Source organism: Leiobunum rupestre, chromosome 7 (assembly GCF_980474605.1).
Source record: "Leiobunum rupestre chromosome 7, qqLeiRupe1.1.hap1, whole genome shotgun sequence".
Classification (NCBI taxonomy): Eukaryota; Metazoa; Arthropoda; class Arachnida; order Opiliones; family Sclerosomatidae; genus Leiobunum; species Leiobunum rupestre.
In genome coordinates this window covers 24,798,640-24,852,572 of record NC_143390.1, presented here as the reverse complement: position 1 = coordinate 24,852,572, position 53,933 = coordinate 24,798,640, and the positions used below count along the sequence as shown (strand labels likewise).

Below are 53,933 nucleotides of genomic sequence, written 5' to 3'. Positions count from 1 at the left end.
GACACAATCGCATACCGAGGGCGTATAATCGATTAAGCACCTAGCATCTACTACGTCAGTACTTTGATGTCCACGAACCTATAACTCTACAGTGTGATTCTGGTGAAGTTGGACTTGGTGCGACATTACTCCAAAACGGTCAACCTGTTGAGTTCGCCTCAAGATCTTTGACCCCTACGGAACGCAAATCGAGAAAGAATGTCTCTCGATTGTATTTGCTTGCCAAAGATTTTACCAATATCTATGTGGCCAAGATAGCATTAAGGTTGAAACTGACCATAAACCTTTAGAGAGTATTTGGAAAAAGCCTCTTCTATCTGCGCCGAAGCGTTTGCAATACATGGTCTTGAAGTTACAAAATTACAAGCTCAACGTGACCTATAAGAAACGATCTGAGATGTTTATCGCTGATTATCTATCTCGCGTTTCCCTACCAGTAACGAACAGTACCTCCACTGAGAAGGAATACTTTGTATTTCAGTTTGAACATGAACGTACAAACTTCGAAAAAATTCAGCACTCAGACTATCTAAGAGTCTCAAGCAACAAACTTTATGAAATTAGAGTTAAAACAGAGCAAGACAAACAGCTACAACTTCTACAGCGAATTATCCGTGCGGGTTGGCCTGAATCGAAAGTGCAAGTTCCAACAGCAGTTCGAGAATACTGGAAGTCTGGAACTACAGAGAAGAACTAACGGTAGACGATGGTATCGTTTACAAAGGCCAAAGAGCTGTTATACCCACACAGATGCGGCCAAAAGTACTCAAACTACTGCATTCGAGTCATACTGGCATTCGCACAGCACGTGAAGTGGTCTACTGGCCTAATATAAATGCGCACATCAAAGACGCCATTAGTCAGTGCACCATCTGTAACGAATTTCGTATTTCACAACCTAAAGAACCGCTTATGTCGGTTCCACTAGCCGTGGCAGAAAATCGCTATGGACCTATTTACCATAAGAAATATCGCGTTATGGTAGATATTTATTCGGACTTCTGGGAAGTCGACCCGCTTACTACAACTACTGGCGAAGCGGTAGTCGAATGTTGTAAACGTCATTTTAGTCGATATGGGATACCCGAAACGGTCATCACCGATAATGGTCCGCCGTTTAACGGTCGTGCTTTCCAAGAATTCGCTGACCTTTGGGGTTTTAAACATGAGACGTCATCTCCTTTTCATCCGCAAGGAAATGGCAAAGCCAAATCAGCGGTGAAAATTGCGAAGACTCTTCTTCAAAAACTGGAAAGATGTAAAGAAGACATTCACATGGCTTTATTAGGTTTACGCAATACGCCCACTGAAGGCCTAAATGCTAGCCCTGCACAACGACTTATGTCCCGACGATTACGATCAAGGCTTCCCTACACTGACAATCACCTACAACTAGAAGTTCCTCAAGACGTCGTGAAGAAACAAACCGCGAAACGTCAAGCTAGTAAAAAATACTTTGACAAAAACACCAAACCACTCAGTGAACTTTCAAGCAGTCAAGCTGTTTGGGTTAAGCCAAACCCTGATCGCTCATATATGGTGAACGTAGATGGAACAAACTATCGAAGAAATCGCGTTGTGCTACGTCCTAGAAGCATAGACGATAAAGAACCTCCTCCCATACCGTTCGAACAATTTAATGTGACCCCTCCGCGACCGTTACTACTACCTCAACGAGAGCTATTGGTTCCATTAGCCAATAGTCTACCTACATCTCCAGTGCCTAACCACGACAAATCACCATCTACCACTCCTTCCAATAGACTACCTTAATCTCCAGCTCTGACTCCTGCAAAACTACATGTGCAACACCAGTGACAAGTCAGTCGCCAGAGCACACCACTGTCTCTGTCCCGACTGAAGCTCGCCGAACAAGACGTGGACGTCCTCTAAGACCACCCTCAAAATTTAAAGACTATTTACAGTGATATTTTGGATAAGTAAAATTTCTTTTATTTGTATAGGGGATGTTTTGTATGTATATAATATAGGTGGCAGCACCTCCCCGATAAACATTATTTTACCTGTACTTGTAAAACTGCCCCGTCTGGAAGACGTGAGTGAACAACCAGACAATAAAGTTATGTCCTTTGTTTACCCAAAGTATCTCATAATTATTAAAATAAGCATAATGAAACATTTGTAACCATCTAAAGAAAATTTAACCATGCTCTATTCCCTTTAAGGGTAAATTTGAAAGTAGGCCACATTCGGAGAAATAGAGCTAAAAGAATGTTGCGGGAGGGAAATTCCGTCCCATCCTTTTGTAAAACGGTCTTCTTCGAGAGAGGTGGATATCGTACCGGGGTAACCGGGCACATATTGTTCCAAACGTATTAAGGCCGAACTCTGACCTTCAAGGTCGGAGCTTCGTGACTATTCCAAGAAATCTCCATCGCTTCCCCCTCTCTTGAAGCAGGGCGTAGGGACGTTCTAGAAGTTGGAGGGGGCAAAGAGGAACGGAAACGGGTCTGCAGAATGGTTTTTAATTTTTAATGGAGTGTAGCTTCTCCGAATGCATGTGTACTTTTTACCACTATGTAAATTGGCGGGAAAAGACTGAAATTTAAACACAGTTGAGGTTCTATAAGCTTTATATGCTTTTAAAATGAGAATTTGAGCCTTTTGAAGATTTCAACTGACCAAAACGTTGGAGGGGGCAATAACATTAGTTGCCCCTCCCAGCAAAATTCTAGGGAGGGGCATTGCCCCCCCCCCCCCTGCCCCTCCCGGTTCCTACGCCCTTGTCTTGAAGGGAACCGTGGGAAATCTTTGTCAATTAAGATAGACGAAATTTAGAAACCTCGGAAGGAGGATGGAAATTGTTACTCCAAAATGGAGAAATTAATAGAGTAAAATTAAATAAAGTTCGCAAACAAGTAGTTTTATTTCAAAATTCACACGACAATATCTGAAGTCTTAAAGGTAATAGGTTTTTCAGTCGGCCAGTTACCTAAATTTAGCTCTCCCAGTTATCGCCAGTTACGAATTAACAGGATCAAAGCCGTCAAAAGGTTCTTGGGCATTGAAAGAGAAAACGAGATTCCAGTTCTGCGCATTGACAACGCCGGAGCTATCAAATTGATCCGGATTCCTGAATTTCATCGTCGGACAAAGCACAACAATTACGTACGTCAATTCTACGTGAGAGAACTTGTGCTTAACGGTCAGATTGATGTCACTTACGTTATTTTACGTACCAATTGAAGAGCAGTTGGCAGATATTTTCACGAAGCCATTATGTGCCGAGATATTCACGCGCCTTGGCCAAAGCCTGAATCTCCCCGCATTTAACCATATCTTCGTCGAGGGAGAGTGTTGGAGGTAACCGACGAAGATTGTTCAAACTCAACGACACAGCGGGAAAAGGGAAAAAAACCCCCACTGAGAGGTGTTTTTTATCATGTAACTTATTCTTATTATATAAATTAATTAAACCAGTTTATCGTTTACCCGAGTTCTTGTTCATCACTGCGAAGCGCTGCTGCTATAAAACTTCAACTACTTGGACACCCGACATCCGCGTACTTATTTCTGTAACGTATAATCATACCCCTAAACATTCTTAAAACTTCAACTACTTGGACACCGGACATCCACGTACTTATTTCTGTAACGTATAATCATACCCCTAAACATTCTTAAAACCTGGAATCCTTCTTGCCGTTGCTGACGCTACGGAAACCCTAGAGCCGAAAATAATGAACCAATAATTAAAATACACTTTTAGTAGTGTTGGTTAAAATTAGCCTCGCAAAGCACGTGATTTTAATTTAGTATCTCTAATTTTTTACTAATGAAATTAACGTTCACAGGAAAATATAATATCTGGGAAGTTGAAAGAGAAATTGTCCGAAATGTTTCTTACTTTCTATAAAAGCGCATTCCTTATTTTGATTTTCACTAGAGCCCTCTTCCAATTTCCTAATCGTCCAAAAACTTCGAATGAAAATGTTTTTTGTTGATCTTACTGGAAAAATGTTTAGAGGCTACTATGAGGCGGCAAACCGGGATAAACTAAATATAATCAATATCATAGAATAGAAAGCACTTTTTACAGAATAAAAAAGAAACCTTTATAGAATAGGAAAAAAAGAACGAAAATGTTTGAACTTCATCTTTCTCTCACACACTCACTCGCACTCGCACTCTGTTACTATTATACGAAAGTTTTCATATTATTCAAAGCGACATAAGAACTAAAAGTGTGTCAGTACGGTATAATGTTTAATGAGAGCTTGTTAAAAATACGTCATCAAAATTAGAAATTTTCTCCACTTCAACGCCGCCGAGTGAGGCGTTTTAGAACGTATGTCTACGGGCGAGAAAATAGGGCTGGGCGAATAGAGCATTTTGGATATTTGTCCAATATCAAATACTTCGGATTTTGAAAACCAACCGCGAACTTTTAAAATTTGAACTAAATAGAAATTTCTATAAAACTATTCTACCAAATATAAAATTTTTATGTGATGGAGATTCTATCAACTAAGAAAACGTGTGAAAATCATATATTAGATAATCGAAAAACTTTACTTTTTCACCAGGGCTCACCACGATTTTTTGGCTAAACGTTCTTGCCTCACCAACCATATATCAGCCACAAATCATTGGTCCTTGTGGCTTGTTCAGGGCCTTAGCGTTGATGTCATTTTCCTTGACTTTGCTAAGGCCTTTGATTCGCTTCTACACACTGTCCTTCTCTCAGTCCTTCGTGGTGTAGGCGTTTCTGGTAACGCGCTATAGCGTCGTTGACTAACTATCTCTCTGACCGCCAACAAAAGGGTGGTAGTGCATGGGGAGACATCTAATTGGTCCAATGCGCATTGCGGTGTACCTCAGGGTTGGGTCTTTGGCCCGTTAATGTTTAATGTCATTATGATTTTGTACGTGAATGCTTTGAAATGGTCCAGCGGAAGGCTGTTCGTTTCGCCACTTCTATCGGCTACTCGTGGGAGGTCAGCATTACTAGGGTTCTCCAGAATGTACACTGGCCCTCTCTCACGGCGCGGCGGCGTGTCAAGCGCCTTGTGACCATCAACGCTATTGTGCATAAAACCCACGGCGCATTGTTCCCCCTCTCTCGCTCCATTTCGGGATGGGCGCGGTCCCCCCGTGGCGATCGGCGCGGACCTAATTTCGTCCTCCCCTTCATGAGGATTTCGACCCGCCGCCATTCTTTCGTTCCCTCGTCGCTTAGGGAGTGGAATACACTTCCGGATTTTCTGAAGTCCATCGCAGACCGTTCTAAATTCACCCGCGAACTAAACGTTTTTCTAAACTGATCCCTTTGTTGTGTGAATATCTCTTTGATCCTATACTGTACAGCCCTCTGGCGTGATGGGCACCGCCTTTAGAACTTTAGCCCTATTTGCTGATGATACCAAAATGTATCGATCTATACTTTCAGTACTTGACTGTCAAAAGTTACAGTCTTAACTCAATGCTGTTCAAAGGGTCTCACTTTCAATGCTGACTAATTTTCGGTTTTACATTTAGGCAAAAATAAACCAAACTTTGATTATACTCTATCTGAGCGGGATGGTCGTGGTTGGTCCGGGGTTAAAGTTTTCCAGGTATTTTCATAAAGTCTCTAAGAAAATTCGCTCCACCACTGGTATCCGTCGTAATCTCCTCTTTCGTTCTCCTAAATTAATTCAAACCCTAGATAATTTCCTTCTTCTCTCGCATAGATTTCTGTTCTCCGGTTTGGAAACCTCATTTTCAGGCTGATATTCTAACCCTTCAGAAGGCTCAAAATTCCTTTCCCAAACTTCCATTTAAACTATCAAAACTCCCAGCCCCTAGTCGTCAGCAAAAGCTTCATACCGACGCGGTTCACATTCGTCATCGCCTTAATAACCTTTTTCTACTTCATGATTGTTTCTACAATAATTTACCTTTCAATTTTGCTGTATTTTTTTCTGTTAACTCTTCCCAAACTTGTGACCATTCCTTTAAATTTAAGAAACTACGTGTACTCACCTCCCACCGTCTCCACTATTTTTTCTATGACGTTATCACTGACTGGAATTCATTACCACCGGATCTAAACAGTGTCTTAATAGAAATTCCTTTCGCAACCCTCTAATCTCTAATTTCAATTCCGTTTTAATTTTAATTTAATATTTAAACTTTTTGTTCTAGTTTTTAAATATTCAAATGTAATTACTGCCATTGGTTTTATTTTAATTTAAATTTAGTACCTGTTTATACCATTCTGTACCGATGCTCAAACATAAGCCGTATGAGCAACTCTCTTACAATTTAAAAAATATTTGAACACTTTAGTTCAACTATTAATAAGAGTTATTCATTGTGCACTTTTTAACTATATATCACAAATTAATTTCTATGACCTATGAATAGTTTTTAGATATATAAAAAACTAACTAATTATTAAACTGGTCTTGTATAAAATGTTCTAATGTCGTTTATAAGCCTAAAAAAGCATATACTACATGTTTAGAAGTTATATTATGTTGGTAACATTAACTTAACACGTATTCAAAATAGTTAACTTCATTTTACGAGTACCACAAGAATAGTACAATATAGTACTATCTCACCTAAGACTACTACCATAGCCTAGACATGGACTAATTAATTAGTCCATGGCCTAGAAGACCCTCGTAATTTACCGTATTATCTCTCTTTCTCTAGGCCTCGTAACTCCAGAGTCCCCGGTCCGTTACCGCGTAGCCTACCGTACTTGGGGAAAGCGAGACTAGAGGATTGAGGGTTTGAGGCCAGAGGGGGGTTAGACAGTTCGACTCTACATAAAACATCGACGTGCGGCCGCGGCGGTAGTAAGCGGAGTCGCTGTACATAGAAATCCAGTGAATAGGGAAATCAAATTTGATATAAACCTTGAAATAATAGGTCAACTCCTATTATTTGGAATTATTAAACTTGTCACCTTCTGTTTTTTTGTTATTATTTCGAATTAATAAACTGGACACGGTGACCAGTGACCCCCCCCCAAATTTTGAATAAATAAACTGGTCTGAGCAATTAATTAATTGGTCTTTGACCACCTGACCACCGTTATTTCCAAGGCTGATTCTGGGCCCTGTAATATACCATACTGGTATATTAACTTCTAATAGCAGAGGTTTTAGTGGTCGTCGCCCTTTTTGTTGCTCCATCATTGCTTGCTGGCGTCTTTTTAAAGAATTAATTATTGCTGTCGTTGGATATCTTGGTTTCAAAGCTGTTGTCGTTGTTGTTAAGGGTGTACGAATAGGTCGTCCCATCAGCATTTCTGCGGGTGATGGTAACTCCCCTATCGGTGTCGCCCTGTACTCCATAAGTACATATTGCAAATCTTTTCCATCTTGTTTAGATTTCTTTGCCAGATTCTTTATGGTCTGAATTGTTCGCTCAGTAAATCCATTGGTTTTAGGATGATAAGGACTTGCTGTCACATGGTTGACACCCCATTGACGCAGAAATTGCTTAAAAACGTATGAATTGTAGGGTGGGCCATTATCTGATATTAAGGTTTGCGGGGCACCGTAGCGCGCAAAATGTTGATTTAAAAACTTTGTCATTGCTGCTGCGTTTGTTGATGAAAGTTCCATTGCCTCCACAAATTTGGAGAAATAGTCCACCAATATTACTACATTCATATTTTCGAGATGAAAAAGATCAGAACCGACTGTTTCCCATGGGCGTGATGGAACTGGAAATGGAATGATGGGTGGCTCATTGTTGGCTCTATCCCTTGCTCTACACGTTGTACACTGTCGTATGAAATCTGTAATTTCTTGAGCCATTCCAGGCCAATAAACTTGCTGTTTTGCTTTAGCAATACACGCAACTATCCCTTGGTGTGCTGCATGAATTTGATTAAGTGCCTGGTGTCGCAAATTAGAGGGGACGAATAAACGTTCGCCTCTATAAATCAGCCCATCCTCCACATAGAATTCTTCTTGAATTGGCCATAAAACTTTGACCTCTGAGTGACATTTCTCACTAGATTTGGGCCAGCCTTTTTGAATGTATTGTATCAAAACTTGACTTGGGTGGTCATTAGCCAAAGCATTTTCCATTTCTTTGATTTTGTGCTCCGGTAACACGGACAGCGAATGTATAACCACATGAGGGCCTTCTAATTCAGGTGTTTGAATATCCCTGCTTTTACATGGTGCTCTTGATAGTGTATCAGCCACGTACATCTTGGACCCTGGAACGTATACCACGTTCATTCGGTATCGTAACAATCATAATAGCAATCTTTGAAGACGAGGTGACAAAAGGGGCATTGGTTTCTGCACAATTGAGACTAATGGACGATGGTCTGTCTCTACGGTGAATATCGTGCCGGTGACGTAGTAATGGAAACGCTCGCACGCATAGACTATTCCAAGTAGTTCCCTTTCAATAGGGGCATACTTCTGTTGAGTCTCTGTAAAAGAGGTTGATGCATATTCCACAGGGCGCTGTTCTTGTAAAAGCACAGCCCCCACTCCCAACTGGCTACTATCCACCGAAATTGTGCAAGGTAGTTGTGGGCTGTATAGCGCCAGTACTGGAGAATGCGTTATGAGGTCCTTTAATCTCAGAAAAATGTGCTCATGGTTGGAATCCCACAGGAACACATTCTCTTTCTTCAGCAGAGCTCGCAATGGGACAGATAAGGTCGAAAATTGTGGTAAAAACTTGGCTACAAAATTCGTCATGCCCAAAAACCGTTGCAACGTTGCCTTGTCTGTAGGTGAAGGCATTTCTGTGATAGATTTCACCTTATCGGGATCTATCTCTAGTGCTTGTGAGCTAATAATGTGTCCCAAGTATTTAATCTTTGGTTGAGCTAATTTCATTTTCTTCGTACTGAAAGTCAAACCATGTCGTTCAGCTTTTTGCAGAATCGTTACCAAAAGGCGCTTATGCTCACTCATGCCTTTACTCCCAATTAAAAAATCGTCTGTTGAGATGAATGTGGTCGGAAATTGAGTCGGAGGAAATATTGAGTGCATAATGCGCTGGAATATTGAAGAAGAAACGCAGACTCCTAATGCTAATCGTAAAAATCGAAATCGTCCCTATGGGGTGGTAAATGTGCAAAGTCGGGAGCTGTTATCATCCAATTCTACTTGCCAAAAGGCACTTTGGGCGTCTAGGACGGTGAATACATCAAGGTCACCCAGACTTGCAAAAATATCTTGGGCTGTGGGAGACGGGTGTGGATCCATTCGAATAACTTTATTTAGCTTCCGAGGGTCCAATACCACTCGTAGGGAACCGTCGGGTTTTGTCACAAGTAACATTAGATGTACCCAATCTGTGGGCTCTGTAACTGGCACGATGATGCCTTGTTGTTGTAGGCGAGTTAATTCTTGCAAGACTTTACTTTGAAGAGATTTTGGAACAGTACGTGCAGAGCTGATAGATGGAGTTGCGTTCGGCTTCAGCTTGATAGTATGTTTCCCTGGTCATTTCCCAATCCTATCAAATTGGTCTTGGAATTGCGCAATGATTTCTTGGAACGACATGTCCTCATAGTTTGCTTCCGCTCGGCTTGATCTCACCATAGATGTCGGTGGGTCTGGTACTATTGTGTCAATCTGTTTTTGTGCTTATGCCGAGTAATCAACTTTAAATCCACGGACGCTTTAGCGCTCAATATGGGGACGGTCTTACCAGGCGTAATATAAAATAACTGCCTTGACTTTGCTGCTACCGAAGCGCACGATAAATCCACCACTCCAACAATATCAATACCATGACCTGAGTATGCCCGTACCAAATATGGAGCTTTACGAATGGGTGGTTGCACCGTTAGTTTGTCATATATGCCGAGGTTAATTATGTTAACTTGTGAACCCGTATCAATTTTCATTCGTATCGGAAAATTGTCAAAATATATTGTATCGAACCATTGGTCTTGGTCATCCTCCACTGGTTGACTGGTAGCATTGCAAAAAAGGGTAAGTTCAAATAAGGTCCAATCAGGTTGCTCATCCTGCTGCATTTGCTGAGCCAGGTGTGTTGAGGTGGTTAAGGAATCAGTCATTTGAGGCATGAAATATTGTTGTGCGTGAGAATGATCCGCAACATCAAGAAGGTGAACTGGTTGAGATCGTGCGGTTGAACGGCAAAGGGCAGCAAAGTGACCCACTCTCGAGCAGTTAAAACATTGTTCATTGCGGGCTGGGCAGTTTTGTCGTGGGTGTTGTGGTCCTCCACAGTTCCCGCATAAATTGTCAACGGATCCAGCTGATCCTAAGTTTTGCATTGAATACTGAGGCCTCCGTTGCTCATTCTGCTGTGTTTGAGGAGAGTGAGAGTAGAGTTGCTGCAATGAGCGAGATCGTACAGCTGATCGTGGATGTTGGTTTATTATAAGGTCTAAAATGCATTCTACCTCTACGATTTCCCCTTTGTCTGGATACAAAATCAACGGAACGGGAGGAAACAGCCTCTGAGCGATCTTGTGTAAGAATAGCAGCATGGGTACGGGACGCTTCTTTTGCCTGGGCTTGTCGTACCGCTTGTTCTAAAGTGAGGTCGTTTTGAGCCAAAAATTTCTGTCTAAGTTCATCGTCTGAAATTCCACTAACTATCTGCAAACAGATCATAGATGAGGCAAGCTCTCCCCACTCACAATTTTTTGCTTGTGTTTTTAATTCTGTTAGATAATCATCAAAAGGCTGGTGTGAACGTTGGTTAGTGTGTAGAAATTGATAGCGGCATGCAATTAGATTCCTATGCGGAGCATAATAGGTATCAAACTCACTATAGATGCGATCCAAAGTTATAGCTGTTCCTCTGCACCCAGGGGAATAGTGAAGTTGTCGTAAATACGTCGTCCAACGTCGCCAATGGTATGTAAAAATAAGGCAATTTGGCGTGGCTGTGGTTCAGTCGTCAAGTTAGATGCTGTGGCATAAATTTTATAAGCTGCTTTATATTGGGCCCAAGAAACGGCAGGGTTATCCTTTCCTGGTTCAAATTGGTCGGGGCCTTTGATAGCAATCGACGTCGCCATATTGCCGAGGCCTAAGAAAATCGGATAGTACTGAAGTTGAAAACTATAGCGAAAAACTCACGATACGCAGAAAAGCGAAGGCGATAGGATCGTGACTTCTGACACCATGTCGTGTATGTTGTAATGAATAAATACACATTGGTTAAAGTGATCATTAACAAGTTTATTACTATCACATGGCGGTCTCCGGGAGCGACTGAGCCGCTGAGCTACCTGTGAGGTCGGGGATCAAGGAGGCTCAGTGGCGCCACCTGCCCAAGATACCGTGAGATACAAATAGGGAACCATTAATCTAAACATACAATACCAATACCAATATACAATATATACAACACCAATCAGAGCTCAAAGAATGGTTCTGCCAAGAATTTAATGTCACCAGAGAGAATGACGAGACCTAGCTCCCGCGATAGTAGCGGAACCCAGGTGGATTATTATCCTCCTTGGCGGAACCACTCTACGGCGTCTCATTGGCTGAAGGTTCAAAACGAACTGGCGACTAGCTCGGCCGTAGGCGGCAGCATTCTAGTTACCTATGAGATTTCTATGTACTAGCCATTTTAATCTATCGGGGAAGTAACAAAAATTGCGAAATGTTTAATTAATTCCGGTTTAAAGTAATCAATTATTCGGGTATTTAGTCATTAACTTTATAAAAACTGGACTTATATTGATAGTCCAATTTCTCAATTTAAATTCCATGGTACATCACATTTCTACCGCCAAGTTTAACAGAAGCTAGTCGGTTGATTGGCGCTAGTTACGTAGCTCATGGTAGCGGATGATTTTTTATTTCGTTTCTTATCCTTTTAGCAGTAACTAACCGAGAAGCCCACCTTACAGGCAGGCCCTCAGCTAGTTGTGTGTTTCGAGGCACTCTACCCCAGTAAGCCCCCCCCCCCAACCCCTTTTTCCCATGGGATAATTTCCGTGGCACCCTTTACTCCATAGTCGAGCCACCGCAGTAAGGCCCCCCACCCTTTTTTCCCATGCGATAATTTCCGTGGTACACTTTACCCCATAGCCGAGCCACCGCAGTAAGGCCCTTCCTCCCTATTTTCCCCATGTGATAATTACCGTGGTACCCCTCCCCCTTCTTAACATGTGATAATTACCGTGGTAGGTAATGAGGCTGTTGAGGCTACGTGATTTTTTATCGTTTGATATATAAATTTCCATCCTAAGTTAAAAAGTGCATGCCGCCCACCATCGGAGGACCGGGTGGGCAAACTAATATAAAAGCTGTTGAGCCCATGGTATTTCCTATTGTTTGATATATAATTTACCATCCTATGTTAAAGAGTGGCCACCACCCACCCTCAGGATACGCGGGTGGGCAAACCAATACAAAACCTGTTGAGGCCATGTGATTTCCTATCGTTTGATATATAATTTACCATCCTATGTTAAAGAGTGGCCACCGCCCACCCTCAGGATACGCGGGTGGGCAAACCAATACAAAACCTGTTGAGGCCATGTGATTTCCTATCGTTTGATATATAATTTACCATCCTATGTTAAAGAGTGGCCACCGCGCACCCTCAGGATACGCGGGTGGGCAAACCAATACAAAAGCTGCTGAAACCATGTGATTTCCTATCGTTTGATATATAATTTACAATCCTATGTTAAAGAGTGGCCACCGCCCACCCTCAGGAAACCCGGGTGGGCAAACCAATACAAAAGCTGTTGAGGCCATGTGATTTACTATCGTTTGATATATAATTTACCATCCTATGTTAAAGAGTGGCCACCACCCACCCTCAGGATACGCGGGTGGGCAAACCAATACAAAACCTGTTGAGGCCATGTGATTTCCTATCGTTTGATATATAATTTACCATCCTATGTTAAAGAGTGGCCACCGCCCACCCTCAGGATACGCGGGTGGGCAAACCAATACAAAACCTGTTGAGGCCATGTGATTTCCTATCGTTTGATATATAATTTACCATCCTATGTTAAAGAGTGGCCACCGCGCACCCTCAGGATACGCGGGTGGGCAAACCAATACAAAAGCTGCTGAAACCATGTGATTTCCTATCGTTTGATATATAATTTACAATCCTATGTTAAAGAGTGGCCACCGCCCACCCTCAGGAAACCCGGGTGGGCAAACCAATACAAAAGCTGTTGAGGCCATGTGATTTACTATCGTTTGATATATAATTTACCATCCTATGTTAAAGAGTGGCCACCACCCACCCTCAGGATACGCGGGTGGGCAAACCAATACAAAAGCTGCTGAGACCATGTGATTTCCTATCGTTTGATATATAATTTACAATTCTATGTTAAAGAGTGGTCAGCGCCCACCCTCAGGAAACCCGGGTGGGCAAACCTATACAAAAGCTGTTCAGGCTATGTGATATTATATTATCTCGGTGATTAAATTGGTATTTTCTTAAATTGGATTATTAACAACTGCATAAAACATATTATTGCAAGAATGTATTTATGTACTAGGAATATGGCAAGACGGAGATTCTGTCCCAATGGTCGCATACTTTTCAGCTTAAGCGCCTGTGGCCAAAGCCCTAGCCAAAGTGCTAGCCCATTGAATTTTACATGTGTGATTCTAGCAAAGCAGACTTTTGCAACACGCCCTAAGTTCGACTGCTTTGGAATTTTTTGGTCTCACTCTTTCAAGTAGACGCGAGCGTAGACGATTCCAATCTTTTACTTTTATTGTACTATCGAATGAGACCAACTTTTTTTCCCGGTCACTCTCCCTTTAAGGGGGTTGGTCGGAGTGGGCGGAAATTAACGGCAAATCTGCGTGCGCGTCAAAGAGTTCTATCGAATGAGACCAACTTGTTTTTTTCGGTCACTCTCCCTTTAAGGGGGTTGGTCGTAGGGGGCGGAAATTAACGGCACTGCGCGTTCTATCGTTTGATATAAAAAGTACCATCCTAAGTTAAAGAGTGCGTATTGGTTTTAAAGGGGGGGGGGGTCGAAATTGTACCCCCTGTTTACCTGACACACCTGAAACTGGCCATCGGTAAAAGTTGTGTAGCCCCACACTGTAATTCAAACTTCCTGCCACGCCCGTGTCACCCTTCGTGAAAATCCACTGGGTTGGGGGAGAGGGAGGCGAAGTTTGAGGTTCACTTGACCTAAAACGCCGTAAATATACGTAAAATAACGCGGAAAAAGGAACAATTGCGACAACTTAACTAGCCAAATCCCCCACCGTCGCTAAAAACGACTAGAAGTTCCAAGTATATACAATCCAAGTTTACCGTAACCCTCAGCCAGTAGCCCCGCCAGGATTTTTTCGCGAGTAGGCACTGCGTGATTAAGAGGCCCCCATAAAAAACTCCTTTGTAATTTTTGTTGTTCTTTAACTAGCCAAATTGTATATAATTATTTAAAAATTTTATCATTATTAAATTAATAAAAATGTTATTATTATTAAATTAATAAAAATGTTATTATTATTAAATTAATAAAAATGTTATCATTAAATTAATAAAAATGTTATTATTATTAAATTAATAAATTTTTTATTATTAAGTATATTATTTACAAATAAATATTACCAACTTTACTTTTAATCGAAGAATTCCACCCTACGATTACCTCTTTACCCAAATTCATCAACTACTTATTTAGGCTTGTCTCCCCCATTGTTAAGGGGGAAGACTACAGTGGCCATTGTCTAGTTTCGCGCTATTTCAAGCTGAACTGTTTTATTGTTGTGTTTTAACTTATTAAATTAATATTGTTGTGTAAAACAGCCTCTTGTTTAGTGCTTAAAATAATTTTGTCAATTTTAAATTTCAAAGTAATCTAATTATTACGTTTTAATTCGGACCCCCGGAGCTAAACACGTTGGGCAAGCGCCCAAACTACCCTATAGTAGTTGACCTCTTGAACAATAATTTTTCTCACTAAACTTGCTTTTAAATCATGACATTTTTTTAAAATATCTAATATTGCAATAAAGTTTCCCCTATTCCCAATATTGTCGGCGGATGTGTAAGTGTTCCCCTGAAGTGCTAAATCTTGTTGGGCACATAAAATAATCACTTCCACGTGTGTAGATAGGACCTCTCTGTTTCTAATAACGTCTAGTCTATGGTGGTAATTAACCTGGCAAACTATTGATCCACGGGATTTGGATTCCATGTAGTCTAAGTACATTTTGTAGGCTAGTTGGTGAGAAGATTTGTTGGAAGTGAAGTGTTCTTAGAATTGTGTCCCCATGTTTTTCCAATCCGAAAATCCCTTTAGAAATGCAGTGTTTCTACTGCCTAAAAAATGACGGCAACAAAAACAATACACTGCATCCTTTGCAACTGAATATTCAATCATTTGATATTTGTCATACCAAGAAGAATTGAAACCTCGATTTTTACCGCCAATTAATCTTTTAGGAAAAGGATTTAGTTTAGGCTGAACTGGAAGGCAATCTTTATCTAGACTAATATCCAAGTTATTCAACACGTGTAAGCCCATTTATTTTGAATTGGACACGTTGTTTGATGTATTTTGTGCATGGTTAGAGTTGGGGTTTGCAATTACTTCTGCAATTTCTCCTTCATGAGTCAGTTCCATTTCCATATCAGTACTGACGTTTGGAAGAACTTCAGCAGTATTACTAAAACAGTGACTGTTATCAGTCTCCAAGGATTCTAAACCCTTTCCCAATTCTTTGACTAGGTTTTTCTCAGAACTATAGTTATGGCTTTGCGCCGACGATTTCAAAAAACGTGCCATTGCACCTTTCTGATTACTAACGAAACTATCTTCCCTTTTCCATTTTTCTCATTTTTGGGACCCAGATAAAATTTTTCTGGTACTCATATTTGAAAATGCTACTATTATATACTAATATCGAAATAACCTTAAAAATGTTTAAGAAAATAAAGCTTAGTTAAAGCTATGTAGTCTTCAAACAGACTTTTTAATAATACCAGCTATATCAAAGCCCTGAAAAAAGCGGTTTGAATATTTTTTCTAGAATAGCTAATTAGCCTTGAAAAAGGCTTTTTGAATAATTTAGCTAGAATAGCTAATTAGCCTTGAAAAAGGTTTTTTGAATAATTTAGCTAGAATAGCTAATTATCCTTGAAAAGGGCTTTTTGAATAATTTAGCTAGAATAGCTAATTAGCCTTGAAAAAGGCTGTTTAAAAATTAGCTTAAAACAGCTAAATAGCCTTTAAAAAGGCTGTATTGGCAAAATTAGTCTCGGAAAAATTTGACTGGGAGAGAATCGAAATTGAGAACTACCTGTTTGTTCAGGAGCAGAAAACGAAATGAAGAAACGCGCGTTATCTGGGACAAGTCCGACCACCGAAGGTCTAGGTCCTTTCTCTACGATCAGTGGTCACTGATATCACGTGATTTCGCAAAAGGGACAAGGAGTAAAAAGAAAAAACCCTAATCCCCAGGACGCTCTCTATTCAAAGTAGTGACTGGTACGATGCTTTACGCTTCGACTTCAGCTCCGCTGGGATTTCCCTTCGTTTAAGCGTTGCAACGGCTTAAGTCGTATTAAAGAAATCCAGTTTCTCACTTTATGCCCCCTTTTGTAGAATTCCTAGAAACTAAGCTTATGTTTATTGTGTTGGTTGGAGCTAAGTTATCACTGAGGCGAACAGGTGGTTTTTTTTGCTGCTTTCCTTGCACGAGGGACTTCCCCGTCCCGGGCCAGTCTTTTGTCATATAGTCTATATCAATGTTAACAGAGTACACTACCAAAAGCAGAAACCACAGAGTTCGCTGCCTTTGTTTGTGTACTCAAGTAATATTGATTTCGAGTATAGGTGGTTCAAAAGGGAACGTTTTGTTAGGGCCATTTAGGACTCTTGGAAATTGGAATTGAATGGGAGTTCTTTTTTTAGGGGGCTAGATGAGCAATTTTTAAAAATAAATAAAATTTAAAAATCACATTTGGAGGCCCCAGAGGCAATTTTTTTAAACTTTTAGAGGCCCCTAAAATAGGCCTAAAATTTTTGAACATAGGCACGTGCCTACTTGTGCCTACTGCTGGCTGGGGCACTGCCCTCAGCACTCGGTCCGTCCCAAATGTCAATAAGAAGAAGTTGGAGATAAAAGACCCATACATACAAAACACAACATTAACTAACGTCACAACACAAAACTTAAAGAAAGCACACAAACATCGCATCGCAAACTCAAAATTCAAACACTCGGGGCTCAAGGACGAGCGTCTTTTTTATTTGTTCGTCATGAGAGTAAATCAGCCATTGGATACAGGGGGTTTAAAGGGGTACAGGGGGGCTTGGGACGACTGCAAGTTTTTGAGTTATTTTTGCGGGGAAAAGGGTACCACGGAAATTCTCGCGTGGGAAAGGGGGAGGGGAGTACCACGGAAATGGTCGCATGGAGAAAAGGGGGAGAGGGTACAGTAGCGTCGCCATGATTTTTACCCAAGTAGGCACCGATGAATTTAGAGGCCCCCTCTACGCAATAATTTCAATCGATAATTTAACGTTTTTTTTCTTTTAACTAAACTCTCCGTTTTGAAAGAGTTCACCGTGTTTCTTATTGCAAAATTATGTGAAGCTAAAATTAAGTTAATTTTTCACTTGTCCCCCAGTTTAACAAACATTTAGATATCCAATATCCCCAATTCCAATAATCCCTTATTTTAAATATTAAAGTCGTTTTACTCAATGACTAACATCGGATGTTCTTTTAAATGATTCGATAAATCTCGATTCATGGAGAATGTGGCCAGATTGTAAAGTCTATCCTCTCGCATTGTTGTCCGTAGACGCGTTTCAATTCTATTCAAGGAACTGAAACTCCTTTCAGAAATAGTATTGGCCACGGGAATACACAGAACAACTTTATAGTACTTAAAGGGGCTCCAAAGTTCGGTGGCAAAAATAAGAAAATTGAGCATGCTTTTCATTCCCCCCAACCCCTCACTCGGCCTTGGCAGAGGCGGGCAGAGTCAACCGGAAATATCGCACTTTACTTTAACTAACAAGGAGACGACCCGAGGTGTAACACACCGATTTTGTTCAAACTCGGGGGTTTGGTAGACCTACATGTAACTTGAAACACCCTAAAGGGAAATGTCTCCATAAGCAACCGTTTTGCCATGGCAACCAAAAATGTTTTTGACAACACAAAATGGAAATTTTCCCATAGAAAATAACATGGGAATCTGACCAATATTAAGGGTACCCCCTGTAAAGATTTTAATCAACTTCGAACTTTTTCATTATTTTCTTATTTATATTTTCTATTTTTAGAATTTTCAAAAATTAAAATTTTGCCTATGGAGACATTTCCGTTTAGAGTGTTTCAATTTACATGAAGGTCTACCAAACCCCCGAGTTTGAACCAAATCGGTGCGTTACACCTCGGGTCATCACCTTGTTAGTCGGGAAAGCCACCTTCCATCGTCATTAGATAGTGATAACAGTCTGTTACGCTTTTCAAATTTTTCGATTTTATTAAATTTCTGGCTATTTTAATTTGACCTTTCAATGAATCTAGATCGAAATTAAAGCGAGTGTATATTTGGCAGTGGGCTAGGACGTCATTTTCTACGAGAAAGTTTTCCGAGTCGGGGTCAGACGCAGTTATTCCTGTAATTAGGCTATTATTTTCTAAAAATCGGTTTTTCATTTCTGATATAAATTTATCGATTATTTGGTAGTAATTTGATCTCAACTGTTAATTTAAGGTCTTTGCTTCAGTGACTCGGTTTCCTGCATGTTGTACACGTTACCACACTATGCTTTAGTCTTTGATTAAGGATCATTGTTCGTGTTCTTAAAGCTAAAGGTGTAGTGTTGCGATCGGGAACCGTGATAAAAACGGATTCTGCTAACTTAGAAGCTTCGTCCCAAATTAAGTCGAAGAACTATTTCGTAGTCCAGCTCTTTTTGAGAATTATCAAAACATTAACTCCTAATAACTGAATTGCTTTGGAAATTCTAGATCGCTTGAACTAGTCCGAGTAATTCCCTAACCGCGACTATATTGGAGCAGCATTCAACCAAAACTAAATTTAAACGATGGGCATAACAATGGACGTACGGACAATTTCCACCTACTGCCTTCTCTATTTGAACCCTCACCCCTTTTACGTGCCCACTCATTACACTGGCCCCATCATAAGTCTGAGCAACGCCATTTTCAATTTTCAGTCCATTCTCCGTCAAAAGGGTAATTATATCCAAGCTCATGCTTTCAGAGTCGAACTTATGCAAATCTGTGTATGCTAAAAATCGCTCTACTACGCCAATTTCCTTTCTAGTATGCCTAATGCAAATACTCAGCTGTTCTACTCCCGCATTATCTCTAGTCTCATCGGCAATTACGGAAAAAAAAACACCTGATTCATTATAACCTCCTTTACCATCATTCGCCTAACAAAATTTCCACTAAGGTTAATCAGCTCATTTTGGACAGTGCTATGTATGTATTTAGCATTATTTGGCATACTTTCGCACTTTGCTTTTAAGTCGGGACAATTTCTCTTTAATAAATCTAAAATTTCGACGAAATTTCCCCTGTTCACATTTTCATCGACAGACCGCCTATGCCCCCGAAGAGCGAGATCTTGTTGGGCGCACAGTACTATTATCTGCACGTGAGCAGCTAAGACATCTCAGCAACGTCTGTTTTATGATGCTGATCAACCTATTGAGCCTCGAGATTTCGATTCCAAATAGTCTGAATATTTTTTATAAGACTGTTGGTGTAAGGATTTAGTCGAAGTAAAGTGTTCTTCGAACTTTTTGGCCATATTTTTCCAGTCCGAAAACCCCTCAATAAATCCCGTATTTCTGCCACCTAAAAAATGCCGACAACAAAAACAATAAACTTTATCGTTTGCTACAGAATATTCGAGCATTTGGTATTTGGTGTACCAAGAAGAATTGAAGCCTCGGTTTTTAGTTTCACATCGAATATATATTCGAAGTGACACTATTGCTATGGACGGAATGTCGTTAAGTGTTTGTTTGTTTGTTTGGCGTGGAAAAGCGGCGACACGGTAGATGGAGCTGCGAAAAATAATTTATATAAATTATATTGTTGGCGACACCGGGATTCAAACGCAGATAGCTGCTGGCCGCGCAATCTCCAAAACCGACTCCTTTACCAAGTGATCCACAGCGTTACCTTTGAAATATATTCGGAAGTTCTAGTCGTTTTTAGCGACGCGGGGGGATTTGGCTTGTTAAGTTGTCGCAATTGTCGTTCCTTTTTAGTTCCACATCGATATATATATATCGAAGTGGGACTATTGCTATAGACGGAATGTCGTTAAGTGTTGTTGAAGTTTGTTTGTTGTGGAAAGCGACTACACGGTAGATGGGGCTGCGAAAAGTAAATTATGTAAATTATATTATTGGTGACGCCGGGATTCGAATCCCAATAGCTGCTGGCCGCGACTTTTTTCGTCTTAGTATCAAATTGCGATTGCATCTAGCGGGATTCGAACCAGAGTCCTCCTGTATGACAAACAGGCAGACGTTCTACCACAGAACCACCGATACACGTTACGCTTCATTCAAAATTATAAACTCAGCTTAGCGGAAGAGTATATTAATACTTTTTAAAGTCTAAATTTGTTTACGTATGAAATTTTAAAGGTCAAATATTGTTTTAGCGCAGTCAGCAGAGATAATATAGTTAAAGGGTCCACTTAGTTAGTTTTTTGGAATTTATTTACGGGTTTTCTTATCGACTTAGATATAGTTGTATTAATGTGGTGGCGTTGGTTTAACGTTTATTGATATACGAGCTGTCGTTTAGTCAAGTGGCTTTCTGTGCTTTGTTAATGGTAAGGATTTCGCTTCTTGTTTGGTTTTGCTTACTTTACTCGTAACCTTTTAATTTATTTTACGTGTTTTCTTATCGGCTTTAAATGTGTGATATATTTTCATTAATGTGGTTACGTTGGTTTAATATTTTGAGATATGCGCTGTTGTTTAGAATTCACTTTTCAGTTAAGGTTTTTTTGGGTGCGTTATAAGCCGGGAGTTGTTAACGGTAAGGTGGTTTTGGTTTTTTCTATTACAATTTTCATAACCGTGGGTATATGGATTGACATTTTCTGGATTTCTAAGAATTTGAATTACCTTGTTGTTTGATTGGGTTATTATTATAATTTTTATTGCATATTTCTGTTAATACAATGTTTATTACTGTGGTTTATTTAGATTGACTTTTCCTTGATTCCTAAGTATTCTATTGGTTATTTTTCTTGTTTGTTGATAATGTGGGGGATAATTCATGTCTACGATTTTTTATTTACATTGATTTTTATCGGCTTCGTTGGGTTGTCGTCATGAGCCCACGCAGTTTTTATTAGTGCTTTCACTTCTAGTTTTGGTTTTAACTTTGGTTTTTCCATATAAATTTGTTTGTTTAAGACCTATAATACCATGGGCTGGTTTTTCTCTGTTAAATAATTTCTTGCACGTATATTTCACGTTTCGTGAGCGTTCTAATAATTTTAAATTTGTATTTTCTATTTCTCATTTTGTTGCTTTGGTAATTTAATAACGTTTTGGGTCGAAAGTTGGTTTTTTGTTCTGTTGATATAGGAAATTTGTTTAATACAATAATATTTGTAATATTAATAATTAAAATAAAAAATAATTTGCTGGTTGGGATAGCACCGGGATAATTTTTTGGGGGCCGCATTTGATGGCGGAATATCATTGAGTACCGTGTTCAGTAGTAAATACACCCTAGACAAATTCTTCCGAGGAGAGGTACATTTTGGCAAGCTTGCCAACTTGTTATAAACCGCGTAGGGAGAGATTAACCTTTTAACACAAAAGTGCGAAATCCGATCCGAAACTCCAAAAACATACATACTCAACGACCTAGTATTAAGGCGAAGCGCTAGGTATACCTTCGTTGTACCTTCGGCGATGCCACGTTAGAGTCGCGAATGAAAGTCAGAAAAAAAGGCGACGAAGGGTCTTAAAGTTTTATTATGTAGACTAGCTGAAGGCCCCCCCTACGGACGGCAAATACAATGTTTCCGAACCCCCCAGTAAGCCCCCCCCCTCCTTTTTCCCATGTGATAATTACCGTACTGGTGGCGTGGTAGCCTTTTCCCCTCAAAAATTACTCAAAAACTCGCCTTTATCTCTCTTCCAAACCCCCCTGTAAGCCACCCCTCCCCCTTTTCCCCATGCCATAATTACCGGGGTACCCTTTTTCCCTCGCAAAAATAACTTCACAAGTCAGCCGTAATATTAGTTCCACATCGGCGTATTCGGGTGGCCAAACCCATACACCATTAGTAGACACAGGTGTGTCAGAATTTATAGCCCGGTGTACCTAGTAATAGAGACCATACCACCGGAGGCCTATCATCATAGTACCCTACGCTAGCGTCCAACTAGCCCGGACAGGTGACAAATCCAGCATGGGTAGTAGTACCCTACTAATGATGGTCACACCTTTGACGCAAGCCACTCAACCCAGCAGCAATGGGTGGACCAATCCCCTCTTCGCACACAGCAGTGGGATTAAGAGTGGATGCTATAGCAACTCCAGCCGACAGCCTACCTACGTAGGTAAAGAGTCAAACCCTTTGGAGAGAGCTCCTAAAGGGGAACGACGAGCACACAGCAGCCCAAGTACCCCGGCACAGCTGGCACCGGAGATCCCGGTGGGAGTCCAAAAGGTCGGGAAACAGGGACCGCCGTCCCCTCATACGGAGGCCCACCGCCCCACAGCAGGCTACCCAATCCGCCGAGGTGGTCAGTTTGCACGGACCCTCTTCGTTAGCCTGAGCCGAAGCTCAGTATCCAGCCCAAACCTGACCGAAGTCTTAGGTGGAGATAGGACCATTTGATCAGAGCTAACATCTCCCAGTACGCCACCGCCCTTATGGGTTACAAGAGCCGGACCCCGACTCCCCGGTAAAGCCACCAGTTATTGCACACTCTAACCTATTTAGGGCCAGTAGACACAGGTAGGCAAACTAATACAAAAGCTGTTGAGGCCATGTGATTTCCTATCGTTAGATAGACGGAAAGTACACTGTTAAAAATAAAGGTCTTATTTTAGACCTCTAAAGTGCTTAAAACATTTTCCAATATTTAAGACCATTCAGGGTTTTATCATAGAACATATTTAAACCTTCTGCTCCCCAAATTCAGTCCTTTTGTGGAGTGTTTAAGTACTTATTTTACTCTTTTATCCATTTTACTTCATAAACCGTAAGAAGTTAATCCTTTTTAACTTCATTTTCAGTCCTTTATAGGCCCTTATTTAATACTTTTTTTATTATTATTCAATACGACTCAATAGATTAACCATTAACATGGCCAGATTAAGCTGGTTTTCGCTAGGGGGAAATAGTCGTTGAACGAAGGGAGTTGATCACGTAAAGTATCATTTAATACTTTCAGTTTTTGATATACACGTAGCAAGAATTCTGTGGTGCCGATATTTGGGTTATAATAGTTTGACGCCATAATCAATATCCCCTATATTTAAATTTGTTATAAAAATTTTAAAGACTTAACCTTAGTTAAATATTCCTGGTGATTGGAATTTCTTCGCATTGTTACTTTAAAGAAAATATTAAAAAAGAAATAACGTAGTATTCAGATACTAGTCTCGAAATTGGTCCATATCATTTTTTTCTTCGTTTAAGGGAATTCAATGGGTATTCAAAAGGACTAAATGTTAGAACATAACTTTTTTATACCTTTATCACCAGGACTGGAAAAGGTTTATTCTTTGGGCTCGTTCCCTTTCGATACCCCGAAAGGTATTATGTTAAACATGAAAGAGTAAAATGGGTCGAAAATAATTGATTAGACCGTTTTCAGTAACCAAATGGTTTGAAATAAATTAAAAGTCCAATTTTGGTCGTTTTATAAACCTTTATAAGCAAAACACGACGAACATAATTCTTTTAAATTATTGGAATTAGTGGAAATATGATATAAAGAAATTCTTAAACTGGTATTCAAATGTGTTTATTTTAGAAAATTTATATCAAACATTTGGGTAGTTTAGGCACCAAAAGTCATGTAAATTCGCAAATTCATAAACAAAATACCCCATGAATTTATTTTGTGGAAAATAGGAAATCAGTTGAAGACGCGTCAGTGCGATGATTTCATCGCAATTTTTAGGGCGTATTACAATTTTCGTGGCGTACGATATCGTACCATTCGGTGACTCTCCCTGTAAGGGGGTTGGTCTGAGGGGGCGGAAATTAAAGGCACTGCGTGCGCGTCAAAGAGTTCTATTGTGCGCGTCAAAGAGTTTTATCGAATGAGACCAACTTTTAAGGGGGTTGGTCAGAGGGGGCGGAAATTAACGGCACTGCGTGCGCGTCAAAGAGTTCTATCGAATTATACCAACTAATTTTTTTCTGTCACTCTCCCTTTAAGGGGGTTGGTTGAAATCATCGCACTGACGCGTCTTCAACTGATTTCCTATTTTCCGCAAAATAAATTCATGGGGTATTTTATTTATGAATTTGCGAATTTACATGACTTTTGGTGCCTAACTACCCAAATATTTGATATAAATTTCCTAAAATAAACACATTTGAATCCCAGTTTAAGAATTTCTTTAAATCATATTTCTACTAATTTCAATAACTTAAAAGAATTATGTTCGTCGTGTTTTGCTCACCTATTTCACCTTTGATACTTTCCGTCTATCTAACGATAGGAAATCACATGGCCTCAATAGCTTTTGTATTGGTTTGCCCAACCGGGTATCCTGAGGGTGGGCGGTGGCCACTCTTTAACATAGGATGGTAAATTATATATCAAACATAGGAAATCACATGGCCTCAACAGCTTTTGTATTGGTTTGCCCACCCGGGTATCCTGAGGGTGGGCGGTGGACACTCTTTAACATAGGATGGTAAATTATATATAAAACATAGGAAATCACATGGCCTCAACAGCTTTTGTATTGGTTTGCCCACCCGGGTATCCTGAGGGTGGGCGGTGGACACTCTTTAACATAGGATGGTAAATTATATATCAAACATAGGAAATCACATGGCCTCACCAGCTTTTGTATTGGTTTGCCCACCCGGGTATCCTGAGGGTGGGCGGTGGACACTCTTTAACATAGGATGGTAAATTATATATAAAACATAGGAAATCACATGGCCTCAACAGCTTTTGTATTGGTTTGCCCACCCGGGTATCCTGAGGGTGGGCGGTGGACACTCTTTAACATAGGATGGTAAATTATATATCAAACATAGGAAATCACATGGCCTCAACAGCTTTTGTATTGGTTTGCCCACCCGGGTATCCTGAGGGTGGGCGGTGGACACTCTTTAACATAGGATGGTAAATTATATATCAAACATAGGAAATCACATGGCCTCAACAGCTTTTGTATTGGTTTGCCCACCCGGGTATCCTGAGGGTGGGCGGTGGACACTCTTTAACATAGGATGGTAAATTATATATCAAACATAGGAAATCACATGGCCTCAACAGCTTTTGTATTACTTTGCCTACCTGTGTCTACTAAGGGTGTATAGGTTTGCCCACCGGAATACGCCGATGTGGAACTAATATTACGGCCTGGGCCGACTTGTATTATAGAGATGCGACGAAAGGGTCTTAGAGTTGTATTATAGCTATAAACGTATCAAGTGCTTTCGACAGGTATAACACCGTATAATAAACTTTGGGTACGGACGTCTGTATTTACTGGCCGGTCAGTATGGGGATGAGAGGCTATAATTACTAGAAAAATTATTTAATTCCTTTAATGACAATGTTTCAGGAGACTGCCATTAATAAAATGAAGAAATTAAGCGAGGAAACTTTAGAAGCATTAGCCGCGCCCCGCCACGACGCTCTACACATACTTGACTCGGAATTTCTAGTCTTTCTTTGCAACGCGGGGGGATTTGTCAAGTTAAGTTGTCGCAATTCCCGTTCCTTTTTCCGGGTTATTTTACGTATATTTACAGCGTTTTAGGGTCGAGTTAACCTCAAACTTCGCTTCCCCCCCGTCCCCCACCCAGTGGATTTCCACGAAGGGTGACACGGGCGTGGCGGGAAGTTTGAATTACAGTGTGGGGCTACACAACGTTTCCCCATGGCCAGTTTCAGGTCTGCCAGGTAAACAGGGGGCGAATTTTTACCCCCACATATCTGAACTTGTTAATTTCTTGAGGAGTGACAGCTTGACCGACGGCTCAGACTGTTTTTGAATTGTACGATATCCAGAATAGACGAGTAAATAAAACCGCTTTCCATTTGAAATATTTTTAACGAACTTCCGAGGGAATTGTGGGTAGGAAAGGAGAACCTGATTGGCTATTACGGGAGTCTGCGCAGAACGTAAATTATACTACTTTTACACTTTTACCATAGACTAAGGAAGGTTTCACAAGGACATTTCGCGCGTGGTATCACGTACCCCCCTTCTGCCTTTCACTGTGTACTGAGGGAGTTTCTGGGGCGAACGGCCACGCGCCTAGCGGATTTGTGGTGAAACGCCGATCACGTGGGTTAATCTTTTATTTTAAAATTGTCGTCTGTGAAACCTTCCTTAGTCTATGCTTTTACAAAATGTTCCGGCGAAGTGGCGGTTCAGTGTTCCACATCTTAAACTAATTTATTTAAATATTGAGTGTTAATGATTAAAAAGGTTTCGAAAAAAGAAAAACGTAGTTTCTGGAGATGAACTTAACAACTAAAAAAAACATGGTATGATAATATTAAAATCTAAATTTAAAAAAAGGAAAGCTTTTACAACCTTTAAGGCAACACTTGGAACCACCCTGGAAACTCATTTAACAAAGCTAATTTAAACTAATTATATTTAATAATAGTAAAACGATAAGAGATCCTTCATGTATATCGTAATCCAAAAATAATAAAATAAGCAGCCGACGTTCATAGACCAATGAAAATAGGTTTATAGTTGTAAAAATCAGCCGTAAGATGCCGCTACCATCACAAATATTACTGGATAACCCCCATTTTCTTCCCTCTGTTTCAAAATACCTTCCCCGTGAAAATTAAAGAAAAACTGGCAAACAATTTCTTTACTCGTCTATTGTCCAAGCGGTCACTCAAGCTGTCAGAGCTGTCAATCAATTTGTCATAGAGGTCAGTTAAGCTGTCACTCGTCAAAACATCGAGTACAGGATTAGAGGGACAGAAATTCGCCCTGTTCTCGCTCTTTAAGCCTAAAAATGACTGTTTTCAAAACCGCGGGAATCACGTTCCCGGAAGTTGAGTTAGATTAGTTCATGCCGCCGCTACCGAGTGGCGCTATTTCGAAAAAATTTTGACGTCACTGTGAAGAAAGGATGTAGTAGAACATTTTCCTAATGTCATACTTAGGGTGTTATGTTACTTATGGTATTATATTATTCAAGTAACAGTCAATGTGAGAAGTGTTTGGATCGAGCGGCAGATAACTCCAATGATTATTAGGACACCCTCGTAAGATTAAATCATGATTAGATTAGATTAAAATTAAATCTATAGCTTTGGCTGTACAAAGAATAAAAATGATTAAATCATGATTAAATTTTTGATCATGATTATTAGGACAACCTGTAACAAATTGATATGCCCCTCGGTTTGGATAGAGTTTCCGAACCAAGGTCAAACTCAAACGCATTAAATCTTATAAACTTTTTGGATCGTGGTGGATATAGCAACTTAATTCTTGATTAATGTTCTAAGTGTGATAGCTGATTTTGTAAAGGAAGCTATGCTTTTTATTTAAAAATATTGTTTGTTAATGGTATTGGTCCACCATGTTATTACACTATATTTAAAGTGTAACTGTGATACTTATCTCCAACTAAGTGAACTATTGTTAACTAAATTTGTAAGGTCATTGATAGATAACTATATGGAAGAGACCAGGGCCGCAGGGCCTACGATTCTTAACAGGGTGTTTCAAAAGGTTATGCAAACATTTTAAGGAGTTGTAGGGTGTGAGTTGAGAAGTATGCCTGTTTTTCCCCATTTCCCCATGATGAGTTAAAAGAGCGCCTGAGAGCTTTAAAGTGTGGCTTACTAGCCCCTGGAAGTAGGCTGCAACAACAGCAATCGTCAGGCCGGGCTGATCGATTCTGGTTAAATACTAGGAGTGACACATGGACCAGATGTCAAATTAGGCGAAGAAGAGGTCACCATTTCTGGGTTGGTCGCAGCTACATTCGAGGATACAGATATGAAGTGCTTATTGAGAAGTTTAGCCATTACAGTAGGGTCAGAAGTAGAGGAACCATAGTCAGATTGTTTTCAAGTTTCCGCTATAGTCCCGAGAAGCATTCATCATCGCATTGCGTGCCTTCTTTTAGTCAGTGTAGACCGAGTCTACTAAGCTTGTTGTGAAGTGTAGTGTCGTGTTTTTGGAACGAATATAGCGCCGCCAAGCGGTGGTTTTGAATTCACGGAATTTAACAAGTCGCGGATTAAAATGTGTAGGGTGAGGCATGTGGGAGCGTCGGTACGGGATGTACAGCTCAAAAGGGACTTGGCAGCATGACGTCACGCCGTACCTTTGGCTATGGCCGCCATGCTGGTATTCTTTTTTTTTCAATTGGTAAATGCGTGGGTGACGTATTATATACGTCATGCTGACAAATCCCATATCTCTGAAAAAGCAAGCCAGCAGGATTCCACGCTTGAATGTATGAAACCTTTCTGCTCTTTCAAAATTATCTCTGTACAACAGTTAAAAGTTTTAATCATAAAACCAAGGCGGAGTGTCAGAAGGCGGTTTCTTTTCACCTGTTCTCGGACTCTTTTTACCCTAAAACGTTTTATTTGCCTGTTCCTCGGATGATAATTACTCCGCCCCATAAACTATTCGCTTGTTTGAAAGTATTAGGGCTACTCTATTTACACCTTCTGAAAAGAAGGTGTAATGGAGTAAATCGGATTTTGTCATCTGCTAGCCAGAATTTATCTGCTAAAAAGGCCACAGGTAGCTATTTTGGAAAAACGTTTTTACTGCGACTGCAACTATTCGCCGCCACCGAATTGGATTTACTCTTCTTACCCTAAAATGACGTCATAGCCTTACTCTTCTTACCCTACTCCGAAATCCCGGAACAAGCGAAAAGAAACCACCTCATGTCGGCAGGTAGGAAATCCCAAGGGACTCCGACGAAATTCCTTTGGGGGCGGTTGAAATTCGAAAGGGTCTGCCAGCACCCACCTGAGCTCGAGAGGGCGAAAAATTCACCCGTAAATTCGCACCTGATTAAAGGGCCCCACCCAGAAAATCAGGTAGCAGACGACGTGTCGTAGCTTTCCCAGTGTTTGCGATTCGCGTGGGAAACTGATGAAATTCAAACGCCTATGGGGCCCTTTAATACGTCACCAGTCGGCTTCTGGCCCACGGCTGGTCTAAGAACCTTTAAATCCAAGTCGTCTGCTATTTCCATAAATTTCATGAACTGAGGTGGAAGAGAGGGTGGAAGTCTATTCTTTAATGAATCGAACTTCCTTAAATGTCGACTACGAGTTGTAAATACTCCTGGATGTCGAGTTCGACTTCTACATTTTCTATTGATTAGGCACACTCGAAAGTTAACAGAATTTCATTCTGATAATTCTCATATTTCGAAATAGAAATCTCCATGTAGCCCAAAGAAAGCGTCATAAATCAATACTCCGATTATCCCTCACTAACCTTGGAGTAACAAGTAGCAAAACATTATCTGCTTTATATCGGGCTGAACGTCCCGATTTGAAAAGCAATACTCTACTCTGCTATCGATAACCTAATTGGACACGCATCACTTTCGGAACTTTCCGGGAGTAGTCGGAATAGCCCAAAGTTAAGTTCCTCACGGGTGTCCCCACCCCTGTCCCCACGTATCCCCCCGTTGGCGTGGCCGTTACACATATCTCAGGTGGACGAGCGGACTGAATTTGTCCCACACGTTACAATCCCGAATTAAAAAAAAAAAGTGAGTTCCTCTAGCTCCCGTTCAAGTGACTAGTCCAATTCATGCAGCTGCAGTCTGCTCCTTGAGTCGTGCTAGAAAGTCGTCACGCAATCGTTCTGTTAATTTGTTGTGCTACTAAGCCTATTTTTGGTTCGGAAAATTTTTGATGTAAGTCAATCAAAACGGCAGTTCAACTATTTAGGTCAATACAAATTCTTCGTACCACAGTTTCTAAATTATCCAGTGGAAGGTAATTATAAACGCTAAAAAACGGCTAGGCAGAGGGAAATTTGACTAGCAGCCTATGGTTTGATTCAGCAGAGCTTGATTCAAAGGGAACGGGTCCCCTGCCGCGCGGTATGCATTTTCGATGGGGTTTTATTTGCTTTAACTTATACAAATTATTCCAATTAAAACATGTCTACTTTTAATTATAGCTTTCAAAGTTAATTTTTATAGTAAAGTCAAAATCTTGGTATACACGGGTGTGGAACACAGAATTTATATATCAAAATATTGAAGAATGTCTCATGAAAATTTTATTATGTATGTTTTTGATCCATATAGTTATTAATAATTCAGGTTAAATAAATAGGATTAGTATAAGTCTAGAGCAAAGGTCTATAAAAATACGTTTAGTTATATAACCTTAAATTTAAAGAAATTAAGACCAATAAATTCTTGACTTTCTTTGGAAAATTTGGACCCTTGTTCTAGAGTTTATTTCAACCACAAAATATATGTATTTAGTTTACAAACCCCTTTAAAAATCCCATTGAATAAAAACTATTTCTACATGTACAATGAGTTCAAAGATTGCTTATCATTGCAATACAATATAAGTACTTGGTGTCTCATGCAAGATAAAAGTACATAAACAATGGCTTATGGATAAGTCATTTACACAGACACCCATATTTTTTCTTCTCATTGAAACTGTATATGTTGATGAATCAGCACGATTCTTTGAATAAAAAATTCTTATGGCGAATTAAATTTCATGGTTTTACAGCTGCAAATATCCTAGTTGTTTAATTTACTAAACCCATTATATTTAAAAGTTGAACTGCGTTGGTAAATGTTTCACGTATCTTATATCTGAAGGTAAAATCCAAAAATACATTTATTTCTCGCTATTTAATGGAAGGCATAGGGACTAGACAATGTTGTTGGTTGAATTTAATTATTGAGAGATAAGTATTTCTCCTTTCTGTTAGTCTTACGTATGCAAATGTTTCTGTCTCTTGGATTAATTTTATACCTGCTCATTTTGGGTAGAGATATTAGTTCAGTTACTGGGCTCTTGGAAGTGCAGCAAAACATGGAACAACATGGTGTTGTGCCTGATGTGATAGATGAGGCTCCAATTGATATAATACAGGTTGTGCTGATGTTAAAGAGAGAAAACAATGAAACTGAAACTAATACTAAATATTTACTCAAGGTTGCGTACGAGGGTGGTTCAGTAGCCTCGGGAAATGAATTAACTCCAACAATTGTGAAAAATCCTCCTTCTATCAGCTATCTAGCTGATCCTGAAGGATATTATACATTGTGCATGACTGGTACAAGTTCCAAAGGAAAATGTAGAAAAGAAAACTTTTTAATTGAGGTATTTTTATAGATCCAGATGCTCCTAGCCGGCAAAACCCAAAATACCGAGAATGGCATCATTGGCTTGTTGTAAATATTCCCGGATCAAATGTTTCCCAAGGAGAAGTTCTATCTGAATATGTAGGGGCTGGTCCACCTCATGGAACTGGTAAAATTTATAAAGCATTACCCCTTGCAAACTAGGCTAATTATTTTTATATTATCAACAGGACTCCACCGATACGTTTTTCTGGCCTACAAACAACCTGACAAGTTAACATTTGATGAAAAAAAACTAACAAATCATTCAGCTGACAGGAGGGGAAGCTTTAAAATTAGGTCTTTTGCCAAAAAATATAACTTGGGAAGTCCAATTGCTGGCAATTTTTTCCAGGCTCAATGGGATGAATATGTCCCAAAACTTTACGAACAGTTGAGCGGAAACTAAAACCTAATGTGTCTCTTTTCTTAAACTATTAGGTTTATAGCGTAGTTTTTGAAACTAAATTCATGTTTTCCCATTGAATGTTTTTCTTTAAAATCTCAATAAATCTAATACTGTATTTTTTCAATTAGAGGCTTTGCTTTGTTGTTTGGTTTTGCCATATGAACAATAAAAAAAGAGCTTTTTTAAAAGTATTGAATGCTACCAAAATTTGTGAATCACCTAGCATTCTCTAAAACAAAATGCAGCTATGCCAAAAACTATAATTGGTATCAAAAATGCTTTGATCTGTGAGGATCATTTTTTTAAATGAGCTTATTTTTTTCATGAAGTTTTTAATCATTATTATCATACGCATATCATTCCATTCACATTGATGTTGTTTTTTATTAAATCAGGAGAGTTTGTACGCATACATTAAATGTTGTGTTTTTTATTAAATCAGGAGTTTGTACGCATACATTAAAATCGAATAATAAACAATGTACCTTATGGACTTAATGCTACTGAGCTTTTTTCTGTGCATTATGCACCATTTAGGTTCTGAAGTTCATTAATGGGTGGGTATTTTTTGAAGTTGGATGTAAAGAGATATAATCGGTAAGTAACTTTACAAAGGCAAAACGTTGGTGTAGTTGGTATGAAAATTATCATTGAAGTAGTAAAATATTTAGCTAAAGTGGATTAAGTCAGCTTGTAGCAAAAAAAAATAAAAAATAACAAACTTTTCCATATGAGGTGATTTTATTAACATTTCTTGAGAATGTAAAAGACAGATTTTTATCTCTAAAGGCATTGGTCATATAAAATTGGGGGGAAATAATTGAATTAGGTTTATTGATTCTTCATAAGATTTTACTACTTGTAACAGTAGTTAAGTAAGGGTTTCATTGGTCTATACTTGCAATTTATATTTATCACGATTTTGAATTTTCATTTTCAGACTGAAGAGGACTATCCGAATTGACGTCATCTACAACATTATCGCAAATAGTGTGTTCGGTACAAAGTACTTTCTCACCTGTTACAATGTTATCCGGGGTCGCGTGAATGTTACAAAATGAATTTGGACACTCTTGACACAACACAACCGAGTACTTGCCACATGCATCACAATGATGCCACGGACACTCCCATCGACCTAAATTATGATAAGCCAATTTTAAGTATAAAATCCATCCTACAATTAAAATTAACTTTACCATGTGGTGGTTTGTCAAGTCCCAAACAGAAAAGATGGTATGACTTTGAGCACCCTTTTCTATCGCACATTAGCAGTTCACCACCTTCTCCACATCTATAGCACTCATCATCATGTTTTCTGGTTGGAACCAACTTTCGTTTTTTCTTTTTCCCTAAATTATCCTTGAATTTCTTCTCTGCACTAATGGCTGCTAGTGTCTGCAAAAAATGTTTTAATTTATTCAAATTCAATTAAAACATTTGTTTTAAAATTACTTTGGGTCTGACTCCAATGAACCCGCTACAATTATCAGCTCCACAGCCGCATTTTGTTTTTTCGTCACCTCGGCATTCGAGATTGTAATTGAATGTTAGTTCAGTGTCAGATTCAATATCCTCAACAGCAAACAGCCCAACTCTCGTATCACCATTAACCATCCACTTTTGAGTTTCACAATTAGGCTGGCATGAGTGATTCATAAAGCGAGATAGGTTCCCTTTTGGGCCAGCATCTATTATCCGGTCTTTGTCAATGGTCAAGAAGTAAAAGTTTGTGTCATTTTCCGAATGCATAGATTTCAAACGATTTTGACATTCTTCTTCGTCTATAAGTTCCCCAACATATTCAGAAACAAATTGACCCTGTAAATTCATAATCCGTTAGTTCATAAAATTTATCAAACTTCATCACAACTTGATGTACTTTTAATATTTTGGCAGTAGAGAAGAGGCCCCACCCTCTCCCCTCTACTTTCTTCGAAGCAGCAGAAGCGTAATATCTTTTTACAAAATCTTGATTTTGACATCTTTCCCCAGCGGGACAAATAGCTGGGTGACATTCTAAATGCAGAATTCGATTTAGACAGTCCATGTCTCTTGCACAAGGATTTTCCAATGCCGGGTCACATTCGCAACGTGTTAATGTAGATATATCAGCGACGTGAATTTGCACTTTTCCTACTGGTCTATTTGACTAATGTTTGTAAAAATCAATTAAGAAAAAAAATCCAATTGAATTTAAGTTGGTTAATACCTTTATGTGTTTGTAAGAAGGTGGTTTTGAGCTATTGTGATTAATCTCCCGAGCCTTTTTAGTTCTCTGCCAATTTTTAAAGGCAACAACTGCTTCTTCCACAGCTCTATGAAAAACTTTGGCTAAATACCTATTAGAAGTTCCATCCCTGCTGCCTTTATCTCCTTCGTGAAAAAGGAATACTCTGCCTTTGTGTATCCAAAAATAGTCGTGCGAACCAAAGAAACGAACGGGAAATTCTCCCACACTGTGTTCTATCTTTTGAATATTTAAAGGGACATTGTTAGGATGGCAGACTTCAGCGGGCCACCACCTACAACAACAAAAAAAAATTGTTGACAATGGCAAAATGCGATGTGGGATCAATAAGAAACTCACCGATAGCAACCAAGCTTCACCCAAACAATATTACCACTTGTAGGGTGCTTCCTTCTCTTGCAATCAGGGCAATAAAAGCTACCTTCTGGAGGTACAATATCCAAGCAATCTGCATGAAAAGCCCCAGGGCAGCTTTCGCAACAGATTAATTCGCCGCCTAAAAAGAAAGAAACCCTTTAGATTTGATAAACCTCACCAAAAATGATAATCTTCGTACCAGCTGAGCAAATGAAACACCAATTGACATTTATGTGTGAATGATACTTATTCCCTTTTTTGGGACTAAAATGATGAGTGCATAAGATATGAGATTGAGTTAGGTGAATAGATCCCGCAGCGACGCAACTTTCTGCAGAGTGAAAAGCAGTTGGACATCTAATGCAACGAACTAATCGCCCTTTGTGGGATCTTGCAAATTTAGGACTGTCATTGTAACAAGATAGGCAAACGTGAAGAGGGCAAATTATTCGGTTTTCCATAACAGTTGATAAAGGGCTTTGTTTTAAACAGGCATCGTGGTAGAATTTTCCACAGTTCGGAATGGTGCACTTTCTAACATCGCCCTTATTGCTCTTACAGGTGAAACAATTGTGGCAATCTGTAAGCCAAAAAAGCAACTACATTTTAGTATATTTTCGATTTGAAGATCGGATAAAGTTAACATAAAAATATTAGCACGATTACTTGTGGTACATTCATCACACTGAAATGTGTCAATATTATCTGGTTTGGTATTTAAGCAACCCAGATGGAAATTTTGTTGACAGGGTCCTTTGCAAGTGATGACATCTCCAGAAACTTCACATATTTGACACAGTCTTTCGTGCCTGTTAATTATTACACCACTTTCATTCTCGGTAGTTTCCTAATATAGAAAAAGTTGAACTAAAGGCTATTTTGTAATAATAAAATATTATCCCAACATACTGTTTGTAGTTCTTCATCGTCAGTCTCCATTCCATCTGATCCTTTTGTGTTTTTGGATTTTTTATTATTCACAGCTTTTCCTTTTATATAAAAAAAAACTGCATTACAAACACAATTATTTTTGTAACACCAATAAAATATTTATCACCATTTTCTTTGCCAAATTGAGAAAATGATAACTTTTCTTCATCAGTCATTTTTGACCAATTATTTGTTAATATCTCTTTGGCTTCCCCATAAGATAAACTTGGGTTGTCTCCCATGATTGCAAGTACTTTAGTATGGAGGTATTTATTGAAGAGTTCAGTATCAATTTTAGATTGGGATTTGCGTTTTTTAGAATTTGAAAGGTTAGTGTTCTTTAATACAGACTTTTGTGGTTCATGCACAGGAAGCCCTTCAGAAACTTTTTCCCCAATTATACCATTATTAGATGCGGCATTCTCTGATTCGCTATTTTCATTCTTCTTTCTGCCTTTTTTCTTGGATGCCATGTTTTTTCTATCAGAATTTTTTACCACGGTATCTGATGAAACAGTTTCAGTTTTAATGTCCATACCACTTATTACTTCAGAATTATCATTGGAATTAGTCAATGTGCCACCTTTAGACAAATTAACTTGAGGATCAGAATCTTTGTGTTTTTCAATGCCATCAGGATCAGGATCAACTTCCATATCTGAATTTACATCTGATGGATTAATTTCCACTTCATTGTCAGAAAACTCAGATCCAAGATGTTCTTGCTTCATATTTTCAACCTTTAAAGTTTCTTTTCCATTTAATTTATCAGATTTAGTTTGTATTGGCAGTTTGTCTTGTTCAAAGTCTTTAGCAATTGCTTTGTCAGTTTTAGCCTTGGATTTCTTGTATTTACTATCAGATGATGTTACTTTCAATGAACTTCTAGTAGATTCATTTGATTCAATAGAAGATTCATTGTGATCTGAATATCCTGCTGCAGCCTTTTTTGTTAAAGCGTTATTTTTCCCTTCATCAATTTTGCCTCTAGAAAGTCGTCCTCGGGGTTTGGTAAAACCTTTAGCAACTGCAGTATCATTCAATTTTACTTTTTTTGATGGTGGTCCTTCTGTCCCATCCATCTTGCTATTAGAAGGATATTTTTCCTCATCTAATGGTTCTTCAGCCTTACGTTTGTTATCAACTTCATCCATGCGACTTTTTACATACCGTCGTGTTCCAATTCTTCCCGATTTACCCTTTCCCTTTTCACTCTCTGCAGCATTGCAATCTTCAGTTTTCCCCACTGAGATTTTCTTCAATCCAACAGATTGTATTATTTCATCACTATTGTGTTCGTCTTGCAGAGGCATTGATGTTGGAGATACAATAGGCGTCTCTATTGATACAACAGATTGAGAAGAGCCATCGGTAGTTTCACTTAAAATAAGAGACAAATCCGAGGAACTATCATCGTCTTTTGAACTTCCAGTTTCAGTCTTCCCGTTGGCCTTTACTTTAATTTTGACTGCCCCAGCCTTCCCTTTACTTGCCGAAACTAGTTCCTGCTTTTCAGAGGTATCTTTTTTGGTGGTAAGGGGCTTTGAAAATTTCTTTTTTGGTTTTTCTTTTTCCTCTTTAGAATTGGGAACTTCATCTTTAATTGCTTTATTTTCAATTTTTGAATAAACTGACACATCTTTTTTCATCTTTATATTGCCATTGTCTCCTTTATGTAATTCATCTGGTAGACTCCTATCAGAAACTTTAATGTCACAATGTTTGAATTTCTCTCCTTGAGATTCATCATCGTCAAACTCATCAAGCCCAGAATCACTATCAGAATCAGAATCTACAATGAAAACAGCAACCTTTCTGGGAGATTCCCCATTCTTGCTCGGAGAAAGCAAATTTAAGAAATCGCTTGGAGCAACATTTTCTTTTTTAGTAAAAGGTGTTACATCGCCAATTTTCTCTTCAACATTTTTCTCCGGGTCATCTTTTTTGGTCTTGCAATTCAAGTTAGATTTCTTGGTGGATTTTTTCTGTGTTACATCTTCTTTCTTTTCAGCTGATTTTCCAACAGGAGTCTCTTTGTTTAGAATGGAATCCGTATTTCCATTAATATTCAATTTCTTTGGCGTTTTTTGTTTATGCTTCATATTATTTTCTTAAGAAAACAAAATAATCAATACATAAATTCCAAAATATTATTTATGTGGTGAAATACACCCACCTTCTAATTTAGTTTTTGTAGAAACATTTTCTTTTTCAGGGAGAACAGAGTTGGGTAAATTAACTTTTTCATTTCTCGTTTTGTTGGTTTTATCTAAAACACAAACTCTCTTAATTAGTAAATGAATAAATTTTCATAAAATACTGACTTGGTAAAAAAAACAAACAAACCAATCCTTTTTTTATATTTCATTTTTTCATCATCGCTTAGTTTTTCCCACTGAGATATAAGAAGACCTCTTACATCTTCCTTGGATAACTTTGGTTTTTCACTAATTAATTCATCCACATGTGCTTGAAAATAATGTTCAAAATACGTTTTGCATCGATACTTGGACATGTTTTGGTTATTTTCCTGTGATTTATCTAGTTTTGTCTTCTCTTTGTCACATTCCGGGGAGTGTACATTTGCACCCTTCTCCTTCTTGCCAGAGTCAACTCCTAGATTAACATGATTTTCCAAATTTTCACCATTTTCCAAAAGTTTATCAATATTAGGAAGTTTTTTGAGAGGCTCCACCCAATGGAAAGTGTCTTTTTCCGGAGTGCTATTGGGTGTTGACACGGCAGACTTCACAACTGAGACTGAACTATTCAAAAAGGCAAGTTTCTTCTTCCGTTCTTCTTTATTTAGCAAAATAGCCTCTTCCGCAACTGTAACAGCGCCTTTCCAAGTGGTTAATCTAGACTGAGGAATCCTAAATACAAAGTTCACGACCTCCTTCTGATCAGGATTGCTTTTCTCCAATAAGTTCTTGACAAAATCATCAAAATGGTCTTTTCCTTTGAACATCATAATACCATTGGGTACCGTCCATCCACGCTGAGTACCTTTGCCGAAGTAATGCACATGATATATCAAACCAGCCTCTTTAGAGTTTTTCCCTAAAAATAAACAATGTTTTCAATTATAATTTAATACTCGTTTCTAGTTATAATTCAGGCTGTGATAAACATTTCCAAACTAAAATGGGTCTAATAGCTAAGAGCAACTTTTCTTGTTAAATAAAATATATATCACACCCCATCAAAAATTTAAGTTATCATACTAGTTTTCAATTTGCTGTAAACTCCTTTACCAGGCTCTTCTGTTATTATACATGGCCACCAAGGATGGCCTGGAATTCGAGCCCAAATTAAATCACCCAAAGTTAATTCAGTCATGATAGAGAGAGTTAGATCTTTCATTATCTTCTCAACCTTGTTTTTAGATATTTGAGGATAAACAGGAGTCTTTTTTGCTTGAGCTTCTTTTGAAGTTTCTTCTTTAGTGGGGGTACCATCTGTCGTGGACTGAGATTTGGTAATTTTTTGCTTTACTAAGGGAGTGACTTGCATATCTGGTCCAAGAGAACGGTTTTTCCTCACTCTTCCATAACGGCTTTGTAGCTTTTCTTCTTGAGCTTCATTATTTTCAACAGCTGGTGGCAAATCAGTAGCTGTCGCAGAATTACTTGGTTTAGAGTCTTTAAAAACACTTTCATCAGCCTCTTTTGCTGAATTATTAATTGTAACACCTTCAGATTTGGCCAGAATGGAATCTTTCCGAGGTCTGCCTTTCTTTTTAGGCTTAATTTCTTTATTAGAATTGTGTGAAGGCATTGTTGCGAACAGTTTTGTATAATAATTTTTATACAGAAGCTTTTTTAAACATTTAGAAAAGCACAAGAATTTTGATCGTTCATTTGTAACTAATATAAAGTTGAAGTAAATATAGATCTTCCAAATCTATAGCATGCCAGCACCAAATTGTATTTAATCTGTTAAAAATAAAATCAGAAATAGAATTAACCACAGTCCCTAAAATTAAAATTAAATTTTTATTAATTAGCCTATTTAAAATTACAAGGATATTATTGTAATAGATATTTTAATTTAATATAAAATTTCCAAATTGCAATTATCTGTTAAATGTTTATATTTAACCTTTTTTGTAAGAGGAAAATATTTTTTGTGGTAAAGAAGAGCCCTCTATATTTAAAAAAAAAAACCCCCTACTAAGGCCTAAGACTCAGAAAATCAAACAATAAAATTTAATTAAAAACATAATAACTAAAGTTATTTTGTTGTTATTAATTAACAATAAATTCAAGGCCTACATTTTATTTTAGAACCTATATTATGTGCAAACAAGAGTTATACTTTAAAGAAAAATACTTTCTAGGTTAAAAGATGATAAAATTTTGGATGGCATTAGCGTTTGTTATGGCTATAAGCTCAGCTGACACAAAGTGACCTAAAAATCATATTTCCTTAATTATTTCAACATTTTCTCATATAAAATAAGTCTGAATTTACTAAATTTAATAAGAATAATTTTTTCACCTTTTGCTAATGATTTAATAGATGTAACTTCCAATACTAATAATTTAAAATCATTTTCTTTATATATTTATATATGCAGAATCCCTGGTGGATAGATATATCATAAAATAGTTTCTAAAGCCATCAAAATTTTTAATTCAAGAAAAGTTAATTATTCATCTAATTAACAATGTGGGAAAACGTATTACTACTACTACTATTAGACTAAAAAGGTGGTAAAATATTTATTAACTAAATAAAATCCTACCATAATTATAATAATAATATGAACTATCAAAACTACCAGCCCCTACTCGTCTGAAAAAGCTTCATATCAACCCAGTTCACATTCGTCATTGCCTTAATAACCTTTGTCTACTTCATGACTTCTTCTACAACAATTTTGTTGAATTTTTTTCTGTTAACTCTTCCTAAACCCATGGCCATTCCCTTAAATTTAATAAACCACTTGTTCTCACATCCCACTATCTCAACTATTTTGCCTATGACGTTATCACTGACTGGAATTCATTAACCCTGGATCTGGTCACAGTGTCTAATAGAAATGTCTTTCCAAACAAAGCTTCCAGTTATTTATGTGGCAAACATTTGGGGCCCACTAACCTATAATTTCAATTCAGTTTTAATTTCACGTTTAAATTTTTTTGCTCTTGTTCTTAAGTATTCAAATGTAAGTACTTCACATTTGTTTTCTCATTGCTATTTTTTTTTACCGATGCTCAAACATAAGCCGTATTATGACTTTTTGAGTAACTCTCTTGCAAATAAATAATACAAGTTTTACACTGTAAAAGTGAGTCTAACATTTTAGCTTGAGATGGATAACTAAACTTATTTAAAAACTATATTTTTATTTTTAAAGCAATATCAAATTAGAAAACGTATTTTGTGTTCTAGCTAACTGTGTTAGAAATTAGGCATCAGAGGTTACTTTAAGGAAACTTAGAAAAATGGTCTTCAATTGCTACCTATAGTGAAAACAAATTCTTTATTTCGCTCTATTAGTGGGTAAATTAATATGGGTGGGACAGTTTACACCATGCAAAAATCTCTCAATAATGACAGCCTTGAGTAACTAACTATTCCAGCAACCAGGGATATTTCACAAATAGTAAAAAAGTGACGAGATCATTGAATCATGAATTACCAGTCAGCTTATATCTCACGCAGAAAATTAAGCACAATCACTATGCTAAATTTATGTCAAAAATACGATTGATTAATACAATTTTCACGATATTAAAACATTTATCAAAAATTTACTTTAACAGTGGAAAGCTTGTTAATTAGGTTTTTGGGTTTTCTGTAATAAGGAAGGTTAACCTATGAAACATGTTAACCATACCACGCTTCCGCTTCCTTCTGCAGACTTTTGCATACTGCATAGTGATCAAGTACTGTAGAGCAGGGTTCCTTAAATCCAAGCTGATATTTCAATTGGAGTACAATAAGCCTTAGCGTTTCCTTATTTAGTACACAATTATTTTTTTTAAATGTAATTTTTACCACATGCCAGTTACTCAAAACAGTTGTAACACTTTTATAATTAATTAAAACTTCCAAATTGTTGATTACTTAAAAACAAATTGGTAAAAATGATAGATTTATTACTGATTGAAAAGTTGAAATCCGTTTCGCGGTTTTTACTCAACGAGCATTTGCCGCGATTTTTTATTATTTTCTTTGAAATATTTCAACAGTGGTGACATCTATAATAAGTCAGTAATATTTCCATACTAAAAGCTAGATGGCAGCACTGTGCCTACAAATATACTTTTTCAGTTAGCGTTTCATCATCACAAAAGTGCGATAAATAGTGCGTTTTACTTTAGTTTATACCAAAAGGCGTTGTTATTTCGACATTTGATATAGTGATTGATTTTTCTAGTATATATTCAGATAAATAATATACCTAAAGCACTTTTGCCTAGAAAACGTTACGGAATAATTTAATTTTTACGTATCGAAAGTGTTTACTCTTCGCGTGGCACTAGAAACACGTCATTTGGCAGGCCAATCAGAAACACGGAACATTTTCTGTTTACATCACGTGATAGCTGACTCTCCATAAGGAATGTACACAAAACAAAACGGACGGAAAGTGTCGTCGCGAAACAAGTACTAAAGAGCTTCATTTACTTATAAGAGAGCGAAAAGAAACAATCTGGATATATTAAACGAATATCTAAAAATGACATCGACGCCTAAAAGCTTAGAAGAGTCTCTTAACGGTGAGGATGAATTTTGTGCTATTTTGCGCGGGAGAATACTCAGCTGTGCTAAAAAATGCGTACGCGTAACTTTGCCATCCAATCCCAACGAATCTCCCGTTGGGAAGCAACTGTCAAAATTCGCGTTTTGTCAGTTTTTACTTTTTGGGCCCACTTCATTATAACAACGCGAAACAAACGTTGAAATTCATCATCAAAACGTTATTTTAGCCTAGTTATAATCTACAATTGCTTTAACTACCTTATTTGAAAAGGCGCATTGTAACAAAACCCACTAACTGCGTTGGTAGATGTTTATCTTGTAGTGATAAGCCTACTTTGCTAGTCTAGAATAGATTGCCAGCTATTTGTTTTTTTCCGCGCATTGTATAATAGGTGAAGAATTTTAAATTATAGTCTACGTAATATAATTTTAAATCTAACAATATGGTTTTCATAGGCAAAGGCTGCATTCATTTAGTGGTTGTCATATTTTGTCTTATGATAATAGGAAATGTTATTTCGCGCTAGCTAAAAATTTAGAGCTTTGAACCCTTTTCCCCCATTTTCTTTGGGAACTGAGAAGTAAACGTAATTGTTCTTGCGTGAGCCTGAAAACGGATGATGTATTTCGAAAGAAAATAACACCCATCTCTTAATCAAGAGCCCTATAAATCTACTGATAAGAAGAGAAAATATCGAAATATTAATTTTCACTAGCGGCCAGGAACTGCCATTCCATTTTGATTTAAAATGAAACATCTGTTTTTATGATTTTTATCATTCAACGCTAACGTATTGAATGCATTTCCGCTCAACCTAACTGAGTAGCTGCCCTCTTGGGCTCAAAAGCCTACGTGATTTTGTACGTGTAATTTAGATTGTTGACCTTGCGTTATAGGACAGGAGTACTGTCCCCGAGGGAACGTTCGTTTTGGCAATGTCGAATTTTCCTGTTGAAAACCCGCTTTTGACGGGTTTTTACAGAATATGAGGCAAAAATAGTAACGTAAATATTGGACTATTTCTACAACTATATTCAAATTATCGTATACTTTTACCTCGCTGGCTTCGCGAGCGTTAAGATATTTTAGTCGCCCGCATAACCAGTCTATGATTCAAAAATTCTGAAATTTGAAAAGTCACATTTTGTCCGATTACCAAGGAAACGTATTTTCGCAACAGTGAGATGTAAAATCCTTCGGTCTTAAAAGAGAAATAAAAAGTTGGAGGGAAATGGCGAGATCAGCAGCATCGCGGGGAGATTGCCAAAACATTTCTTCTCTTTCCGAGATCGTGTTTTTCTCAAATTGCGAATTTGTAGCACTCGATGGAGCAACTGGCTGTTTTAGGAAAATATTGGCTCACTCTTTTTTATAATTCTTCACTGTTACGAAACTACGAATGCATTGCATTTGATGGCAATGTTACTAGATGCTCCATGAGAACCTAAATCGTTACAATTTTTCTTCCCCCAAGAAGTGGTTTACAGGTTCAGCCTAATGCTAATTATACGGCTCCTTTGTAGAAATGTCCGGGTGTCCCAGTCGCGGTTAAAGATTTCATTCGGGTTTATTAACTCTTCTTTAGGATAGTTCTCAAATTACAAATCATATCATACCCAAAAAAAATATAATATTGTACACAAACCATTAATCAGAAAGACGAATCGCAACATATTAAAATTAAGATAGTGTATTTACAACGACTCTACGAAGGTAGGCTAGCTGACTAAGGCCTAAGGTTTTGCCTTGGGTATTAGCAAAAGTAAATAGGGGGAGAAAGTCTCGCACTTGGGTCCAACCGCACGACGTGTTATTTGAGGGGTAAAATTTTTGGGCTTCGGAAATGACTTCCCCCTCGCCTCTTTAAAAGGACACAAAGGTATCGGTTGTACTCGTCCACGATGAAAAATAGTTATCTATAAAATACGTGAATATTAAATAATTTGGTTAATTTAGTTCCTAAATAAAGTAGATATATGATAGAAACTAAAATGCGACATTTTAAAAATAATAACACGACTTTTGAAAAGAAATAAACCGTAACTAGAATAACACTCACTTAAATCGTGGAGAGCGTGGCGCCATCTAAGAGCAGAGATCGGGACTAATTGGTAAATCTACGATGCTAAGGCCTAACAATTTGCAAGTTTAATTGAAATAATAGCTATAGCTACGAGATTTTTTTGTTTATTTTACAATTGATATAGTAATTTTTAATTAGAATCAACCGTTATCGAATGAAATAATGGTCAGCATTTGACAGAGAGACTATTTGAAATCGCGAGGCGGTGACATGGTTGCCAGGCAATAAAATTCAAAATTTTCATCTTGAGCGCGGACCGGAATACCACAAATGCACTACTTCGCGCGTAATGTGCTATCCTTATTGGTTAGAAATATCACGTGATCACTAGCTCTTTAAAAAGGGTGTCAAGCATGGTGGAAGGTAAAATCTGAAGGCAGTGATAGACTTTCTCCCCCTATTTACTTTTGGTATTAGCCTATCTGATTATTTATTTAATATTTGTATAATCTTTGTATCCAGATCCCTGTTACGTGATTTCTGCCAACTTTTACGATTTTTCGTTTATCACCGTGTGGTTTTTGTAAAACCACAAAACAATTCGATTAGCTCTAAAAGCATTAATATTTATATACGGTCATTGACAATGACGCTCGTTGTTTACGTCTATTAATTACTTTACGGATTACTCTTAATCCGTCTAGAATCCTGGGTGGAAGTTGGTCCCGGAGGCTGGAGCAACGAGGGGACTCACTCCAGAAGCACACCTATTCATTTCCTGGCCGGAGGATCGACAAATTCCTCGATACTAAATGGTAACATGGAAAAACTCTTATGGGAAGCTCAAAGGGAAAGCAGCCATTCCTCGGCCATCGGCAGCCGCAGATCTTCCAGAAAAGGAAGGTAAAAAACACACACTCGAAATTTAAAACTTTCTCCCTTTTAAGACTCTTAAGTGATACCATTCCATTTGGGACGCGTCGACACGAGGCCCTTTTTAAGTGCCACTTCCCTTCCACAGAATCCACACCGACAAAAAAAATCAGAAATGCCAAGGCCCAAATACCAACCTACGCGTGGGCCTTGCCCCATCGTTTCACTTTCTTGGAGAAGGAAATATGGGTCGAGAAAACAAATAAAAACCGGTTTCAACGTCCATCCCGGCTTATCATCCGACGCGCGCCAGCCTGTTATTACAACACCGTCCAGAAATCTACACAACTTTTAAATGTAAATGAAAAAATCTTCTAAGGTTTAGACCGCCTAAATTCGGAGGATTTTCCTAGTTTGTACTACCGATCGAAAAATAATATTTTTTTTAAGTTCTTGATGCTATAAAACCAGAAGTAAATGAACTGAAATTATTGAAATAGATCAAAGAATATAAAGCCCCAGGAATGGAAGGTGTAGCTCCGTCTAGTGGGACTTTGGCGCCTCTCGTTTTTAAAGAGAGACCGGGTTGCGGTAACCGTTTCCGGTTACTCTGATTTGCTTTGCCGGAAGTTTCTAGCTCAGCCAAAACACGCGGCCAATAATATCAATCCTTCCATTCCTGGGGCTTTATATTCTTTGAATAGATCGATTTACAATTTTTAAGGGGCAGAGACAACTTTAAAGGGGTAAAATTCATCCGAGGTAACGTGGTGATGGCGTTATTTGTTAGTAGATGGCGCTCTGATTGCAACTTGACTTCATAATTTTGATTTTCAACGATTGGTTGAAAGTTTTCAGTTTTTAGTGGAGAACGGTTATGTCGAGATTTAAAATACAAAATTATCTTCCCTGATTGGATAGTTTAAAATTGTATTGTAGTGCCATCTATGGCGGAGAGTGTTAACTACTGTTAAAATTAATTGTTAATTTAAATTACAAAAATTATATATTTTTAATAAGAATTTAAAGTACTATAATTTAGTAATTAATAAATAACTTTTTAAAAAAAGTTTGTTTTTCATAAACTTTATAGTGTCGCCATCTACCTCAAACATTATTAAATAGGAAGGTACCTCGGGTGGTTTTCGCCCCTTTTTGCATATTTCCCTGTAGGCAATATGTGAATGCGTCTATAGCGCTCAGAATCGGAGGGCATTTTCCTTATGAAAATGATGAGAAAATCGAGCCAAATAAAAGCTAATTTAAATCCCCGTCTTTTGAAGTGAAAAATTGCACTTGGGAATTGTTGGCATAGCTATTTCTATGTATAAAAAATGGTTTCATAAAAACAAAAACGTTTTTTTTCGGCCTAGGAGCGCGCAAAATTTCAAATTCGAGGTAAAAATGTAACTTCATAAGGAAAACACCTCCAACATGAGGAGTATAGTAGTCTGATAACTTTGGTTCATTTACTTCTGATCAAACTCAACTAAAAGTCTGTATTTATAGCTACGAATACAGACTTCACCTACCGAGCGGGTGACAAGAACGCCTTTGAACCTTATCAAAATTCACGAAACGTCGTTTATATTTCCAAGGTTAAAAATCACGTCGGGAAAAATGTTGCTAATAATAAATAGTGGGAAAACATCCTTATTAATATTTAATGGAAATTGGCCTTTAACAATTCTTCCATCAAGTACCTGTGAGGTAGATAAAATATGCCTATCCACTTATGACAAGATTTGCATAAAAGTTTCGAAGGGGGAAAAAGTATAACTATGACTATAATGTATTTTCAATTGCAACTGAACGTACATTGTTTTTCATACAGTTATTGAAAACTGTTATCTCTTCCACGATAGCCTCCACCGTGTCCGGGAACGAAATCCAATACTGTAGCTTTTACAGTACGTCGCTTTAAAAGAACGAATTTACAGGATGATTTAAGAAAACCAGTCGTTACCCGATCTCCGATAAATAGGAAAACATCCCGTCCTTGGAAACTTCAACAATCACGTCAGGTCTTATATATGGTTGCGAAAATATCTGACCGTAAAAACGTTATTGTTAATACCATAAGCCTATCATATTAAGGTCCCCATAAGTGAAGGTCTGGTATAGAGCACCATGTTTACGGCATTGTCCATGCGAGAAGAAACTTATGGCGTTTTCCATTGGGACTGCTCCGAGCGTGATCCGAATTTGCCTTCTACGTCATCACTCTACGACGATAGGGCAGTAGCGACATCTTCTTTTTCAAAATATCTACTTTTAAAATATTATCTTACTTTGGTAGAGCAGCCACGCTCGGGTTGATAAATCCACACAAAACGCGTCTAAATCTCACAATATTTCTAATAGCCAGTTTTAGGTTCCGATGAATAATTTAGCATAGATAAATGTTAATTTTAAGTTTTAAAGCGATAAAATTGTGAATAAGCCTTGGCTACAATGCTAAGGGCTCGCGGCGAAAATGTATCCCGCGTGTTTCTAAGTTCAAAAACGTTCGCGTACGTCTTGTATTCATAATGTATTTCGCGAAATTTATTTCAGAAATGCATAGTTGACAGCATAACCACTTCTAGAAGGTGTGGTTCAGAAATGCATTGTGAGAACATAACGGGTATGCGATCGTCAAAAATTTGGCCTAGACCTTTGCTTATGGTAACCTTATGATAGGATTATGGTAATACTAACCTCGTAGAAAACTAATTGCTTCTACGTCATAAAATTGTACCACTTGGTTTACGCTATATTTTAAGCTCTACATCGCAAAAGTCGGTTTGGTAGAATTCGAGTTAGGTGCATTTTTTATGATTTTAGGAGCCATTTTCCAAGATGGTGGAAATTACATGAAAAGGGAGCCCCAAAATCAATAAGATCGTGAATTTTCGGAACTCTTATTTCATTTCGCGTTAAATCATATTTTTCCTGTACTATTGTGACATTATGGCATTTTTTACAGCCCAAAAAGTCCGCCAAACAGCCCAGCCAGCGAATGCAACGAGTTCCAGTTCCTGAGGGGCAAAAGCAATATCTCATCCGAAATTGATCGGCAAGTTGGAACGGAATGGATATGGGACTGGAGCAGTAGACCCGACCAGGGCCCTCCAAAGTAAACTTTGCATTTGCTTTTACCAACCCCTAACAGGGTTACCTCAGGTCAGGGAATTTTAAGAATTTGTGAAAAAACAGGGAATTGAAAAATGGGCCTAAAACGTTCAGGGAATTTTAAGAATTTGTAAAACGTCATGGATTTTAATTTCATCTTGAAACCTTTATGAAGATAATTTTACTATAGTTCTGTGACAATTATTTAGTTGCTTAAAAGTTCTGGTATTTTTTTAAACGACGCAATTGACGAATTTTGAAATGACGTTTTAGCCCGCGACAGTAACATGTCTTGGGCACACAGCCTTCTTTGCGTGCTTTTTTGACCATAACATGTAGAGGTATTTTCACGCGCAAAATGAATTTTAAAAGCCGTCAATAAAAGTTATTTTTGTTAAAACAACCTTTATACTAAAATATAAGTTGACGTAAATTTATTAACTTCTGACAAAAATGAAATGGTCTAATTTTGATTTAAAAAAGTACAGGGAATTAGAATCTGAAAATATAGTGGCAACCCTGTACAACCTGTACAGTAAAAGTCAGTAAGACACCGATTCACCTTATGGTAATATGAAAATTATCAAAGGGAAAAGTTGCAATGGGCTTTAGTTTTCCCATGGCAACCGAAAATGTTTTTGATCTCTGAAAAAAAACTCAATTTAAAAAAGGATGGGATTTTCTCGGTTAAAATTTTTTACAAAATTAAATTTTCAAAACTTACCCAAAAAGATGAATTTGACCGATTTTTGGTAAAATTGATCAAGGATTTTGGGTAAAGTTGGTCAATTTTGGTTAAATTTTCAGTGGCGTCGCTCGGGGGGGGGGGGGGGCGGTCCGCCCCGGGTGCCACCCGTTTGGGCGTGATTTGGGGGTGACACCCGACCGTGAAAACACAAACTATAGAGACTAGTAAGTAGCCCACCATGATATCCGCCCCGGGTGTCACCCATGCTAGCTACGCCACTGTAAATTTTAACAAAATTTGGGTAACCGAGAAAATCCCATGCTTTTTTAATTGGAGAGATCAAAAACATTTTCGGTTGCCATAGGAAAACTAAAGCTAAAGCTTATTGCATTTTTACCCTTTGGGAATTTTCATACTACCATAAGGTCTACCTAACCCCGGAGTTTCAACAGAATCGGTGATAACCACCTCGGGTAGTCTCCTTGTCAATTTACTCACTAAAAGAACTCCCGAAAATTATCTATAGATTTCTAAAGTGTTCTTCGTGCTTTTGTTATATTATAGAGATTGGAAATTCCAACACCCATTGAATTTGGGCAAATCCAGCGGACGTCTCAGTTTGAGGAATTCCAAAGTGGTCAAGAGAGGACTCTTCTCCACGGAAGTTCTGTCCGTTTTGGTCCTGACCAATATCATCTCCTTACTCGTCGGAGCCGGAGTCGGGTACGTATTCTACCCCCTTCTCTACTAGTCCCCTCGCCCCCCCCCCCCTCGCCAGCGTTGTCAGACGTGCGATAATTATTGTACACGTCGATAAAATCGAGGTTATTTTTAGGACGTACAATATTTTTAATGGCGTACTGTACGCATTTTTCGATAATTTAGATAACACGTACGATAATGTTTTCAATTTGGCTGAAAACCAGTTAACACTGCATCTTTTATACATAAGTTTTCAATTGGCCGAACTCTTAAGTGTTATTAAAAATTTGTTTCACAAGTTTAAGCTCAGTAATTCGCACAAAATTAAAATTTACCGCCATTTTTCAGTCTTACGATAATGTTTTTCTGAAATCGATAATATTTTGGCTTAAGTACAATAATTTGATTTTCAGGACCTGGCAACGTTGTCCCCCCCCCCCCGTATTTAAATGGCGCTTGTGATAAAGTAATTGGAAGGCGTTAGTTTTGTCGCAATTGTGCAAACATCTGTTCAGTCACGGGGGCCACAGTGACTACTTAACGGTCTTTATTTAGACTTAAAAACAGTTTTTATCTGTCAAGTTACAGGCGGGACAGATTAGAGTTGCTAATGGAAATCTATTCTCTCCTAATTATCTATCGATAATTTTGTAGTTACGTAATTTATTTTTATTTCTCTCTCCAATGTTATACACGGAAAATCGCTTATAACTCTTCTTTCTTTGACGCATTACGCGTTTTCCTCGAAAGAATCCTATAGCTTGACATACATGTACATTTCTTTATCAATGGTAGCATATGTAACATAATCGCTCATAAGTATGCCATAAAAGCATTTTCGTTAATGAAACCTTGTTCATGGGATATGAAGTAAATTACGTCACTTACAACTCCGTGACGAAATACGCGTCATCAACTTTACTGATGGGAAACGGAAGTTAGTGAGAATTCCTCGCGCGTTTCTGGCTTTGCCCATGTCAAGTTTAGCTCGTGCCTCGCGATCACATAATTTCATTTCCATGGTAACCTTTTCAATAGCGCAAGGATTATAAGCATTTTTGCATTTTTGGGTCCGCTTAATGTATGTCCGCGTGAAACAAGGTCTCATTGAATATTTTTCAATGGAAATGTTATACAGAGGCATACTTATGAGTAATTATGTTACATATGATGGTGGGTATTGATTCGTATGAGTAACGCGTATATTTTTCCTGTAAAACATTAATTTAATTCCCCCCTGGCAGTTGGCCATTCGTCGTATTTCATCGCGCGACTGTTCCAAAACTTACCGCGGAAGAATTGGGCCTATTTTAGGCCTATCGAAATTTCGTTATTCCCAAGCTGGTTCAGCGGTTTCGATTGTGACCGCGAAGAATTTGATATATTACCTATATACCTCGCAATATCGTTTTATAGACAATCGGAACAAAACGAGCTTGCCCATTAGCCCTTAAGCGAAGGACGCGAAAAGCTGGTCTCCGGAGGGCCTTGACTAGACTGCCCTTTGACGCTAAGTACCTCGGTAACGACTTCATTAACGGCGATACGGTCAATTCCCCCGGGGATCGGCCGTCAAATATCGAGATTGACGTATAATATTCCAATCCGTAACGCGACGTTTTCCACGGAATAATACAATATTGGGCTCCTTCACCCTCAAATTCATTCCCCCATTTATAAAGAATTCCGGGACTTTTCCCGAGAAAACCAAACGAAAAAGATTCCTAGAGCGCGATAATAAAGACAGAGAGGACGACGGAATGGAAACTCTTTGTTGGAAAAGAATAGAAAACTTCCAAAGGCCTGCACGTTCGTTACACTCGTCATGTAGCAGTAGCGAAGCGCCAGAGACCTTTCTCCGAATAACGGAGTCGTCTATAGTCCAAGTTGACGCCACCACGCGATTAGCAACGCCTTCCCGCGTAAACGAAGCGCCTCGTTTCGCTTCCGACCCTATTCGAAGGAAGAGTTTGCTCTTAGTAAAGGCAAACCAAAATCAATACCGCCACTCTTTGGGGTTTGTAGGGGAGGTTAAGGTCCGGTGATACTGTTACGCTCCATTACAGGGCGCGAACGGAAACGGTTTACGCTAACGCTCTGCTTGTCCGTCCTATGACCCTCCTCGTGTAAAACCATGTTTTTTTTATTATATATTTTTTGGTTTTTGGTATTTTTGTTTAATTAAATTTTTGTTTTGTTTTTGGCATTTTTTTAAATTATATATTTTTTGTTTTGTCTTTGGAATTTTTTTTAATTATATTTTTTGGTATTTCAGGATTTTATTGGGAAAACGTCTTAACAACGCCATAGTTACTATCCCTTTGGATTGAATACGTGCCCCTGAGAATACGCCCCCATTCAATTTAGCACGTTTCCGTATAAAGTAGTTCCCCTCCAAACGTTTATAACATCAAGATAAAAAAAAATGAAACCCACGCCCAAAAACTATTATAAAATATAAGGAGTCGTTCCGTAAAACAATTTAAACGTACACGGTCATTCCAGCGGGAGAATGGGGGTTGCCATAAAAGGGGGCCGAAACCGGGTCTTTAATGCGCGTGAAGTGGCCTAATGACGTCAAAGACGGCCGTTTACTGGCGCGCTCTCTCTTAGACGTCATCGTGCCCAAAAGACGCGGTGCTTACCCTCTTTATTGGCAGCCCCCATTCACCTTCTGGCAACACGGTAACGCGTTAAAATCGTTTAACGAACGACTCCTTACGATTTCTCCACGGACCCATGATTTTTTTTACTCTACTCTTTCACCCTTTGGAATTATTCCCATATGATAAACGTTGTAAATATAATTTTCCACACTAAAAGATTTGCTCCAAAATATAGTTCCAACCCATTGTTACGTACTCTAATAGCGCGATGTTAATAGCGCGAACCGACAGTTTGGATTACACCATTTGATAAACTATTAATATAAACAAAATTGAATGTTTTTCACCAAAAGTATATATAAAAAATATGTAAGTTTATACCGGTAAATGTTAGTGCATTTTTTACGTATAGGATATTTCGACTGTTTACGAGAGTACGCTCAGTGTCCCACTCACGATTTTTACGGTAATTTATTAAGTTTGAAACACTATTTTTCATAGCTGGTAGTCGTACCCATAAGTATAAAAGAAGTTCAAAGTTCAGTAACCAGGGTATAACTTTACGTAAAGTCAATTCCGACGTAAAAATACGATTTCCTACACTTGGTTAATTCGTTTCAATATTCTGATAGTTCACTTTAAGTAGCGAAAAGTGGTGTTAAACTATTCGGAATTACCATAAGTCTATAGTATTAGTCAGTAAGTATGTCTTTTTGGGAGCTGTTTACGGAGTGACGTCATCATAAAGAAAATCGCCCCCCATCGAGGCCCTGTCAAAGGCTACGCACTCTGACGCAAAACGGTGCCGAAGCTCGTGAATAGCTCTCAATAAATTTTAGCGTGTTAATAATATTAGTGGCATACTTAAGGATCAATTTTATAGACTCCTGTAATTACATTTTAAAGCCTGATTTTTTAAAAACACTGTTTTTGTTCAAGTTTATTTCGAAAACTTAGTTTTCTCAAATAGCCAAAGCTTAGTTTAAAGAGTGGAATGAATGGTTCTAAACGAAAGCGATAACACTATATGGTTCCATATCTCGATACTTTTAAACCACTGTCTCCTAATAACGTTTATTTTGCGATTGTGATATTGCCTTATAAAAAGTGTACATAGGAACAATTTTTTTAAAACCGAGTTATTGAAAAACCTTTAACTATAAAGAAGACAGACGGAATGTTTGATACATGGCCCAAAAAGTATATAATGCAAACGGCGATTTTGTATTTAATAAATATTAAATGTTGCTTTAACTTATATATTAGTTTTTAATTATTAAGAATTAATTATATTTAGTTTTAGCTAGAAAATGTTTGTTTCGGTTTAATTTTTAAGAACGCTCGCTTCGGTCTTTTATCATTTCTAACATTTTTTTGTACTCGAAATTTTATCGGCGTTTATATTGGTTGTTTTTAGTATTTTTATAATCAAATGTTGTTCAGTATATACAAAAAAGAATCGTAAATTGTTTAGTTTTTGGATGTAGATGAAATGTAAAAAGCAAGTTGGTGTGAATTAAACTGAAAAATTGCATTCATTTATTTGATTGAAAAGCCGCGATTACCACATAAGCTTGGCCAGCCAACGAAACCAATTACAATCCATAAATAAAGCCAAGTCAACTAACCAGATTCTAGCCTTTCGTACTAAGACTTCTAAAATTCTTGAGATTCGCTTTTAGATGTAATTTGTTTTCTTAAAGGAAGTATATTTACAGGTGATCGGCGCTAGTTACCTTAAAAAACTATTTTTCGA

At 38.2% G+C, this 53,933-nt stretch overlaps 3 protein-coding genes and 1 long non-coding RNA gene across 9 annotated transcripts; 2 read left to right on the top strand and 2 right to left on the bottom strand.

Annotated features, from left to right (window-relative positions):
• Positions 1-2,911: 2,911 nt before the first annotated feature.
• On the bottom strand, positions 2,912-3,686 carry LOC149935323 (uncharacterized). The gene is made up of 4 exons (XR_016472370.1): positions 3,605-3,686; positions 3,454-3,534; positions 3,201-3,384; positions 2,912-3,140 (listed from the first exon to the last, which is right to left on the bottom strand). It is a non-coding gene; the product is annotated as an uncharacterized LOC149935323 (long non-coding RNA).
• A 26,050-nt stretch (positions 3,687-29,736) lies between these two features.
• Positions 29,737-32,417, top strand: LOC149935322 (protein D2-like). 6 transcript variants are annotated; one of them, XM_090154411.1, is made up of 6 exons: positions 29,917-30,234; positions 30,315-30,423; positions 31,156-31,258; positions 31,322-31,442; positions 31,502-31,639; positions 31,701-32,417. In XM_090154411.1, the coding sequence occupies exons 2-6, from the start codon at positions 30,401-30,403 to the stop codon at positions 31,916-31,918; spliced, it is 603 nt and encodes a 200-aa protein (XP_090010537.1). In that variant the 5' UTR covers positions 29,917-30,234; positions 30,315-30,400; the 3' UTR covers positions 31,919-32,417. The 6 variants fall into 6 exon arrangements, with proteins under 6 accessions (XP_090010542.1, XP_090010537.1, XP_090010539.1 ...); XM_090154416.1 differs by lacking the exons at positions 29,917-30,234; positions 30,315-30,423 and adding an exon at positions 29,737-29,898; XM_090154413.1 differs by lacking the exon at positions 30,315-30,423 and having other exon boundaries at positions 29,918-30,127.
• Positions 32,418-32,640: 223 nt separating this feature from the next.
• Positions 32,641-41,512, bottom strand: NSD (Nuclear receptor binding SET domain protein). Its single transcript, XM_090154410.1, has 15 exons — positions 41,463-41,512; positions 41,302-41,381; positions 38,681-39,391; positions 37,803-38,516; positions 37,633-37,725; positions 35,584-37,566; positions 35,436-35,515; positions 35,193-35,373; positions 34,726-35,106; positions 34,509-34,665; positions 34,131-34,443; positions 33,801-34,070; positions 33,374-33,739; positions 33,118-33,316; positions 32,641-33,056 (listed from the first exon to the last, which is right to left on the bottom strand). Exons 3-15 carry the CDS (start codon positions 39,231-39,233, stop codon positions 32,833-32,835), a joined length of 5,514 nt encoding a protein of 1,837 aa, XP_090010536.1. The 5' UTR covers positions 39,234-39,391; positions 41,302-41,381; positions 41,463-41,512; the 3' UTR covers positions 32,641-32,832.
• A 459-nt stretch (positions 41,513-41,971) lies between these two features.
• BNIP3 (BCL2 interacting protein 3) lies at positions 41,972-53,670 on the top strand. The gene is made up of 5 exons (XM_090153137.1): positions 41,972-42,187; positions 44,899-45,097; positions 48,036-48,185; positions 49,434-49,592; positions 51,847-53,670. The coding sequence occupies exons 1-5, from the start codon at positions 42,148-42,150 to the stop codon at positions 51,899-51,901; spliced, it is 603 nt and encodes a 200-aa protein (XP_090009263.1). The 5' UTR covers positions 41,972-42,147; the 3' UTR covers positions 51,902-53,670.
• Positions 53,671-53,933: the final 263 nt, after the last annotated feature.

Coding starts and splice junctions, on each gene's coding strand:
- BNIP3 (XM_090153137.1), top strand. CDS start 42,148: ATGACATCGACGCCTAAAAGCTTAGAAGAGTCTCTTAACG. Junction 42,188..44,898: donor CTTAGAAGAGTCTCTTAACG/GTGAGGATGAAT, acceptor TAATCCGTCTAG/AATCCTGGGTGGAAGTTGGT. Junction 45,098..48,035: donor AGATCTTCCAGAAAAGGAAG/GTAAAAAACACA, acceptor CATTTTTTACAG/CCCAAAAAGTCCGCCAAACA.
- LOC149935322 (XM_090154411.1), top strand. CDS start 30,401: ATGTCTCATGAAAATTTTATTAT. Junction 31,259..31,321: donor CTCCAATTGATATAATACAG/GTTGTGCTGATG, acceptor TATTTACTCAAG/GTTGCGTACGAGGGTGGTTC. Junction 31,640..31,700: donor TGGTCCACCTCATGGAACTG/GTAAAATTTATA, acceptor TATTATCAACAG/GACTCCACCGATACGTTTTT.
- NSD (XM_090154410.1), bottom strand. CDS start 39,233: ATGCCTTCACACAATTCTAATAAAGAAATTAAGCCTAAAAAGAAAGGC. Junction 38,517..38,680: donor TTACAGCAAATTGAAAACTA/GTATGATAACTT, acceptor GTTTATTTTTAG/GGAAAAACTCTAAAGAGGCT. Junction 34,666..34,725: donor GTGTTTCATTTGCTCAGCTG/GTACGAAGATTA, acceptor CTTTCTTTTTAG/GCGGCGAATTAATCTGTTGC.